This window comes from Muscardinus avellanarius, assembly GCF_963383645.1.
Source record: "Muscardinus avellanarius genome assembly, chromosome: 10".
Classification (NCBI taxonomy): Eukaryota; Metazoa; Chordata; class Mammalia; order Rodentia; family Gliridae; genus Muscardinus; species Muscardinus avellanarius.
In genome coordinates, this window is record NC_137796.1 from 40,916,206 (window position 1) to 40,988,294 (window position 72,089).

A 72,089-nucleotide genomic window follows, 5' to 3' on the forward strand; every position below is an offset into this window, starting at 1 on the left:
TAATGTTAATAATACATTCTTAACAATTCTTTCAAATCAACCAATTTAGAAGTACAGAAGGCTTGGTCTCAACTCTTCTGAAATGACATGAAAACTGAAAAAGCCTGAGACTTGAGTCCAAATCTCTAACCCACAACCACTACATCATCACTGGTGAACTCGTACGAAGGAACTTCAAGGTTGAGAGGTGCAGGCCCCTTCCGGATCCTGCCAGATGCATCATAGTGTGACCCATGGCAAGGGCAGTAATAACCACCAAAATCTCCTGCATTTGCAATGGGTACACAACCAAGATGAGTACAAACACCTATCAGAATAACCCATTCAGGTTTCTTTACTCGTTCTAGATCATGTTGTGGGTCCCTCAACTGGGACATTTCCACTGTAGCTTCCTGATCAATTTCCTTCTTGGTTCGATGGCGCACAAATAGGGGCTTGCCTCTCCATTTGAAAGCCATGTTCTTGCCTTCTGGAATATCAGATAACTTGATTTCAATTTTGGACATGGCCAATACATCAGCAGAAGCACTCATGCTGGAAACAAACTGAGAGACAACATTCTTGGCAGCATATGCAACACCCACAGTAGTTGTTGCAGTTACCAAATAGGAGAAACCTTTTCTAGCCTCACTGCTCTCTTTTGAAGACTTTGTGCTATCTAAAACTTCAGTGCGACGATAGTCGGAGAAATCAGGCACTTTGACATCTGTGTGGGAATATCGAACAGAAGCAGGAACTGCAAGGCAAACAGAAGGTTAAAATACAATTAGATGAATATCCTGAAAGGGATTATATATGAGCAAAAAGACATAGATTCACAAGCAAAAACTCAAATTCTAAAAATGTGAAGGTCGAGCCTGGTCGCCCATGCTTGTAATCCCAGTATTTGGGAGGCAGAGACCAGAGGATCGCAGTTCACAGACAGCCTCAACTACTTAGGTGGCCTGTTGTGACTTAGTGTGTCTATTTCAAAAAATATAAAGACTAAAAACTAGGGCTAGAGGTGTGGCTCAGAGGTAAAATGCCTCTGGGTTCCATCCCCAGTACTGGAAAAAAAAAAAAAAAAAAAAAAAGAAAACATAAAGATAGTCGGGCATGGTGGCTCATGCTTGTAATCCCAGCATTCCAGAGGCAGAGACCAGAAGATGAGGACTGCCCTTCACGGACAGCCTCAGATACTCAGCAACTCAGTGTGTCCCTGTTTCAAAGATAAAAGACTAATTTGCATTCCCAACAAAAATGTTTTAGCGGTCCAACTTCTCCACATCCTCGCCAGCGTTTGTTGTTTTGTTTTGAATGATTGCCATTCTAGCACCAATAAAATAAAAAATAAAAAAACAAATAATAAAAGACTAAAAAATAGGGCTGGAAGTGTAGCTCAGAGGTAGAATGCCCCTGGGTTCCATCCCTAGTACCCCCTCAATAAATAAAGAAATAAATAAATGTGAAACATGGTGGTACTCACTGGTCTCAGAAGTAGTTACTGGCAGTGTTAGCATATAGAATATTAAAAGTGAAATAAAGTCAACTACTACCTATTACATTGATATGAAATCACAAGATATATTTATAAATTGAGCTCCTTTTGGATATGGCTAATTCAGGTTTTGTAACATATCAATGCATCAAGTTAAAAGTTAAATAGCACAATTTACAGCAAACTTTAGCTTCTAAAAATTCAAATATTAAGACATACTATACAATCATGCTAAAGAATTCTTGTGTGGTCTGGATTAGAACAGACTACAAAACTCATCTAATCTGCCTAGTATGTTAAGACAAAAGTCTATCCTTATATCCCTAACTATGTGCTTACTGAAACAACTGGTAAAGAATCATAGAATATTAATTACAAGACATTACACATTCTGTTATCTTATTACTATACGTGTGTGTGGTATTGGGGGTTTTACCCAGGGGCATTCTATCCCTGAGCTACACCCCCAACCCTATTACTGTTTATTTTGAAACAGGGTCTGAAGCTATCTGTGAACCCGAATCCTCCTATTAAAGCTTCCCAAGTACTGGGATTACAAGTGTGCACTACCAAACCCGATTGTTACTTACCTTTATTTACAGAAAATTTAAGGATTTCTATTTTGGACTATAGGATATAAACTGGCATTATTTTTCTTCAAGTGAAACCACTAATTAGAAAAGGTCATCCTTATCAGAACAGGCAACTCTTAAAATGAAATCTGCTAGCCGGGCATGGTGGTGCACACTTGTAATCCCAGCATTTGGTAGGCTGACACCGGAGGACCACAGTTCACAGCCAGCCTCAGCTTCTTAGTGAGGCCCTCTTCAACTTAGTGAGACACTGTTTCAAAATAAAGAACACAATATAGAGCAGGGGCTGTAGCTCAGAGGCCAAATGCCTCTGGTTTCCATCCCCAGACCCACAAAAAAAATTTTTTTAAATAAAATGAAATCTGCAAAAGAACTAATTATTTCAACTTAGCAAAGAAAAGAGGAAAATTTTATATTTCCCTACCCCGAAAGCCCTAGAGTTTCCATAAGCATAAAGAAATGGAAATGGTGGCTCAAACCCCTAAATCCCAGTACTTGGTAGACTGAGAAAGGAGGATCACAGATTCAATACCAGACTCAGCACTTGGCAAGACCCTCAGCAATTTAAGAGAGACCCTGTTTCAAAATAAAAACTAAAATAGTGCTGGCTATTTTAGAGGTAAAATGTTCCTGGGTTGAATCACCAATACTAGGACGAGTAAGGACTCTATTTTTATTTTTCACTACTGTGGTCCCTTCAAGTGTCAATCTTCTACCACAGGCCATAAAATAGACCAAATGTTTGCGTCAAACCAAATGTTAAATAAATAATTACTGCCAACATAGTACTTTGGGAGCAATTTGTTCAAGAGGAAAAAACCAGCTATGTCCTCTGTCCCTTGTAAATAGTCTTGACAAAAGTATGTTTCAGGAAGCAAATCTCCTTGCAAACTATACAATGGTTTTAGAAAAGTGACCACATGTTTTCCTTTCCACTTTCTTGTTTCCAAAGACCTAAAAAATAGATTGCATTATTAAAAAAAATTGAAATTCTGACCTTAGTCTGCTATGCTGTATCATCTAAACATATTGAGTAGTCAAATATTACAATACAGGATATTTCCATTGCTTTCCATGGGATTTTCAGTCAATAATTTTATGGAAGGTACAAACATTCATAAATAATGATGAAACCCATTAAAATCACTCTATATACTTTTTTGACACAATAATACTCTATATACTTTTTTTAACACAATCATTTTTGTAAGGGGAAAAGAATGCAGGTAGTGGCAACATGAGATTGGCATCTCTGGCTTTGTGGACTCAAAGTTACATTACATCATATACATATGACGTTTATCTTAGAGGCATTTTTATTTATTTGTATGAACATATGACTTCTTTCCACTGGAATCGCCTGTATTACAGACAAGAGAGCTTTCATACCTAAAAGATAAAGGAACTAAATTTATAATTTTACTTTAAAAATAGCATCAACTACTACTAACCCTTCACAGTATGCAAAATAATGTGTAAGAAGACTGAACAGAATGACTGTTATTCTCATTCAGAAGACTTGGTGGCTAGCAGGTTACTTTATTGTGTTACATAGCCAAGAATTATTTAGGAAGTTAAATAATCATGTTGCAAAAATCATTCAGTAATTTACATGAGCTATATTAAGCCTCACTTTTAGAAGCAAAGATGCTAAATTTAATTCCAACCTAAAGCAAGATCAAATACTTATTTCTTAAACAAGTTTGGTGTGTGTGTGTGCACGCATGCACGCACACAGTACTAGGTCCCCAAAATAGGCTTGAATGATTTGGGTATTTCACTTCTACCATACAGTTTCTCCAAAACCCACTGATGCTCAACAGATATTCATTCCCAAATATTTTGTATGACTATATACAAAATCTGAGTTTGTGGAACAGAAAAGGACACTCTATGCCCTTATGCTCAAGGTCAGAGGAATAAGCAATAAACACAATACAGAATGAAAACTTATATGCCTTAAAGACATAGAAGAATAAGGAGATATAAAATTTTTATTGACCTGATCCTAAATGGAGACTGAAAGGATGGATACAACATGGACAGAAGATTCAGTGACTTGGACAGAATGAAGATTCAATGAGAGAATTACTGAAAGCAGAGAAGCAGGGCATGGTAAACAGACCTGTAGTTCCAGCTACTCTAGAAGAGAGTCCTAAAGTTCAAGCCAGCTTAAGAACACAAAATAGATGCGGGCGTGGTGGCACACGCTTGTAATCCTCGCTTGGGAGGCGGAGACAGGAGGATCTAGCAGGTTCGAGGCCAGCCGCACTGGCTTAAGAGACCCTGTTTCCAAATAAAAAAGTATAAAAAATAGGTCTGGGAGTGTAGCCCAGAGGTAGAAGGGCTTCCAGGAACCCCAGTACCACCAAAAAAAAAAAAAAAAAAAAAACCCCACAAAATAGTGAGATCTCTTTTCAAAAATAAATAAAAGGAAATGCAGAGAATAGGGTAAATACTAAGTAAAGACACCCACAGAATAACCTGATTATCATGTAGGGGAAGGGTCACTAACTCAAATGTCAATGGGGACAACTAGTTAAGCTTGGTGAGGACTGATGACATGGAGCACAGACAACTACAGAAGTAACCAATGCACAGCACACTAGACTATCCATGTAGAATCTAGAGCCCAGTGTTGCTAACTTCCAGTATTTTAAGATATACCAGGTTTTTTCCCAGGCTTTAACACTAAGCAGTGGGATCTGTTTTGTGAAAAACACTCTCGTACTCTTGGAAAGAGTACACAGTTAACACAATCGGTCTTGTCAAATCGATAAACACCTACAGTGTACCCTTGTTACAAGTCATTTAACCACATGTAGTCTGATACATCATCTGTAAAAGAGAAACATTTCCAACCTCTGCTTCTTCTTCTTAGGGATTAAATTATATTGTGAAAACCCTTAGCCAGGTGCCTGAATACAATACTAGCACACTACGCTGTAAATGGCCTTGGGGTTCGTGTGGGTTTTTTTTTTTGGGGGGGGGGGCGTCGTTGAAGAGGAAACAATGAAGTCATATTGATAACTCCTATTTTCTGTTCATTTACTAAATCTCCAAACAGTACCAATGGCTTCACATGTAAATCTAACCACATCCCTACGAAATTGGTAGAATCATTAACCCACTTTACAGATAAGAAAAACGTTTAGAAACTTGCCCAAGGTCAAGTTACCCATAAGCAACAATATCTCAGACTTCGCTGGAAGCAGTCGAACGCCTGATTCTCAAGCATGCTATACAAGGTTTGGCCTGTGGAAAGCAGCTCATTCTGGCGCCAATTACTCCCCAAGAGGCCTGGAGTGACGGAACTGGAGCATCACTCGGGCCTCCAAGGTCGCCCGAGCCCGAAAACCCGATTCTCCCAATAGGTCTCCGCTGCACGATCCTGCATACCACCATCCTCCTCGGTTGCTCCGGGGGTCTAGCCTAGAAGGAGCGAGAAAGGGGAGACGACCCCTCCACCCGGCTCACCATTGAGGCCCACGGAGGCGGCCAAAGGCCGGCCCGCGGCCTGGCCACTCAGAGACTCCCGGCACAGGAAGGGTCGCTTCAGGTCCAGCACAGGCGGTTCCGGGGTGGCGAACACCGCGGCCTGTACCAGGGGCCGCAGTGCGCCCGCCACCCCGCGGGACGTGGCCGACAGGACCGGTGCGAACGGGCCCGAGCGGGCGGCGACAGACAACATGGCGATAACTACTCCAGCCGCCTAGCGGGTCACAGGGACGACCTTCCGCCCGCGACGCAGGCGCGATGACGCGCTCAAGGCGCAGGGCCCGTGACGTCACGCGCCGGCCAAGGGAGCCATGCAGGGCGGGGTGATCCTGGAGAGGCGCTGCGTGCGTCGGGGGAGGGGCTACGAGCCACGCTGAGGGCGGGGGGGAGGAGGGGGGGAGGCGGAAGAGGGGAAAGAGAGGGGGGAGGGGAAGGGGAGGAGGAGTAGAGGGGGGAGGGGAAAAGGAGAAGGAGGGAGGAAGGGGAGGAGGGGGAGGAGGCACACCTTGGCTCACAGTGGTCTGTCCTGGCACCTGGAGGCTGGCGTTCTCTAACCAGCCCTGGAGAAAGCAGGTAGCCAGAGAAACATCGGGTGGGCAGATTTGGATAAGAACATACTATTATAATAATTTAAATGGGGGTAATCTTCCATATATGTCATTATAGCAACCATATAGAGGTTACATGTGTATAACCACATATATGTGTATATATGTATAATTCGACACATATATGTATATATAATCCAATACATAGATAATAAATGTGCGACATTATTAAGGTTTGCTTACAGGTCCCTGGCCTTTTGTTGTTATATAACAATCATTATAGGAAACATATGTGTTATCTAAGGACAACAGAAGGCCAGAAACCTGTGTGCAAAGCTTGATAACGACATTATGTATTAAATTTTTAGTTTTCGTACATTCTTTCGCTTGTAATCAGGCTCCGATGAAGTAACAGCTATTGTTATCGTTTTACCAATGAGAAAATAGCCTTTGAGAGAGCTTTTGTTCAGGACTAGCAGTAAAACATTATTCTAGAGCCAGGTGTGGTGATATATGCCTGTAATTTCACACTTGGGAAGCTGAGACAGGAAGAGTGTAAATTCGATACCACCCTCAGAAACTTAGTGAGACCCTGTTTCCAAATACAAAAAAATATATAGGGTTGGGGTATAGCTCAGAGTTAGAATGCCCTTGAGTTCAATTCCTACTATTCTCCTCCCAAAAAAGTCTATCCTGAGTGTGTGTTCTTAACCAACACTTTCCCTAAATGAGATTTTAGAGGGTAAATGTATTAAGTCCCTACATCACTTTCATTCAGTCAGGCTGTGAGAAAGTTACTCCCTTTTTACTTCTCTTTCAATCCTGCTTACACAAATAAGAAAGCCTTAGCTCATGCTAATGTAAATGCTAATTTCTCTCTACACTTACTGATCTCATATTTAACATAATAAGCATTGAATTCCAAGTTTTCAACAGACAACTGAATCCAGAGAATATTTATGTATTAGTATTTATTTTTGCAAGTCTGGGGATGGAACCCAGGGGCATTCTACTTCCAAGCTACACCCCTGCCCTATTTTTTATTCTTTATTTTGAAACAGGGTCTCACTAAGTTGCAGAGGGCCTCACTAAGTAGCTGAGGCTGTCTGCCAACCGCAATCCTCAAGTCTCAGCCTCCTGAATGCTGGGATTACAAGCCTGCGCCACCATGCCTGGCTCAGAGTAGTATTTACTTTTCCTCCATACTGGTTTTCTAGCCTATGCTATAGTGAGCTAAAGTTTGGTTTTCATTCATTTAGATTAAAATTTACTTTATGTAATGCACAGATTTGACAAAATTATGAGAAAGAACCACTCAAGTTTCTCAAAGCTATGGAGTTCTGCATGGATTCTGTGACCTGAGCAAGTTTCCTAAGCTCTGGATGGATGTCTCAGTTTCCTCACCTATAAAGGCAGTAATAATAGCACATCGTTTGTGAAGGTACTAGGAGGAGAAAAAATATGTGCAAAGCACCTACAAGGAGGCTTCTCATAGATGAGGTTTTGCTGGTATTGCTTTATCTGGAACACCATTTCCTCTGGAACAAGGAATCATTCTTTTGATCCTTACTGACTCTTTAGGGAAGGGGGAAAGTACTGGGAATTGAACCCAAGGACATCCTACCTCTGAGCTACAGGAACTATTTTATTTTTTCATTTGAAGTAAGGTCTCACCAAGTTGTGGAGGGCCTCACTAAACTGATGAGGCTGGCTTTGAACCTACAATCCTCCTGTCTCAGCCTCTTAAATACTAGAATTACAGGTATGTGTCATCATGCCTGGATTACTGACTTATTTCTGTTTCTCTCTAGATCCACAGTACACTGGCCACTTTCTTTTGTGCCCGATGTGCTGGGGATTGAACCTAGAGGCATTTTGCCTCCAAGCTACACCCCCAGCCCTATTTTAATTGTTTTTGGAAACAGGGTCTCACGAAGTTGCTGAGAGCCTCACTAAATTGCTGGGACTAGCTTTGAATCTGTGATCCAATCCACCTTCTCCTTTGTCTCTCCTCAGGGTCCAGGCCTGGTCTATCCTTACAGCCTCAGGGTGAAATAGGCAACTTATTTCTATGGTCCAGGCCCCTTTAAGAAATCTGCACGAAGGCACCTGGAAACTTACTTACTTACTGACCTCAACAGGGGCAAGGAGCCCTAAAGGACCAAATGGTTAAACCACAGGGTCAGCAGAAAGAACATCGAACACAATAACATCCTGCCTGATGGTTAGGGGAGTATGGGGTCATTCTGCTCAATCAATCACAAAGACTGTACATGTTTTGCTACCCTGGTTTGAGGTCAGCTGCAGTTTAAATTTTTCTCTGCCAGATGTAAGGTAACCTAAATTTCACTTTTCTCGTTAGCCATTCAACAAGTTACAAGTCTTTGCTATGTTTCAGCCTCCTGAGAGGGGTATAAAAGTAGCTTCAGCCTTTGTTCGAGGCTGTCGTCCCTCACAGCTGTGTCTGTTGAGCCGAGAGATCAAACTCGAGTCTGTAATAAAGCTTCTTTCAAATTCACTGTTGGCTACTGGTGTTTCTCTCCTGGAGGTGACCTATAACAAGGGGTTATGTTGTACACTCAAGACTGGGAGCTGCCTCTTCAGTAGTTACCATGACTGGACTTGTCACACAGTTAGCATTCAGAGCAATTACCATGGACCTGGGCCATGCATCATTTAAGTGCTTTGCATGAAATTATTCAATTCATAATAGCACTCCATGCATAGTAAGAATAAGTGAGGAGTGGATGAATGAATAGACAGGGCCCTTACAACCTCCCAGTGGAGCAACCAGAGTAGGAATTATTTCCAGACTTTCTGCAGTCATTCCCATTTCTGCTACTCTCTAGCTGTGTCCAAAGGCAAATTACATAACCTCTTGTCTCTCTTCTCCAAAATGGAAAGAGTAATACAACTCTCAAAGAGTTATTTTAAGGATTAAACAGATGCACAAAAATTAAATGCACAGAGCCCTGCTGGCACGCAGTAATGCTGAATAAATGTATGTAATAATTTTCCATTTTTTAGATGAATGAAAGAAACTCAGGCCTACCCAGATACCCCTTCTTAAGCAAAAGAACTTGTTTTTTCTGGGGTTTAGTACAGTGTTTTAGCAGGGAGAAAGGTAGCTATATGGCTGAATAACTGTCTTCTCATGGAAGAGGAGGCTAGCACCCAACTTCTACTTGGTAGTGTTGGGTTTTAACTGAGTGGGCTATTAGCATTTAAGCTTCAACTTTCTCTTTCCATGAATATAGCATCTTGAAGGCTCTGGAAGCAGACAATCTAGTTTATAGACCAGCTCTGCTCCTTTGTGACTTTTGGGCATTGCTGAGCTTCAGATTCCTCATCTGCAAAATGGGGGGGGGGTGTGAGAGTTTCACAAAGATTAAAAGAAAAAGCCGGGCATGGTGGCGCACATTTGTAATCCCAGCATTTGGGAGGCTGAGACTGGAGAATCACAGTTCTCGGACAGCCTCAGCTACTTAGTGAGGCCCTCTGCAACTCAGCGAGACCCGGTTTCAAAATAAAGACTAAAATAGGGCAGGGGGTGTAACTTGGAGGTCAAATGCCCCTGGGTTCCACATCCAGACCCCCCCCCCAAAAAAAAAAAAGAAAGAAAGAAAAGAAATAATGCATGTGAAATACCTAGTGCAGTATTTGGTATACCACAACAACTTAATAAGTGTTTGTTGTTATTTTTATAAATCAAGAGAAAACATAGCCATGGGCCTGGATACATAAATGTGCAATAAGTCTCTTAGTAACCAGGAAGTCTGGAAACAAAGTGTATGTATGAATAAAGGCAGAAGGAAGCATGACACATTTTAACAAACAGGAGGTTTGTTTAAATCAGAGGCCAGATGTCATAGAATAGAGGCCCACTCTCTTCTCTCTCAGATCCACATGGAGGCCAGTTGGATTGGCATACATAGTACTATAAACCTCAGAATTATTGCTAGCATTACAAATTGTGAATATTCCCACATAGATGACATAATCGATTAATACCTCCATCACCACCAAAGATGTCCAGGCCCTAACCCCTGGAACCTGAGAATATGTTATGTGTTATATTACAGGTTCAAAACATTGCAGATATGATTAAAGATCTTGAGATAAGAAGATTATCCAGTGGGCCCTGTGTAATCTCAGGGTTCTTATAAAAGGAAAGTGAGAGGTTAGAGAAGAGAGAAATACTACCATTGCTGAATGTGAAGATAGAGGAAAGGCGCCTGGATTGAGGCACTGGCTGCTAGAAGTTGGAAACACAAAGAAACAGAATCTGTTCCAGAGCCTTGAGAAGAAATTCAACCCTGTTGACCCATTTTATAATTTTAAAAACTTTGGAAAGTGCTAGATGTGGTGGTGCACGCTTGTAATCCCTGTGCTTGGGAGGCAGAGACAGGAGGATCCCGCAGGTTCAAAGCCATCCTCGCTGGCTTAGGAGATGCTGTTTCCAAATAAAAATATAAAATAGGTCTGGGAGTGTAGCCCAGAGGTAGAAGGGTTTCCAGGAACCCCAGTACCACCAAAACAAACAAACAACAACAACAAAAAAAAACTCTGGGAAAGGTATAATTTTAATTACTGCTTTTATCATCAGGTTAAGTCATGTAGTTACAAAATAGTAATTGTACTAGTATTGGGAAGAGGTTTCAAAATGTATTAATGTACCAGTATTGTTGCGGATGAAATGTGTTTGGTGTGTGAGGGGAGAAGTAATTCCCCCACCACAACCACACAAACAGACAAACAGAAAAACCGTGGATTCTTGTCCTAAGATAAGAATAAATATTCATCGCATGGACAGTTGCTGAAGATTTAAAGAAGTTTATTAAAAAGATAGAAATACAGAGATAGTTACGGCCCTGTGCCGGAGCAGGGCAAAGGGGGGCAATTCGAATGAAAATGCCAAAGAACTCCAGTTTACTAAGTGTTTTATCCCCGTCCACGGCAGGTCCTTTGATCTGGAGATAATGCTTTTGCTCTCTCCAGCCGGATTTGGGGCAGGAGGGGGGAGCAGTCCTGTCTCCAAACACAGGCCTCTACCTTTTGTTTTATCCCTCCAAGATGTGTGAAATTGTTTCTCTAGGATCTGGGATTTCCTGCCATCTCTGGCTCCAGCCTTCTTTTAGATATGTAAATTACAAGTCCCTCCTTCCTGTTAGCCCCGGCTTTCTTAGTATAAAAGATATATTTTTACAATTGGACATCTTTCCCAATACTAATACATTAATACATTTTAAAACCTCTTCCCAATACTAGTACAAGTATTGGAAGTTTTCCAATTTTGAAAATATATCATTTGTAGTAAAGAAAGCCAGGATTTATAGGAAGAAGGGTCTTTTTACATTTCTAAGGAAAAGTAAAAAAAGCCAGGAGCCAGGTAAAAGGGCTTCTTTACATTTCTAAAGAGAGACAAACTGCCTCAAGGATGGGAGGAAATCCCAGATCCAGGAGTAGCAACTTAACACATCTTGGGAGTATAACAAAAGGTGTGGAGGTCTATGCCCCGAGACGGGGCTGCCCCTACTGCCTTGGAGGAGCGGATCCGGCTGGGAAGTAGACAACAAAAAACTCAGCTAGAGATAGGGCAGCATATCTACATATCAAAGAACCTGCATCAGACTTGGTCAGGATGAAAACACCCAGCATGCAGGGGTCTTTTGGTAAATTCACTTGAATTGCCCCCCTTTGCCATTTCTGGATGGCATGGGGCTTTAGCTGTCTTCTGTATTTCTATCTTTTTAATAAACTTCTTTAAATCTTCAGCAAGTGTCTGAGCTATGTATACTTATCCTTAGCTCAGGACAAAAACCTGTGCTATTTATCTTTGTGGGGGGGATTGGGGGAATTATTTCTTCCCACACACACCACAACATATTTCACCGTAACAGAAATTACTAAAAGGGCATTATTTTTTTTTAAAAGCACTTATTCTTACATAAATAATATCTAGTACTTAATTGAAACACTACTGTTCAAAAGGCCCTGGCCTAAAATCCCCCCAGACAAATGCCTGACCCAGATTGTTTCAGCCTGTTCTTCCTGAAGCACAATGCAGAAGGTAAAGCCTCTAAAAGTTAGCAAATGGCATATGGCCAGGCTGAGCCCAGCCATGAGCAGCTCTCTGAGGCAGCCAGACAGGGAACCCAATGGTTTTTTTTCTGGCATGCTATCTGAACTATGGGTTAGTCAGTAAAACAAATCTTTATGGTTATTTAAAATTTTTTGGCAGTACCAGGGATGGAACCCAGGGGCACTCTACCTCCAAGCTACACACCCACAGCCCTACTTTTTAAATTTAATGTAATTTAATTCAAATTTTTACACTTTTTTTTTTTTTTTTGGTGGTACTGGGGTTCCTGGAAGCCCTTCAAGCGTGCACCACCACACCCGGCTTTAATTTTTTTTTTTTATTGTAAATGGTATGCATTTAAACTGTGCTTGGTACCCACCCCTGTCTTCCCTTTCTCCCCCTCCCAACAATGAGTCTCCAGGTTAACCTTTCATACTTTTACTCATATTCGGATAGAGCTTCTCCATTAATCAACCTCAGCTTTCTTCCTCTCTTAGCCTTCCATTCTAGCTTTGCTGAGATTTCCTCTCCATTATGTGGAGTCCCTCTGGAATCCCCAGTGCTCCCTAGTTTGGGCATATTAGAAAAAACATGTCCTTTCTCTTTCTGTGTTTGCCTAATCTCACTTAACATAATGTTCTCCCAATATTTCCATCTTCTTGCAAATGACATGAGTTTTTTCTTCTTTATAGCTGAATAGAATTTCATTGTGCGTATTTCCCATAATTTTACAATCCACTCATCTGTTGATGGGGACCTGGGTTGGTTCCATATTTTGGCTATTATGAATTGTGCTGCTATGAACATGGGTATGAAGATGTTACTGTAGTTTTCTGGTTTCAACCCCTTTGGAAAAACACCCAGGAGTGGTAGAGCTGGATCATATGGTGTATCTATTCCCAATTTTCTAAGGAATCTCCACACCGATCTCCATGGTGGCTGAACTAGTTAGCACTCCTACGAACAGTGTAAAAGAGTTCTTCTTTCCCCACATCCTCCTTGATGGGAAGAAACTTTTTAGTTTGATGCCATCCCACTTGTTAATTCTTGCTTTAATTTCCTAGGCTTTTGGAGGTCTTGTTAAGGAAGTTACTACCTGTGCCTATATGTTGGAGTGTTGAGCCTGTGTCCTCCTCTAATAACTTCACAGTCTCTGGTCTAATTTCTAAGACTTTGATTCATCTCGAGTTGATTCCTGTGCACAGTGAGAGGTAAGGATTTAGCTCTATCTTTCTACAAATGGATAGCCAGTTCTCCCAGCACCATTTGTTGAAAACACAGTCCTATTTTTTATTCTTTATTTTATAACAGGGTCTCACTAAGTTGCAGAGGTCCTCACTAAGTAGTTGAGGCTGATCTCAAACCCACAATTTTTCTGTCTCAGCCTCCCAAGTACTGGCATTACAAGCATGTGTTACTATGCCTGGCTAAAACCCCGTACTTTTAAATTTTTTTTTGTTTTTTTAAACAGGGTCTTGTTAGGTTTCTTAGAGTCTCATTAAGTTGTTAATGTTGGTCTTGAACTTGTGATCCTTCTGTTTCAGTCTCTCAAGTACTGAGATTACAGGCATTCACCACCATGCCTGGCTCATAATGTATCTTTAAAAGGTAGGAACAATTAACATGAAGAGGAAGTTATAATATTCTTTGGACTATGTATCATAATTCTAGTTAACAAAATCTGATACTCTTAACAACAATAACCAAAATAGCCTCCATCATTTTCAGGTATTAAGACAGATATCCTTTGTTTTTGTTGGACAGGAATACATATATGACTGATAAGCTATAAATAATACTGTTTTATATTACAAAAATGCTAGCTTTTGCTGGGCCTGGTGATATACGCTTGTAATCCCCGCACTTAGGAGGCGGAGACAGGAGGATCGAACAGGTTCGAAGCCAGCAAGGCTTCAAAATAAAAAAGTATAAAAATAGGTCTGGGAGTGTAGCCTGGAAGTAGAAGGGTTTCCAGAAACCCCAGTACCACAAAAAAAAAAATACTATCCTTTTTTGTTTATTATGTTTACATGCATCCCCTATTTGACTCAAGGTTAAATGATTAAAGGCAATTTTATTACAGCAGCAGGTACTTGTTTTATTCTAATAGAATAAAATGCAAAAGAGAGACAGCCTTTATTTTTGTTTACAACTTACAAAACTTAGTTATTTTGCTGATGTAAAATACCAATAACTCACATGTCACCCACTGAAAATGCCACAAACATGCTTTTACATGTGTCAAAGTTACAGCACATACCAGGCCCGTTCAGAGCAAGTGAGCAGTGACTGCCTTAACTTTTTTTTCTGGCAACAGCTGACTGTTGAGAAAGCCCTGGAGCAGGCGGTACAGCCAGGCAGAAGGAACTTTCTATTTAAAGGCAAAATACCTAAGTGGCTCTTAGTGTAGATGATTTCTACCTTCACACTCATCAGCTCGTACATGATCCCCTAACTTTAATTTCTTTCTTTCTTCCTTCCTTTCTTTTTTTCTTTTTTTCTTTCTTTCTTTCTTTCTTTCTTTCTTTCTTTCTTTCTTTCTTTCTTTCTTTCTTTCTTCCTTCCTTTCTTTTTTTTTTTTTTTTTTGGTGGTACTGGGGTTCCTGAAAACCCTTCTACCTCCGGGTGTCTCCTCCTCCCAAGCGCAGGGATTACAAGCGTGCGCCACCACACCCGGCAATTTCTTTCTTCTTCTCCCCATTTTTTTTTTTTATTGGTGCACTGTATTCATACATCATAGTAGGATACATACTTTTGTAGACATACATGCACACTTTTCCCAGTCAGCCCCCACCCAATCCCCACCCCATTCTCTCCCTATCCCTCCCTCCCATGCTTGGCTTAGTAGTTGACATCTAGTATTATGGCAATTTATCTAAAATTAAAAATGATAATCTCACATAACAGTTTCATTTGTCTGATACCAAGCTTTTGATGACTTAAAGATAACATTTCAATATTTCTTTTTGCTTTCTTTCTTACCAGAGAATATTTTTTTTATATTTTTTAGGTGAAACTATCATATATTTATGTATTTATTTTTCAGAAAAAAAATCTATCCTAATATGGAATATGGACTCTAGGTACCCAAAATGATCTTGAAAAAGAACAAAGCTAGAAGATATATATTTTCTGATTTCAAACCATATAAAGCTACAATAATTGAAACAGTGTAGTACTATTCTAAAGGCAGATATATAAACCGTTGGAGTTAAATAAAAGCCTAGAGCTAAATTCTTCCCTATATTGTCAAGTTATTTTTGACAAGGTTTCCACGAACATTTGGTGGTGGAAATAATAATCTTTTAACTAAATATTGTTAAAAATAATAATTACATGAAAATGAATAAAATTGGACCCTTACCTAATCCCATATACAAATATTAACTCAAAATAGATAATAGACCTAAATATAAATCTTAAGACTATAAACTTTTAGGAGAAAATCTGGGTCATTAAACCTCACAACATTGAAATTGGCAGTGATTTCTTGGTTATGATTTCAATGGCACAGGCAACATAGGAGTATACAAACTCCCTAAAAAAAAAAAAATATTGTATATCCAAAGACAATGTAAACAGAGTTAACAGTTGCTAATAGAATGGGATAAAATATTTCCAAATGCTATATCTGAAGGTATATTAATATTCCAACTAGAAATCCTAAAAATTAACAACAATAAAGGCAAACAATACCCTTTAGAGATAGGTAACAGACTAACATAAATAATGAATCTCCACAGATAACCAATCTTAGTTGTCTGTTGGATGGAAAATCTTGTTTCTCTAGTTCTGGTGTGTGTTACCTATTTCTTCTTTGTAGTTAATCTCTTTGAGTATTTTCTTTAGTGCTGGTTTTGAAGACATAAATTCCTTCAGTTTCTGTTTGTCATGGAAGCTTCTTATTTCTCCATCTAATTTGATAGAAAGTTTTGCTAGGTAGGAAATTTTTGGCTGGAAGTTGTTTTCTTTCAGAATTGGGAATATGTTACTCCAAGCCCTTCTGGCTCTCATAACTTGGTTTGGGAAGTCTGGAGTGATTCTAATGGGTTTGCCTCTGAATGTCACTTGGCCCTTTGCTTTTGTTGCCTTTAAGATTCTCTGCTTGGCTTCCACATTGGTCATTTTGACAATTATGTGGCGTGGGGATCCTCTTCTCCGATCCTGTCTAAAGGGAGTTCTATAAGTTTCCTGGACCTTTGTATCAACCTCTTGCTCTATGTTTGGAAATTTTTCTGCTATTACTTCCTTGAAGAGATTGTTGATCCCTTTGGTTTCACTTTCTTTTCCCTTCTCTATTCCAATTATTCTTAGGTTAGCTCTCTTAAAATGGGCCCATATTTCTTCAATATCAGATTCCTGCTGTCGGATATATTTTTTCCTAGATTAGAAACTATGAGTTCATTTTTGGATTGCTCATCTTCTAAGAGCGAGATTCTGTTCTCCATGTGTTCTAATCGGTTGTTTGTGCTTTGAATTGAGGCCTTTACTTCATTAATTGCATCCTTTATCTCTTTTTGGCTCTCTCTGAGTTCTTTTCGAAGCACCTCTATTATTTCTACAGTTATTTTCCTGATTTGATCTTCTAGAAATCTCTGATTTTCTTTTTTATCGGGTTCTGATGTTGTGGGGTTGTGGGCATTCATTACTCCAGTATTATTCCTCTTTCCCATGATTTCGGATGTTTGTGCCTTCTCTGGGTTCTTCTCTTGGGTCACTATGACTTCCCTTAAGGTGTTCTGGATCTCGAGTCAGTAGTATCTCAGACCCCACTACTCCTTTACTGGGTTGTATCACAGAGTCTCCGACCCAGAGAGTCGATAGAGGCTGCTTTAGACCATGGGGGGTGCCAGGTTGGGCGTTCTCCTATGGTGTGATATCTCTGCCACCGCCCCTCCTCCACTGGGTCAAGTCCCAGGGAGTACAGTACTGGGATTTCTCCTCTGTGGGCCGCAATTTGACTCACTGTTCTTGAGTACGCAGATGTAGCTGTACTGGCCTCGCTGAATTCACTGCTGCTGCCGCCGGTGGCAATATGGCGCCGCTGCTATGCCCTCGGCTGTGGGGCTGGCATTTTTCTTCTTGATTTTGATTTCTACTCTGAATCCCTGCAGCGTGTGCTGAGCTCAGCCACTGGGAGCTTTAGATGCTCTCTGCGTGGAGAAATCCCGCCTAGCTGTTCCGCAGTGGCTCACCTCGGCTTGCTGTAGCTGTCCCATGAATTCGCCGGTGCCACCGGCAGTATGGCGCTGCTGCCATGTCTGCCGCGTCCTCGGGTGCGAGGCCGGTTTATCTCCTCTGTGGCTCTGTTCTCAGTCCGCTTTCTCTCTGGAGCCTGGTGGTTTTTTGTTTCACTGGTGATGGTGTTTTCTGGCTATGAAAGGCACTGATTTTGTGGTAATGGAGATTTATTGTTAGCGGGGCTCTTAAGCCCCACTTTTCTCGGTCTCCATCTTCCCCTTTTCCTTGTTATTGTCTTCATCGTCTTCAATTTCTTTCTTCTTAAGGGGCTGATTTGGATTGATTTGAGAACAGTGTCCACTATATAATGAGTCATGAGAAAGATCTCTGTGGGTACATGTAAACTTGAGATAGGTCTGCAGAAGTGACAGGTGAGGAGGGTGGTGAGGAAGTCGGCAGATCATCCAGGTGAAGATCATACCAGATTCATTGTACACTTTGCAGACTTTCTCAATGGCATTGACATAGGACATTCTCAGGCCCAAGCCCAGGTTATACTTCATGGCTGTGCACTTAAATTGTCTGGCTGAATACTCCATCATGTTGGCCTAGCCAGAGTACAGGATATCTTTCTCCAGTGCAACCAATACTGTCCTGAAATTCTGCTGTGGGTACAAGAGGGATTGTTCCCCTATGATTTCCAAAATTTCTTTCTAAACTCTTTTGAACAGACATGAGCAAGTGGTAGTTAGAATCCTTTTCATATTTGAAGGTCAATCAGCCATATCTGGCATGATTTAGATTCTTCAGCCACTCAAAGTAAGATACTGTCACGCCTCTGGCATTCAGGTAGAGATCTGGAATGACCATGATGTTCTTCTCTAGGAAAATCTTACTCTCTGGAGTAGCTAGTCCATTGGCACCTTTAGCAATGATCTTTGATTAGACTCAGGGTCATTGGATTTCTTCAACTGCTTCTTGCTAGCAGCAGGGATCAGTATGTCACAGTCAGCCTCCAAGATGCTCCTTCATACACCTTTGTGTTTGGGAGGCCCAGAATCAATCCATGTTTCAATTTGCAATTTTCCAGTTTCTTTGGGTCAGTAACATCTGGATTCCATATACTCCTATCAGATTTACCAACACCAATACATGTAGCACCAAAATGATGTGAATATGTCATAGAATGCAGACCAACATTACCAAATCCCTGAACATGTCTTATCCCCAAACCCTGGTGTCATTCCTCAAATGCTCATGTAAGAAACTTCATTGATGAAGTTTTCAATCCCATTGAAAACATCACAACCAATAGCAGAGACGCATCCATAGATGCCTCCTTAACTGATGGGTTTACCAGTAACCCAAGCATGCACATTAATACCATAATACTTGATGGTGCATAGGTATCAGCAATCCAGGACATCTCCCTCTCACCTGTGCTCATGGCCGGGACAGAAACATCAGTGCCAAGTCCAATAAAACCCTTCTTTGCTAGGTCCATGGTGAACTTTCTTGTGATTTTTTTTCCAATTCATTATCCATGTAGTTCTTGGGATTGATCTTAACACCTGCTTTAGCAACCAAAAAATGGCACATCAACCACTATAGACTTGTATGTCATCAGAGAAGCCAATGCTTTTACTTTATTGCCAGAGCCAGCTGGCAAAATTACAGGTTCTAAAGAGAAGCATGAGGTTGAAGAATTTTTAATTCTAATGTGGGGAAGCCGCCAGCCTACTATCCTACTGGCCAACCCCTGTTCCTGGGTCAATATTTCCTATGGGTCGATGACTATGCCTGGGTCAGTATTCTCTATTGCGCTGACGCTCCTGGCCGACGCCTACTTCTGGGTCAATCTCATCTTTATTGCGCTGATGCAGAGTTTGTTTTTCCAGAGGTATTTATACAGTCACAGGTCAATCAATATCCTCATGCTACCACCACCAGAATACAATAAAGACCAATACAAAACACATACATTACAGATAGGTTAATCAGTACCCTCGTGTCGTCACCACCTGATTGTCTCGCAAACCTTTTTGAACTTTCCATAACCCCAAATCTTGTTGACTCTGGGCAAAGGACAGTCAGCTGAGTCAGAAACATTTATCTAGGGGAAAGTCTTAATGGCTCCCCACACTTTATCTACACTCACATCAGTGCTGTAACAGATGCATCCTTTGCAGGGCCTGCAGTGCTGGCTGTGCTGGGCCTGGTAGCCCTTGATAACTTCCCAGGAGCCTTTGTTGGCAGGATAGGGAAAGAGAGAACATATGGTTGCAGGGCTTGATGATCTGGAGGATACCATGTACCAGGTTCTGCTTCTGTTCCTAGCTTTCTCGGGTCCTCAGGTCCTCCACCAACTTGTCCTCCATGATGCTGATGCCACAGTCAAAGAAGCTCTTCACCATCTTGAATAAGTTGGGGTTGTCCTCACTGCCAACTGCCGGGCCCAGCCCAGCAGTGTGGCGGAGTTGGTGTCGAGCCCAGGGCACTGGCCAGGCATAGGACAAGAGAGAGGCAGAAGGAGGCTGGTGGCCACAGGAGACCTGCCTAGGAGGCCTGGGACAGGGAGCCTCCGTGCCCTGGCACTTTTAAGCTGTAGCTTCCTGTCCTCCCCTCAGTGGCCATGGGAGGAGTAGAGGAAGACTAGCTCAGAGGTCTACCTGCAACTTAGGGTGTCCGGCTTCTGACATGGCCTTGCCCAGCCTCCTAGGCCCCACTAACTCTTTTATAGCAGCAACAGAAAATTTACACACACACACACACACACACACACACACACACACACATCAAAAACTGGAAGATCTGACCACATTAGGCTTGTGTCCTCCCATAGAGAAATATCGTGGGTGCCATTAACTCAGGTAAATTCTTACTTGCTGGTCTGGGTCCTGTCTCATCATGCCCACTTCATTTAGTTACATTATTTGTCTCTTTGTGAGGCTTCTGAGTGGGGGACCTGAGGTTTACACAGTCCTAAGAGAAAACTTGAGTCATTTGCTGAAAGTGCTAGGATACCAACAAGCAGAGAAATCTACTAGATCCAATAGTATGAGTTTTCTGAAATGTAAATCCCATGAAACCCACCTCAGGGGACATATCTCCTTCTCTGCTTGCATCTCACCTGTGCCTATACAGAAAGGCAACTGCCTCCCTTCTGCTGTTTCCTGTTTCCACACCATCACCCTGGGAAATGCCTGGCTCCCCAGCTCCAGTTCCAATCATTTTGGCAGTTTCAGCCTCTCTCCTCAGCCCATGACCCTCACTTAAGTAGCTGAGACATGAAATAGACAGCCACTTGAGAACTGCACAGACTGTCCCCAATTTAAGACAATTTAAAATGCATTTCTGTTTCATAAAATCTGCTTCCATAATTCTGCACCCCTACTTCTTTTAAAGATGGTAACCCTAGGGAGCAGAAGAAATTAGCCAGGGAGGAGAAGTTCAGACATGCTAATATTTTAATTGCTTCTTCCTTTAACACATTAGTCACATTCATTAAGTATGATTAATTTGCAGGCTTTGTTGAAAATCATATCAGTTTCCCTACCAGGTGCACATCCATCTCTTGCTGAATAAACTGCTGAAGTGGCACCAAAACTCCCCTATTTTATACTCCCAGATTGTATTACGTGCCCCTGAAAACTTTGTCAAGTTAATTGAACTCATTTGTATAGAAATATTTGCTTTGAACCTGGGCTCCTGAGTCAGGCTACTTCTGTTTGATCTGAACTCCTCCATTTGCTGCCTGAGTTTCTTGGGCATGCTACTGAAGCCCTCTAAGCTTCAGTTTTCTCACTTGAGGATTTCATTCACCCATTCACTCATTCACTTAAAGGATTTTTATACAATGACTACATTATGCAATGTAATGTATCCACTGCTAGAGATTTAGGGAGCTCCACAATGACTCTGTGAAGACACAAAATAAAATGTGAATGAGCATGTTGCCATGTGGAGGCATTTGGAACATGATGCTCTTTGTCCTCTAAACAGCTATTATTTCTGTATTCCCCACTCCCTACAGAGTGAAAATACCTTAAGAGAGATGGGTATAAGATAATCTGTTTGATAGCAAATTGGACATTATCAGGAGGGAAGGAGTGTCAATGTAATAGTGTCTTCCCCCTCACAACTCCCCTTCTACTAATCTGGGTTTTTATAGCTTTTTAACTTTGATCCTCTTATTGCCAAGCATAAAGTTCTGGATCTACTCAGTTTAGACTCAAAACCTCTGTGAAAGCTTTGCCAGTCGCTCAGGGAAAGCTGAGATTCAGACTCTGTTGCCCAAATTCCATCTTTACAGTAGATCCCAATCTCCCTGGGGAGGACTAGGCTCCTTGAGTCACCAAGTATTTCTTCTAGTGTTGAGACTGGGTACTTTATAAAGTAAAGGAGTTTATTTAGCTCACACTTTTGAAGGCTAAAAGCATAAATTCAGGCACCAACATCTAGAAAAGGCATCCTGCCATGTCATAAGATAGCAGTTGTTTTATATGGAAGGAGCATGTGTGAAAGAGGCATGTGCACAGGAAGCATTCAGGGGCAATGAGAAGATTACCTATAACAACCTGCTCTCATGAATACTAATCTAGTCCCAAGAAAGGAGATGGCACTGTACAGGGAGCTTAATTCTAAGTCTGGCAGCTAACAGATGGCCTGTTTCAAAGCTGACATTTTTCCTCCTCCTCTCTTCCCTCCCCCTCTTCCTCTCCCCTTGAAAACAAATAGCATGCTCTCAACAGTTTACTGACCAAAGGGATGAAGACCTACACTTGGCACCTGTGGGTCTGAGAAAGAACCAACTCAAGAATGACTTAGAAATGAAGTGTGCATCTACGTGACCCTGAAAGGCTAACTCTTAGAAGAGTTGATTCCTTTGTTTGAGGAGAATCCAGGGCTTGTTCCTGAACACCTAAGTTCACTGGTTTCTCTGATATGCTATCAAATCAATAAATTTCATTTTATTTTTTTCCCTCTCAAAAGCTTGTCCCAATTATTTGATTGGACAAATTAGGGCAGCTACCAGAATTAGGTTTCAGCACTACAGCAAGAAAAGCATTAATTTCTCTTAAAGACTTAATCGCCTTACAGGCCCAATCATTTCAAACTGTTATATTATAGAATTAAGCTTTAACATGGGTTTTGGTGGGAAAGCTATAGCCGTTCATGAGGAAGGAGGCTTAGGCCCACCAGACACTTGTGCAGGATCTGCACAAACAGAATTATAAGTCATTATTTCCCATTCACAATAATGCCCAGAAAACATTAAGAAAAGTTAAACCACCAGTTCTCCAGCACTGTTACTGAGATAAAAATTCACAGGTTAAGTAAGAAACTTTACTGGTATTTATTTCATAATTGATAGACACAGTGAAGCAGATTGTATGTGCTCAGTATTTAATTTGTATACAACTCTTGGAGCACTTATCTCTGGGTCCCAACCTTCCTTCCCCTCCCCCTACCAGTACAAGCCTTTGAGATTAGAATTGGTAATTTTATATATGTATATAGCATTATTATGACCATTACATCATCATCATCATCATTATTATTATTATTATTATTATTATTATTATTATATTTTTGGTGGTACTAGAGGTGGAACCCAGAGGCTTTCTACCTCTGAGCTATACTCCCAGACCTATTTTATATTTTATTTGGAAACAGGGTCTCACTAAGTTGCTGAGAGCCTCACTAAGTAGCTGAGGCTGGCTTTGAACCTGTGTGATCTTCCTGTCTCAGCGTCCCAAGAGCAGGGATTACAAGTGTGCACCACCACGTCCAGCAGCCATTATATTCTTTATGTCTCTGTCTCCCCATCTCCCTTCTCTAAACCCCTTCCATCACTCACTCCACTGGAGTCTCTGCTCTTTTATCTGATGTTACCTTTGTTTCTCAGTTTCAATTTAGTTTCCACACATAAGAGAAAACATACAACTATTCATTTTTTGAGACTGACTTAGCATAATATGCTCAAGTTCCATTTTTCTACAAATATCATAAGCTTGCTCTTTATGTCCAAGTAAAATTCCATTGTGTGTATATGCCACAGTTTTGTGATACACTTATCTGTTAATGGACACCTAGGTTGGTTCCATAATTTGGCTATTGTGAATTGTGCAGCTATAACCATCAATACGCAAGTATCACTATAATATTCTGACTTCAGTTCCTTTGAATAGATGCCCAGGAATGGGATTACTTGGTCATATGGTGGTTCCATTCCCAATCTTCAGAGAAAACTCCACCCTGATCTCCATAGTGGCTGTACTAGTTTGCAGTCTCACCAGAAGTGCTTAAGAGTTACTATTTTCCCACATCCTTATCAGCATTTATTTGTTGTTTGTGTTTTTGATGACTGCCACACTGGTTAGAAGTAATCTCAGTATGGTTTTGATTTACATTTCCCTGATTACTAGTGATGTTGAACATTTTTTAATTTATTTATTAGATATTTGTATTTCTTCTGTTGAGAAGTATCTATTCAGTTATATTGTTCATTTTTAGTGCTAAGTTTTTAAGAACTTTGCATATTTTAGATATTAGTCCTTTATCAGAAGGGTAGAAGAAGATTGTGATGTGTTTGATACTTAATTTGTATTTCAAGGTAATAAGAAGTCAGTATCCATTTGTACATCCAGAGGCCTTTTCATCCCTGAATTCTGGAAGCACATTTTAAATATTCCTGAAATAAGTTGGAAAACCTTCCTGAAAAAGATTAAAGTTAAAACATAATTTTGAGAAATAACATGAGTTCATCTACTCACCTACTTTCTAAGTACACACACCTATTTTTCTTAAAATTCTCTTCTGCAAGAGGAGGACCCTTGTGTTATGGAATACAGAACCACACAAAGGAATGTCAAATCTCAAGGATCTTAGAACAGCCCCCAGCTGAATTAAAACTGAGACGAGATGATGGTAATTAAACCAGAAATATGTTTTTTTTTTTTTTTTTTGTTTTTTGGTAGTACTAGGGTTCCTGGAAGCCCTTCTACCATCGGGCTACACTCCCAGACCTATTTTATACTTTTTATTTGGAAACAGGGTCTCTTAAAGCCAGCGAGGCTGGCTTCGAACCTGCACAATACTCCTGTCTCTGCCTCCCAAGCGTGGGGATTATAAGCATGTGCCACCACGCCCGGCAAAACCAGAAATCTTAAAAAAAGATGTGATGATTAATAAATTATTTAATTACCAGATATGGTAAGTATACCTAAATTCAATACAATTGCCTAAAGCTCTGAATTAGAAATTGTGCAATAGCCGGGCGTGGTGGCGCACGCTTGTAATCCCCGCGCTTGGGAGGCAGAGACAGGAGGATCGCGCAGGTTCGAAGCCAGCCGTGCGCGCTGGCTTAGGAGACCCTGTTTCCAAATAAAAATGTAAAAATAGGTCTGGGAGTGGAGCCCAGAGGTAGAAGGGCTTCCAGGAACCCCAGTACCACCAAAAAAAAAAAAAAAAGAAATTGTGCAATAAAATATAACTGAAAGGTATTTTAAATTGGTAGTTTTAATTATAGGGAATGATTAATTGATCATTTAGAGTATTGATCTACAATTTATTTAATTCTGCACAATTAAATTTGTCAAATTTGAGTCTGAATAACTGATGATATGTCCTTTAATGCTCTACACACAAAGCCTAATCCGTTCCCTGGTTCTTTGTGGGTGCTCACCTGCAGGACCCTCCAGCCTCCCCTTCATTCATCTCTGGATTTAAGTTCAGTACAAGCTCAAAGTACTCCAGGAAACCTGACTGATTCAGGAAGCCTAGGGAAAATGTTCAGCCACTCCCTGTCATTTTATTTCTCCTTGCTACATTTTCTCATGGCAAAAAGGGCTTTGTCTACTATGGGCAGGGAAGACAGAATGAGTGCTTGCCAATACACACTGGCAGTGCTCAATGCATATTGATTACTATTTTTCCATCACTATTATAATCACAGTCTCAATCCTCCAAGCTCCTGCAGAATGTATAGTTGTAATCATCATTTAAGTACCAGTATCCCACTTTACATTCTCTATGTTGTCTTCACTACATTGATTCCTTAGGGTAGTAATAGTCTTGTATCCTTTTGTTTCTGGCAAAAGTATATAAGAATGACTGAATTCATTCTATTCAATCTGTAATGGTACTTTATTTACACAGATGGAGCCCAGGAAATATTTGCTGGTTGAAAGGAAGTCAACAAATGTTTATTCAGACTTTTGGGTTCCAGAGAAAGGCTAGTATAGCCAGTAACTAATTGCAGGCAGAACTTGACACCTAGGAGGAGGATGGAGCCCCAAGGTTCCCTAGTGTGGGGTAGGAGAGGGAAGAGACAGTGCAAGACAGATCCTCAGGGAACATGAAAGCAGAAGGCAGAAATAGGGACTGATCCAGGTGACTAGCACCTAGGCACCAGGATATATATTTGTGTAAGGAGCTATATGTTCCATCTCAGAGAGGTGTTCTCCTGGATTGACCTCAGAACTCTTGGTAGATCTCTTCTGGGGAACTGCATATGAATATCAAAAGGTTCCAAAGGTCAAGCCTTACCTTCCATCTCAGCTAAGATTCAGATGGGGTTGTCTACTTAAACCTTTTTTCCTATAGCATTGCCTCATGATGAGGCCAAATATCCCTGTTAGACAACATCCTCTTTCCAGCACTTTTGTGGAATGGAAACCCTGATCACAGAGAGTATGGTCTGACTTGCTAGTGACACAGGAAGGCAGAGGCCACTGGAGACCTGGGCTTCAGGCAAGGTAGAAGGAGGGAATCTGGAAATAGCATATTTGGCTTTAGAGTTCTGTTCACTTGGGGGCTGAGGGCTGCTCTCTTGCTGTTCTAAGAAGTCTGCCTATAGACCCTCATTGAGTCCCATGTTTGAAGCTCTTCAATTTGCATTCACAACCCAAAGGCTTTGACCCAGCCACCCCAGTTGTGGTTATAGAAATGTGTTCAGAATAAAACATCAGACAAATGCAAGATGTTCATTACAGTAATGTTTGTAATAGTGAAAAATTGCCTCAGACTTACTGTCTACCATGCAGGATTGGTTAGATTGGACTATATTCATAAAGTGGCATTGTCATCATTTAAAGTTATAACACAGATTGGTGCTTAATGACATGGTAAATGATACTCAATACATTAAGTGAAGAAAGCAGCTTATAAACTAGTATGTATATGATCAAGTTTTTGTTAAATTAATTTGTGTGTGCATGTCTATAAATGCTTCTTTGCAAACAAAAACATCTAGCAAGATGCACATCCATTGTTAACAATGATTATCTTTGAATAGTGGAATTATTAACATATTTTTTTTAGGTGGTACTGGGGCTTTCTACCTCTGGGTACCCAGGGGCTTTCTACCTCTGGGCTATATTCCCAGACCTATTTTATATTTTATTTGGAAACAGGGTCTCACTAAGTTACTGAAAGCCTCGCTAAATAACTGAGCTGGCTTTGAACCTGTGTGATCCTCCTGTCTCAGCCTCCTAAGGGCGGGGATTACAAGCGTGAGCCACCACGCCAGGCTGAATTATTACATATATTTTTACTTTAACCTTTGTGTTTTTCTATCTTATATGGCAATTTTTACATTGTGTTATTATTTTGCAATGAAAATATAAAATAAATTTATGTCTATTTGTAAGAAGAAAATTTCATCTGCTTCTACTCTACTTTGACAGCATAAGAAAGACAACATAGGAAGGAATATGCCTATGGATAAGGGCTTGGAGTTCAAAGAGGAATGTGACTTGGGATTCTAGTCACACCCTTATGACTTTTACTCTTCCCCACTTACTCAGGGTGTGACAAAATTCCTGGGCATATCCTGCCCTTCTAGCATGCCAAATTCACTCTAACTTCAGGGCCTTTGTACCAGCTGTTCCTTTGCCTGGTGTACTGGACTCTCTAAGCTCTTGCACAACTGGGTTCCTTTTGTCATGTAGTTCTCAAGCTAAAGTTTGCCTTCCCTTGGAGCTTCCTATTAATATTCAGTTTAAAGTATTCTTCTCACCCTTCACACCATTGTCCTCTCAGTAACACTGCTCTTTTTGTTTGTTGATTTTTCACGTCTTAGTCAATAATGCTTATTTCTTTTCCTACATACTTATAATCCATTTTGTTTACTCCTGTGAGTAGTTCTTAATGTTTGCTACAGCTAGATTAGCACCTTCAAAGAACCTAAATGAGAATTTCTGCCCAATTTTATGAAATATTTTTAAATGCTATATTTGGATATAAGGAACTCCAACAGAATTCTTGTTTTTTCCATGTCTTCTCAGCTCACTACTGTGTCTCCACAATAGCACATAGTTGTCACATGTATGTTTTCAGTGAATAAGTAATTAACAAATGAATTAATAAATGAATAACTTTCTCCTGCACCTTGAGGGAAGGAAAGGGGAGGCAGAAGAGGGATGGCTGCTTCAGAAAGGAAAGGTCTCAGGCCACTGGGCAAGTAAAAGCAATAGCAAGTGAGTGATAGTAAGAAGAAACCCCAAAACCCAAGTAGGTGGTGGGCTCGGGATCACCCCAAGGTAGTTGCTCAGAAAAGCCAGGTTAGAGTGCAGTGTCTGTGGCAATGACCTACCCAATCTAGGCACTGAAAGTCAAATGGGTGTTGGAAGGGGAGTGGTGCAACCTGTTAACTTCTTAGGTAGAGCTATTTTTAAACTTGGGGTAGGTAATTGAAAACCCATTTTTGGTTAACATCATAAAATTAACTTAGAACACAGTGGAAATTTATGTTTTATGGCCTAGTTATCAGTTGTGGAAAATAATAGTTTCAAATGGAAATGTCAACATAACAGTCATATTTATGACAGCATGAATAACCAACTATAGCCATTATTATTTTGTCTTCTATGAATGTTTGCTGTTTGTCTTGCTCAATATGTTTGACTTTTAACTTGAGCTAGAGATAATTTGCATGAGCATAAATGACACAACATCAATTCAAGGGCATTAAGAATTAATTAGCTAACATCCACACCATATCAAATTGGGAAAATGCAACCATAATTTTCATTTCTTTCTTTTTTTGCTCATTCTTGCTAAATTTTTCTTTTTTAGTTATTAAGTGCTAAACATCGTATTTCTTAAAAAGGTCAATTATCCAGGACATACTTTTGGTACCTTATCTAAAGACCACATATTCTACTTTTTTGGCATCTTGGATTTATGTATTTACAAACAGTACAAAATTAGATTTCCATCTCTTTTGCACCATTACAACCCCCCTTTTTCTCCCTTATTCTTTTGTATTTCATCTGCACTGTGTCTTATCTGATGGCAGGCCTCAGTTTCTAACTCTGGCAAAGCAACATCCATGTCTTGGGACACCCAAATCTGATTGTCTTAAATGTGTGAGTGTGGAATGACCAGGTGAGTGAGGCAGGCTCAATCCAGCCTGGACCCTGAAACAGATGGAGTGAAGCTCATGAAAGGAAGTCCACAGGCCAAATCTGACCCAAGAAATGTTGAAAAATGGAATTGTCACTCAGTATTTTAAAATGTGGAAGTCTCTCACACATATATGCATACAACCAGTTTTCTGGTTTATCTTGAGAAACCAGAAAGCCAGGCAGTATTGGTCACATTGTCAGATAGTAATAAGGAGATTTGTGGAGGCTCCTTTTTAGATAGGCCTCAATTTTACAACTTCTTCATGGTTTCTCTCAGTTTCTTTTATCCTGAGATTGAGTGCCAGTTGCCATTTATTACCTGATCTTGGGCCCATCTGAAACATGCCAGTTAAAGTGTAAGTGGCTGCACTTATACCTCCATTGGATCAGGCAGTGCATCTGAGAACAGAGTCCAGGGAAGGAAGACTGCCAGCACTTACTTCAATCACCCACATATAATGCACAAAGCAGTGAGGAAGAAGAGCATTTCTGAGTGTTGCAGGGGGCTCATCCTCAGAGCTTGGCCCCTAGAGACAAAGAAACACTGTGGTCAGAGTTGAAAAAACAAGCTACTTTATTCACTAGTGAAGACCTAGTAAGAAACAGCTTTGGATCTGGGCCCCAAGCACTGAAATTTACATGTATTTTTATACATTTGGTCATGTAATTATGGAGGGGAGGAGGGGGTAAGTGTGATATTTATTTCACTTAGCATAAGCAAGAGACAGAAACAGAATGGCGGTTAGTGATATATCATTTAGTCCTGTGTCCTATCTGCAGGCAGCCTAAGGAGACTATGTTTTTTTTTTTATATTAGGGAGATCTGGTGCTGGGTTGTACCTCTCAAGTGGTCTAGGGAGGCTCAGCCTGTTTTATGTCTTATCTCCAGAGCTGTGTGTTTGTTATTATCCAAAGGTGTTGCGGCAGTGAAGAAGCCTTATTTTTTATTTTAATTTTTAAGCTTCTAGTCAAAAGTACATCCAAAGACCCAACTGGGCTCCTACCTTATGATTATGGTAGGTACCATGGAAAATAAATAGGGAAATGAGGTAGACAGTGCATGCTATTTGGAACAATGGCTATTCTCACCAGATGGTCAGTAAGGACTTCTTGATGGTGGTACATGAGTGAAGACCAGAATGGAGTGGCACAGGAAAAGTAGGGGCATATGTTCAAGGAAAATTCAAAGGGGAGGGGAGGATAACTCTTCTTGACTTTGCAAGAAGAGTAGGGTGAAAGGTTTTAGTGAGTAACCATAAGATGAGAGTAAGTAAGTAAGCAAAAATGTGATCATGCAGGGTGCTATCTTGGCCTAAATTCCTCCAAGAGAAGAGCCTATACAGATGCTTCCATGAGAATATGACCCCAGGGAGCTGGAGTACAGGAGAAAGGAATAAAACAAGAAAGGAAGAAAAATCAATAAAAGGATGCATTATTGAGTGTGTCACTATTGCAGGGAGTATACTCAATCCTGGTGGGAGCTTCTGAAAAGATTTTTTTTCTAATGTACCTCAGAACCATCAATGTGGAGGATAAAAAAAGAACTCAGTTACTCATTGGCTTTACAATAGGTCAAATACTATAGGTCAATTACAGCTTCTTGAAACTTCCAGGATTAATTTGCATAATTGCAAATTATGAGTCTGTGAATCTAAGCCTACAGTGATGACTCTAATTGGCAGAGATGCTCCAGTGGGTGAGTATTGCAATTCTGATTTCCAGTACCTGATTCATGCTCCTCATTGAAGGGTCAAGCAGACCTCAAACTTCTTCTCCAGGGCTCAGTATTCTGCCCTGATCTATCATGTACTTGTTTCTTGCCCTTTCTCCTCATTCCTGACTGCTAATGCATAAGAATCCTGTCCCAACTATGCTTTATTCCAAGCACTCTGAGTTTCAGTTCTGCACATGATCTTTCTTGGGCAGTTATTGATGGTCATTAAAATATAAATGCATCACCCATATTAGGGTAAGTATTATTCCACGAACCTTTATTTATTTATAATTATTTATTTATTTATTTATTTTGCGTATTGGGGATGGAACCCAGGGGCATTCGACCTTCGAGCTACACCCGGGTCTCACTGAGTTGCAGAGGGCCTCACTAAGTAGCTGAGACTGTCGGCGAACCGCAATCCTTCAGTCTCAGCCTCCCGAATGCTGGGATTACAAGCATGCGCCACCATGCGCAGCTTGTTTTATTTTTATGTATGTACACACATATACACTGGGCCTCAATATAAAATGTAGTTTTATATAAATAAGTTGGAAAAGTATGTCTAAGTGGCTTCAGTGTTAGTCTGTGAGCTCGTTTACCTAAATAACTAGCTGCCTACCTAAGGGAAAGCAAACTAAGTGAAGCTGATATTATTTGATTCCTTAAAAGTCAAGCAGAACTGGGTGTGGTGGCACATGCTTGTAATCCCAGTACTTGGGAGGCTGAAGTAGAAGGACCGCAGTTCTCAGTCAGCCTGAAAATAGGTGTAGCTCAGAGATAGAATGCCTCTGGTTCTACCCCAGTACTACACACACACACACACACACACACACACACACACACACACACACACAGAGTCAAGCAGAGCAATCAGGAAGCTCTGATCTAAACACCCCCAGCAGCAAGGCTATAACTGCCAGAGTAACAAAGACCACACAATTAGATTTCCTCAATATCTCTCCACAGAGTCTGCCCAGTGTGATAGGAAGGGAGCCACCATATATGAAGCACTGCCTGGATACTACACTGATCTTCTCTACCTCTTGCTGAGTTGTGCTCTAAGGTGCTGGGTCCACATCTCTATTGCTCAACATGGATGCCTCAGGACCCAGCATATAGTACATAGTTCATCAATATGAGCTAAGTGTTTCTGTTCCTCACAACAACTATATAAGACAGATATTATGCTCTTTATGTTGGAAGTGAAAAACTAAGTTGCTGAGTTCAGCGAAGGGTCAGAGTTGAGATTCAAGCCCAGGTGAGTCTGATACCAGGGTAGCTTGGGCCTACTCTGCAATAACATAACTCTTACAACATTGAGAGTTAGAGGAGTCACATACCCTTTCCTGGGGCTTCCAGAAATGTACTGTTTACAAGAAATAAATAACAGTTATAGACAAATGAAGGGTGAAGGATACTATGCATACAGCTTTGGTTTGTTTGGGAAAAGTTTAGGTCAACGGCTTTCTTCTATTGTCAGTCCCATGAGAACAGACAGATGGTATCTTGTTTCTCACCAGATACCTAGCTTCTAAGATAGTACATCAAACCTAGCAGCTCAGTAAGAATTGTGTGGATAAACAGATGGATCAGAGGGAAGTATGACTGCACAGACTCCAGGGCAATCCTTCTAGAACAGATTCCTTCCTCCTTCCATTCTTGTCCCCAGTCCTCAGGCACAAAATGTTCAGGATACCCAATTATGTACTCTGAATGGCCCAATCAGGTAGCTCTAAGAATTTCATATAAATTATGGGTATGGCTGACCCCTCCACTTTCTTTTTTCTTTATTTATTGGTATATTATAATCATACATCATTAGGAGGTACAGAATGATAGAGGTATACATGCACATATTACTCATTTAGACCTTTGTTTTCCACCCCATTTCCTTCCCCCTCCTTCTCACGTTTAGCTTAGTGATTATCTTTGATATGTTTGTGAATGTACATCATGTGCATTAAAGTGCTTCCCTCCCCATCTTCCTCAGTTAGGTTCCCTTCTTTACTCATCTAAAGCTTTTCCTTATTTGTCTGGAGTCTGTCCTAGGACCTATTTTCTCCCTAGCTTCTGCATATTAGGGAAAGCATCTGACTTTTCACTTCTTGTGACTGACTAATCTCACTTAGCATAATATTCTTCAGTTCCATCCATTTCCCTGAAAATTACATAATTTTGTTCTTTGTGACTGAGTAAAATTTCATTGTGTACATTTCCCATAGTTTTGTAATCCATTCATCTGTTGATGGATATCTTGGCTTGTTCCATAGTTTGGCAATTGTGCATTGTGCAGCTATAAACATAGATATGCATGCATTAGTCTGGTAGTTTGGTTTCCATTCTTTTGAATAGATACCCAAAGTAGTATTGCTGGGTCATATGGTAGGTTCATTTTGATTCTTCTGAGGATTCTCCATACAGTTTTCCAAAATGCTTGCACTAATTTGAAATTCCACCAGCAAGTATTTCTCCATACCCTCACCAGCATTTGTTGTTATTTGTATTTTTAATGAATGTCATTCTAATTGGGGTTAGGTGAAATCTCAGGGTAGTTTTGATTTGCATCTCTTGATTGCTAATGATTTTGAACATTTTTCATACATTTATTGGCCATTTGTATTTCTTCTTTTGTGAAGTGTCTATTTAGTTCACTTGTCCATTTTTTTGATTGGGTTTTTTTTTGTGGTGAGTTTCTTGAGATCTCTGTATATTCTGGACAATAGTCCTTTATCGGAAGAGTAGATGGCAAAAATCTTATCCCATTCTGTTGGCTCTCTGTTGAGGTACTTGACAGTTTTCTGCAAAGAAGCTCTTCAGTTTAATACAATCCAATGTATTGATTCTCTTTTTAATTTCTGGTGCCTTTGGGGTCTTGTTGAGAATGGTTTTACTTGTGCCTATGTGTTGAAGTGTTGGACCTATATTCTCTTCAAGGATCTGCAAGGTCTCTGGTCTACTTTCCAGGTTTTTGATCCATCTTGAATTGACTCTTGTGCAATATTCAATTGTGCAAGGGTGAGAAAGTGGGGTTTATTTCTATTTTTCTGCATATGATTAACCAGTTTCACCATTGCTATTTGTTAAAGAGGTTCTCTTTTTTTCTAATGTTGTTTTTGACCTCTTTGTAAAAAATCAAATGGCTGTAAGCATGCAGATTTGTTTCTGAGGCTTCTATTCTGCTCCATTGGTCTATTTGTTTGTTTTTGTGCCAGTATTATGCTGTTTTTATTTCTGTGGCTTTGTAGCATAGTTTGAAGTCAGGCATTGCGATACTTCCTGTATGGTCAGTCCATCCTACATTCTTGAACCAACAGTAAACACATTTGCACACACAGTCTGAAGTGAATTTGGCAAACCTATTCTGAAACCTAGTATAGGCAGAGAACATGAGGGTTAAATGTGCAAGCCCTTGTGTTCACATCCCTTCTGACAGTGACATTGAGCTTCTGCTTCTCTTCTGTAAAATGAAGATAACACCTGCACAGGTCAGATGATCTCCCAAAGGAGTGTCACTGCTGGACCTTGATGGTCTAACCAGGAACAAGGACTCATCATGTCACAGACAGATCAGTTCAAATAATCTCAGCAGCAGGGCTTCTTCAGCCTAAATTGAGCACCGCACCACCAGAATAGGTAGGGAACATCCTTTTTTGGAGTTTAGTGTCCTAGAACATTGTGATGTGGGTGGCATGTCACATGAGATAATGACCTAGGACCATATACAGTCCTTAGGAAGATGTGAGGGTCACCCCAGCTGTGTGGCCCAAGGGCAAAGGGCCACATACTTACAATATGAATACTCACCCCAGGCAATATTGACTTTCAAGCCAGAGAGTAAATCAGAATGATTCCAGAAAAGCAAGTGTGGGTTGATCATTATATCCTCCCCAAAGATGAAAGAATATTTTACATTACAATCACTTAGTCCAACAAATAAAGGGAAGACAATGGCACTTGCATAGCACAGTATTTACCAGGCTCTGATCTAAGAGCTACACATTCATTAAATCATTTAATCTTTGTACTTTCTTTAAATAGGTATTATAAGTACCCTCAGGAAACAAGGCACAGAGAGGACAAATGCCTTTCCCAAGGTCACAGTCAGTGGCTAGGCTTGGAGGTAAACTCAGATAGTCTAGTTAAAAAATTATCTCTGCTGTATCCTCAAAGCTAAAGCCTTTCAAACCCAAACAAAATAGTCATAACACACTGTGTCTCTTTGGTCTGCTCCTGCAGTAGGTTAGGAGTACTTTCAGGATAGTGGCTATGATTCCTTCTATCTCTCATACCTAGAGTTTGGCTAGATTCTGCCATTGGAACAAAAACTCAGGAAGTATTGGCTGAGTAAAGAAAGGGATGAATAACTCTCCAGACTTTTGGTGGTGATGCCAGTGTTTGTTCTAAGCTAAGACAAACCATGACGTATTTGGATGCATATAACTTCACATACAACTGAGTGGATTCCAGACAGAACAGCCTCACATAGTCTTGTAAAGAAGAATATAATCCAATAATAGGTCAATTCTTTCTGAGAACATCAACGGCTGTTTCCTCAAAATTGACTACCAGGGCCAGGATGATCCTCTTCATCTGATTAAAAACAGGACTTCCAGTATACCAAGGACCAAAATCTTCCAACCCCAGCAGATTTTTTTTCAAATTCTGAGCTTCAGATATCTTTATTTCAAGCCTTTGTTAACTTAAGAAAATCTTAGCATATCCCTTTCCCAATGATGCTCTCATAGTATGTTGTGCTGATATAACAAAATACTTGAGAACTGGGTAATTTTAAAAAACAGAAAATTTCTTCTTACCATCTGGAGGTTGGGAGTCAAGATTAAGGTGACACTAGGCTCGGTTGTCTAGTGAGTGCTGCTCGTTTTTTTCTAAGATGATGTCTTGTAAGCATACTTGGAAGGAACCCTATGTTCTCACATGGCAGAAGATGAAATGACAAAGAAGGAACAAATTTCCTTTGGGAAGACCTTTTATAAGAGCATCTAATCTCATTCAGGAGGGCAAATCCCTCATTTCTCAATCAGCACTCAAAAGCCACACCTCCCAAAACTGTTGCTATAAGGATTACCTTTCAACATGAATTTTGGAGTGAATGAAAACATTGAAACAACATAAAATGACAATATTCTCTTACTTAAACCTTGCTGGTTTAGAAATTTTTAAAACTCTTGTACAGTCTATTCATGGGACCCAATACTTAGAGTTCAGAGGGATGTTTATATAGCAGGTATAGCAAAAATAAGGCCAATCTTCCAGGGAGGCAAAGAGGTTTATTGTTCTCAGAACTTGGTGGACATCAGAGTGATTTGGGGAGATTTAAAAAGAAATCCAGAGCCATGCATGCTGGTGCATGCCTATAATTCAAGTACTTGGGAGGCTGAGACAGAAGGATTTCAGATTTGACATCAGCCTCAGCAGTTTAGGGAGACTCTCAGCAACTTAGTGAGACCTGGTTTCAAAATAAAAAAGGGGGGGGGAGCTGAGATAGCTTAGAGGTAGAATGCTGTTATGTTCAAGCTCTACTTTCAAAAGAAAAAAAAAAGAAATCTGGGAACTAGTTTGAGTATCAATGGAGAACTAAAGGGGTCATACAATAGTATGTAAGTTTTGCCACATACAATAGTAATGCAAACATAATAAAATAATTTAATAAAACAATTATTTAAAATATGTGAAAACATTCAAAGAAGGCAGAACTTGAGAAGTAGATGCCCTCCACAAGCTGTGCTTAATGGTGAAATATTATGAATTTGTGGGTTTATTTTATTTTATTTTATTTTTTAGATATTATCTTTTTTTTATTGGTGCAATGTATTCATACATCATAATGGTATAAAGAAGATATTTTTGTAGACATACATGCACACATCGCCCAGTTAGCCCCTACCCGATCCCCACCCCGTTCCCTCCCCATCCCTCCTTTCCATGCTTGGCTTAGTGGTTGACATCTAGTTTTATGGCAATTTATCCAATATTAACGATGATAATCTCACAAAACAGTTTCATTTGTCTGATACCAAGCTTTTGATGACTAAAAGATAACAGTTCAATATTTCCTTTTGCTTTCTTTCTTACCAGAGAATATTTTTTTCTTTTCTTTTTTTTTTTTTAGGTGAAGCTATCATACATTTATTTATTTATTTTTCAGAGAAAATCTATCCTGATATGGAATATGGACTCTAGATACCCAAAACAATCTCAAAGAAGAACAAAGCTAGAAGATGTATATTTTCTGATTTCAAACCATATAAAGCTACAATAATTGAAACAGTGTAGTACTGTTCCAGAGGCAGATATATAAACCATTGGAGATAAATAAAAGCCTAGAGATAAATTCTTTCATATATTGTCAAGTTATTTTTGACAAGGTTTCCACGAACATTTGGTGGTGGAAATAATAATCTTTTAACTAAATATTGTTGAAAAATAATAATTACATGAAAAATAATAAAATTGGACCCTTACCTAACATATTTACAAATATTAACTCAAAATAGATAAAAGACCTAAATATAAAATCTTAAGATTATAAACTTTTAGAAGAAAATCTGGGTCATAAAACCTCACAACATTGAAATTGGCAGTGATTTCTTGGATATGATTTCAATGGCACAGGCAACAAAAGGGTAAATAAACTCCCTAAAAAATAAAAAAAAATATTGTATATACAAAGACAATGTAAACAGAGTTAAAAGTTACTGATAGAATGGGATAAAATATTTCCAAATGCTATATCTGAAGGTATATTAATATTTCAACTAGAAATCCTAAAAATTAGCAACAATAAAAGCTAACAATACAATTTAGAGATAGGTAAAAGACTAACATAAATAATGGATCTCCACAGATAACTAATCTTAGTTGTCTGTTGGATGGAAAATCTTGTTTCTCTGGTTCTGGTGTGTGTTACCTATTTCTTCTTTGTAGTTAATCTCTTTGAGTATTTTCTCTAGCGCTGGTTTTGAAGACATAAATTCCTTCAGTTTCTGTTTGTCATGGAAGCTTCTTATTTCCCCATCTAATTTGATAGAAAGTTATGCTGGGTAGGAAATTTTTGGCTGGAAGTTTTTTCTTTCAGAGTTTGGAATATGTTACTCCAAGCCCTTCTGTCTCTTCATGACTTGGTTTGGGAAATCTGGAGTGATTCTAATTGGTTTGCCTCTGAATGTCACTTGGCCCTTTGTTTTTGTTGCCTTTAAGATTCTCTGCTTGGCTTCCACAGTGGTCATTTTGACAATTATGTGGCATGGGGATCCTCTTCTCTGATCCTCTCTAACAGGAGTTCTATAAGTTTCCTGGACCTGTGTATCGACCTCTTGCTCTATGTTTGGAAATTTTTCTGGTATTATTTCCTTGAAAAGATTGTTAATCCCTTTGGTTTCACCTTCTTTTCTCTCCTCTATTCCAATTAATCTTAGGTTAGCTCTCTTAAAATGGGCCCATATTTCTTCAATGTCAGATTCCTGCTGTTGGATATTTTTTTCTAAATTAGAAACTATGTGTTCATTTTTTGAATAATCATCTTCTAGGAGTGAGATTCTATTTTCCATGTGGTCTAGTCGGTTGTTTGTACTTTGAATTGAGGCCTTTACTTCATTAATTGCATCCTTTATCTCTCTTTGGCTCTCTCTGAATTCTTTTCGAAACACCTCTATTATTTCTACAGTTATTTTCCTGATTTGATCTTCTAGAAATCTCTGATTTTCTGTTTTATCGGGTTCTGATGTTGTGGGGTTGTGGGCATCCATTGCTCCATTGTTATTCCTCTTTCCCATGATTTCGGAAGTTTGTGCCTTCTCTGGGTTCTTCCCTGGGTCATTACGACTTCACTTAAGGTGCTGTGGATCTCGAGTCTATGGTATCTCAGTTCCCACTACTCCTTTACCGGGTTGTATCGCAGAGTCTCTGACCCTGGGAGTCAATCGAGGCTGCTTTAGACCATGGGGGGTGCCAGGTTGGGCGTTCTCCTATGGTGTGATATCTCTGCCATCGCCACTTCCCCACTGGATCAAGTCCCTGGGAGTGCAGTACTGGGATTCCTCCTCTGGGGCCCGCAATGACTCAATGTTGTTGAGTATGCAGATGGAGCTGTCATGGACTCGGTGAATTCACTGCTGCTGCCGCCGGTAGCAATATGGCGCCGCTGCCGCGCCTTCGGCCATGAGGGTGGCGTATTTCTTTTCTGTTTTTGAACTGCACTCTGGATCCCTGCAGGATGCACTGAGCCCACCCCCTGGGAGCTTTAGATGCTCGCTGCACTGAGAGATCTGCCAAATCCCGCCCAGCTGTTCCACAGCGGCTCACTTCAGCTCGCTGTCCGCTGCTCCTCTCTGGAGCTTGGTGGGCTGTTGGGTGTGTTGGTCTGGTGCCGTGTGGTGAACTCGCCTCTGCCGCCAGCAGTAAGGCGCTGCTGCTGCGTTATCGGGCGTGAGGCCGGCGTATCTCCTCTCTGGTTTCTGAACCCCGTTATGAGTTCCTTTCCTCTCTGGAGCCTGGTGCTGCAAGACAAAATGGCGCCTGCCGCTTCATGCTGCGGCTCTGGCTGCAGCACTGCGGTCTGGTTTCTGGTGTCTCATTTTTCCAGCTCTCTTTTTCTCTGTCCTTTAAAATTACATTTTTTGTTTCTCTGCTGATAGTGTTTTCTGGCTATGAAAGGCACTGATTTTGTAGTAATAGGATTGGTTGTTAGCGGGGCTCGTAAGCCCTGTTTTGCTCCGTCGCCGTCTTCCCGGAAGTCCGAATTTGTGGGTTTATGATCAAAGGTTATTCTCCAACTATCTTGCTATGGCTGAAGAAAATGGTAGTGGAAAATTAAAACTTTATCAGATTTTCCAGTTGTGGTGGCACACACTTGTAATCCCAGTACTTGGGAGACTGAGACAGGAGGATCACAAGTTTGCAGCTAGCCTCAGTAACTTATTAAGGCCCTCTGCAACTTAGCAAGACCCAGTTTCAAAAATAAAAAAAATCAAATCAAATAGGGCTGTAAATGTAGCTTGGAGGTAGAATGCCTCTGAGTTCAATCCCCAGCACCACACTCACACATGCTCGTGTGTGAGTGCACACACACACACACACACACACACACACACACACACACCTTATCAGGTAGATAAAGGAAGAGAGAAGAAATCAGAGAAGCATATTTATAGAATAAAGAGCTTCCTAAGGAAAAATATAATTTTGATGGGTTTTGCTTGTTTTTTTTTTTTATTTTGGGGTACTGGATATTGGACCCAAGGACATTTCTATAAACCCAGCCCTTTTTTATTTTTCAATTTGAAATAGAGTCTTGCTAAATTGCTTAACCTGCTAATTGCTCAAACCTGCAATCCTTCTGTCTCAGCCTCCTAAGTACTGGGATTACAGATGTGCACCACATCCCCAAACGATGTCTTATAATCAAGTGTAAACCCTAATCTTGGGTAGCTCAGGCAGGAAACAGAAGAAAGATGAAGCATTGTGGGTTTAAAGCAAGGGGACTCAAAGGCTATGGCTGGCAAGATCTTGGAAATTGTAGAATGAGGAAATCCCTAGACACAGTGGAACCACAGACAAGATTATCCTCATTTCTGTTAAAAATAATTGGTTACAAAGGTACAAGGGAGCCCTCCAGGGTACCAGACTAAATGCCAGCACACAGGAGCAAATGAATAGAGCTCATTCTGTATATAGGTGCTATATACTACAGGGGAGTCAAAATTTACAACCTGAGTACAGGAAAATTAATGACAAGCATAACACACACACACACACACACACACACACACACACACACAAGAGGACTTTAAAACAAATTGTAATGCTGCATGAGTAGGTTTAAGGTGTCTGTAAGTAGAAGGCAAGAAAGTAAGAACAAGAACAAAAAAATGAGGCAAATGGAAAGTAAATGGGAAAATGGCAGACCTTAATACAACTGTATCAATAATTATACTAAATATAAAAAGAATATGCATCCCAAACAAAAGACAGAGATTAACATTGGATAAAAAGCCAGAACCAAGTATATACTGTTTTTAAAAGATACTATTTATTTATTTATTTATTTATTTATTTATTTATTTATTTTACGGGTCTGGGGATGGAACCCAGAGGCATTTGACCTCCGAGCTACACTCCCTGCCCAATGTTTTTTTTTCTTCTTAATTTTGAAACATGGTCTCACTGAGTTTCAGAGGGCCTCACTAAGCAGCTGAGGCTGTCTGCGAACCACGATCCTCCAGTCTCAGCCTCCCAAATGCTGGGATTACAAGCGTGTGCCACCACGCCCGGCTAAAAAGACACACTTTAAATTCAAATGCAAAAATAGATTGAAAGTAAAAAGATGAAAAATATGTAAAAATTCCAAATGTAAGCACAATAAATCTGAAGTTGCTATAATGATTTTAGTCATAATAGACTAATTGGCTACCTTCAACCTTCAGTTTCATATCCAGCAGAAACAGAACTACCTCCCAAGAGACATAGCATTTTCAGGATCACTGGCGCTTATTGACTTAAGTCTAGGTTACATGATTGCTGTTGCTTCTAGGGCTGAAATCAATCACTCCACCCACTTTGGTGTTTTCTCAAAGGAACACTGAGTTTGAGAAGAGGAAATGAAAGCTGGGCAAGTAATGATAGTATATGTGCAATTTCTAAACTAACTGGATTTGTAAAAGAAGGAGCCCAGCTTGGAGTGTAAGCCTATAACCCCAGTACTTGGGAGGTTGAGACAGGAAGATTGCAGGTTCAAAGTCAGCCTCAGAAACTCAGTAAGACCCTATTTCAAAATAAAAAATAATAAGGGTTGGGGGTGTAGCTTGGAGATAGAACACCAATAGGGTCATTCCCTAGTGCCAAAAATAAATAGATAAATAAATAGGATGGAGCAGGGGTTAGGGAGCAGGGTGAAAGGTTTTGATGATCAGACAAAACCCTGGCTGGGTAGTACTTATCCCCAAACCCAACTTCTTGTCCTTCCAGGCAGTGAGCACTTCCAGGTGGAGGGATTATTAGTAAATATGTATAAACACACAGTACTTTCCTTTTTCATAATGAATATGATTTTTTAATAAAGGCACAAATACTTATGACAGGAACATTGTTTGGGGTTGGATTTTTTCCTATGGGGGGCATATAGTAGAAGGATGCTTATCTTTAAGGTGTTGCTGCCATTGTAAATTATCTGGCAAGTCATTTTTTAGCCTTCAAATAGGTATAACCCCTCATTTAGTCACTTCATAAGTTGTGAGCCAATACCTCACCAATACCTCATTTTGGTGTTTTCTCAATGGGGAGCATTTGAGTTAGTACATGTAAATAAGTTTCCTATTTTGTAATGTTTTACAAACAGAAGAAAATATTATTTGTATTTCAACCTGAAAGCCACAGTAAGGTAGCTTTGCTTTGTCCCTTTTACTCAGGATGAGTGCCTTTCCACCCTTCCAAGTCATTGCCTTGCTCACCAAAGGGAGAAGACTTTACCTATTAGGTCTCCAGGATTTAAATACCAAAAAAAAAAAGAAATAACAACCATAGCATGGAACCAAACTGAAGGACAGAGGCAATTAAAAATAAATCAGACATCTTGGAAAAAATCATTTGCAGAAACAGTTGTGTCCACAGCATGAAATATAGAGGAAATACATTAAGGCAAAAATTAACTTAATAACACTCCCTTCATTCTTTTAAAGGAGAGAAAACCATAAAATACTTCATTAGAAAAACTACTAGCAGAATTTTTTTTATAAAATAGAGAAATGAAAGAAATAAAAGAGAGGAGAGAAAGAAAATGGCTCAGTCTGATGGTGTATCTTTTAAGAACAAAGCAAGACAGCTCATATATAGGCATAAGAAGTTAAGGGTGCTTGCCAGGCGGTGGCGCATGCTTATAATCCTCGCACTTGTGAGGCAGAGACAGGAGGATCGTGCAGGTTTGAAGCCAGCCGCACTGGCTTAATAGACCCTGTTTCTAAATAAAAATATATTAAAAAATAGGTCTGGGAGTATAGCCCGGAAGTATAAGGGTTTCCAGAAACTCTAGTACCACCAGAGGAAGAAGAAGAAGGAGGAGGAGGAGGAGGAAAAGGAGAAGGAGAAAGAGGAGAAGGAGAAGGAGAAGATGATGATGATGAGATGATGATGAGGGTGCTTAGGACCTTCTCAACTTCCCTGTTCATTTACAGCCCAGTAGATCTATTATCCTAGAATATCATGAAGCCAATCAGATAACAATCTGTCTATCCAGAGAATCTACACACATAAACTCAACTATGATTCAAGACGCAAAAATTGTCTAAGAAGTACACTAGGTGGTCAGACATGCCTCTGAAGTCAGTGATTATCTCATCTCTTATCTATGATCCTAGAACCTTGCATGAGGCCCTGAGAGATTAGCTGGTACCCCTAAATACCTGCTAAGTTTAGTTGGTGGGTCCTAACCCAGAATCCTTTTTTGATCCACTTCCTAAAAATATCCAACTTTTTCTTCAAATATGCACCATAGATCATGGCTCTATTCCCAATTCCAGATTGACATCTTGGGTGGCTAAAATAAATCCAAGCATCCCATTGCCAGTTCTGCTCATTAGTTCTGAGGTGGCTTGTGAACTAGTCCTGTCCAGTCAATATAATCTCAGGAATCTTCTGTGGTGTTAAAACAAAAGCACCCACTAATGCAACTGTGTCATGTGCAGGAAGGTAACCTAGAATTTTGGAAGTATTTTGGATGCAAGAAGGAGAGTTATCCCAGGGCCACTCCCCAGTGTCTGCCAGCATGAGAACCCAAGGGTCCTGGTGCCCACTTAGCTTCTTCCTCGGATTGTAATTGTTGAGAAGCAGTTTTTAGAATTAAAGAGTTCTTCCTCATTACAGAAAAAATTTCATGTGTATAAAAGTAGAAATATTAAAAAGCTGTAATTTTACCATCCAGATACAACCACTAACATTTTACCAATTTTTCTGTCATTATTTTCTGTACTTAAAGAATATATTTATAGCTTAACCCTCTGTTTACATAATCTTATTCTTGATTTGCTTTTCTTATCTCAGAAGGTTTCCCCCATGTTATTGTTTATTGTTCAGAAATATCACTTTTATCACTAGAATAATTTTTCTAACATTTGGGCATACTTTCAGTTTATAATTTTCAACGTGTGTGTGTGTGTGTGTGTGTGTGTGTGTGTGTGTGTGTGTGTACTGGAGATTGAATCCCGGGGCATTCTACCTCTGAACTACATTCCCAGTTCTCTCTCTTTTCTTTTAAATAGGATCCTACTAAATTGCAGAGGTCCTCACTAAGTTTCTGCGGCCAGCTGCGAACCTGCAATCCTCCTGTCTGAGCCTCCCAAGTACTGCGATTACAGGCATGCGTCACCATGCCTGGCATTAACATATATTTTTAAAACACTCTATGGAAATTTTTCTTGCATGAAACTTCTCTGTGTATATGATTACCTTAGAATAGATTTCCAGAAGAAAAATCTTAGAGTCAAAGGGCAGAAATTAGGTTGCCAAATTTAGCATCTAAAAATGTAGCATGTTCATTTAAATATTAACTTTAAATTATTTGTTGTTATCTGAAATTCAAATTTAAATGGAAGTTCTGAATTTTATTTGGCAACTCCAGTAGGAATATTTTAAAGCCATACATAGTTCTACTGCCCTCAGGTTAGAAAAGAAGGGGGGTGAGAAAATAATACCCAACTTTTTTTTTTCCTTTTTATAGTCTTAAAAGACTTTTTTTTCCTTTTTTTATTAATTTATTTTTTAAATTGGTGCATTGTAGTCATATATCAATCACATTGGAGTACAAGACTTGAGAGGATATACAAGCACACATCATCCAATTAGCCCTCCTCCAGCCCCCATCCCATTCCCTCCCCCTCCCTCCATCCCATGCTTCTTTGGTGATTTACTTTGATACATTTGTTTATGTACCTCCTGCGTTTTAAAGAGGCTCTGTCCTCCAGTATTACATACCCTCTGATTGGTCACATTAGTTCCTTCACTATAGGGCCCTTTCTATAGCTCAACCTCTTCCTGTTGCCCTTTTCCTCCTAGTTATTGCTGATTAAGAGAAGTGTCTGATATTTTCTGCGATATTTCTCTGTGCATGCTGCGTTGCAAGTACCGATCCCACTCTTGATGGTCCCAGTAGTGGCCTGGCTACTCAGTGGAATGATCCAGACCTCGCTGGCTCAAGCAGCAGCCTTGCCTCATGGGAGGCCCCAGTTCTGGTCTTGCTGGCCCCTGCACCGGTCTAACCCCTAAGCTGGCTTTGGTCCCGGCCTTGGAGGCCGCAGGAGTGAACTTGCCTCACGCCAGGCTCCGATGCTGGCCATTGGCCCCTGCACCGGCCTAACCCCTTGGCAGGATTCCAATCCCAGCCTCGAAGGCCCCAGCACTGGCCTAGCCTCACGGCAGGCTCCAATGCCAGCCTCGTTGGCCCCAGCACCGGCCTAACCCCTCGGCAGGTTCTGTTCCCGGGTTAGGAGGCCCCAGCACTGGCCAGGTCTCATGGCAGGCTCCGATGCCGGCCTCACTGGCCCCAGCACCGGCCTAACCCCTCGGCAGGCTCTTATACCGGCCTCGGAGGCCCCAGTACTGGCCTTGCCTCAAGGCAGGCTCCAATCCCGGCCTCGGAGGCCTCAGCACCGGCCTTGCTTCACGGCAGGCTCCAATGCCGGCCTTGCTGGCCCCAGCATTGGCCTCACCCCTCAGCAGGCTCCAATCCCGGCCTCGGAGGCCCCAGTACCGGCCTTGCCTCATGGCAGGCTCCGGTGCCGGCCTCGCTGGCCCCAGCACTGGCCTAACCCCTCGGCCGGCTCCAATACTGGCCTCAGAGGTCCCAGCACCGGCCATGCCTCACAGCAGGCTCCGATGCCAGCCTCGCTGGCCCCAGCACCGGCCTAACCCCTCGGCAGTTTCCGGACCCGACCTCGGAGGTCCCAGCACAAGCCTTGCCTCATGACAGGCTCCAATGCCGGCCTCGCTGGCCCCAGCATCGGTCTAACCCCTCGGCAGGTTCCAATCCCGGCCACGGAGGCCTCAGTAGTGGCCTTGCCTCACAGCAAGCTCCGATGTCGGCCACTGGCCCCGGCGCCCACCTAACCCCTCAGCAGGTTCTGATCACTGTCTCTGTGGTTATTATTTCAAAGGTTCCAGGTGTAATGTATCAGATCTCTGCCTCCCCCGAGTATTGGCCACTGGCATTGCCACTGCCTCCACCGTTTCAAATCCTTCCCAGGCTCTTTTTCCACTCTGAATGTTGTCCAGTGTTCCTAAGCATGCGTGATGGTAGCATTCGACATTTGGTGTAATTTCTCCAAAAAAATAAAGTTGATAAGATCCAGTTTCTGCTTCTCCTGAATACAAGTCTCCACCACCATCGCGGAGAACTCTTTCAACACCGCATTTCTCCTTGGTCTCCGCTAAACTCTCTCCTTACAGGTGATGTCTGAGATTCTTAACAATATAGAGAAATAGCAGTCCTCTTTCACGGCGAATTTTTCCATAAGTTCCAGTGCATTTAGATAAGTTTTGTCTGCATCTCCAGTGTCTTGGCATCCATAACGGCTTTCTTACCTCCTCTCCGATATTTTTCTTTATCTTTTTCTGTTCTGGGCCCGGTTTCTCCAGGGGTCTGGCGTGCTACTCACAGTTCAGCCGGGGCCCAGAGTCCCGCGACCCGGGCCCCAGCTGGCATGCCCCGCATGCAACCCCCACCCAGAACCCAGCGTCTTACTGGGCCAGGTTTCTCCAGGGGTCTGGCATGCTAAGCGCAGTTCTGCCTGGGGCCCAGAGTCCCGCAACCTGGGCCCCATCTGGCATGCCCCACGCTCGACCCCTGCCCAGAACCCAGCATCTTACTGGGCCTGGTTTCTCCAGGGGTCTGGCGTGCTACTCGCAGTTCGGCCTGGGGCCCAGAGTCCCGCGACCCGGGCCCCATCTGGCGTGCCCTGCGCGTGACCCCTGCCCAGAACCCAGCGTCTTACTGGGCCCGGTTTCTCCAGGAGTCTGGCATGCTATGCGCAGTTCGGCCTGGGGCCCAGAGTCCCGCGACCCGGGCCCCATCTGGCGTACCCCGCGCGCGACCCCCACCCAGAACCCAGCGTCTTACTGGGCCCGGTTTCTCCAGGGGTCTGGCGTGCTACACGCAGTTCGGCCCGGGACCCAGGGTCCTGCGACCCGGGCCCCGGTTGGTGTGCGCCACACGCGACCCCCAACCAGAACCCAGCGTCTTACTGGGCCCGGTTTCTCCAGGGGTCTCCCCAACTTTTTATTTTATACCATGCCCTGAAGAATTGTTTTAAACTCTAAATTGCAGATAAGGAAGATAAGGTTGATGAATTTAAATAAAATGTTCAAGAATTGATGTAAGTAGGATTCAGCAGTACTAGACTTTAATCAAATCAGTCTAGTGGCTGCAGTGCCTCCAAAAAGCTGAAGAATGATGGTAGAGGAAGTACAAGATAATCTCCTGAGAGCATCAGACTTCTATAAGATGATGCTTGGTCATTCCTAATTCTGCCCCTTCAGCGTGGTGAGCCTTGGAGAAGTGGACAGAGCAGAGCAGCCAACCAGCTGCCAGGAGGACCCAATGAGATGATGTGGGCAAACACTTAGCAGAGTGCCTGGCATGCAATAAGTACTCAGTAAATGTGACTTAATGTCAGGTTACTATAACAGACTCAGAGACTAAGGTTCAGGAGTGGAGAGGGTGACTTTTGAGCCAGTGTGTGAATTCCCTGCTTGTCATTCTTCTTGGTATTCTGAATTTTCTCCTATGTACTGTCCTCCAGTGCTGGATAGATTCTCCACCAGTGGTAGAATGTTCCTTGATGCCTGGATTTTGTGCTTATCGCTTTTAGGTAGGCAAATGTCTGTGGTCATAGCCAGGTATGATGGTACACACCTATCAGCAACTCTAGAGGCTAAAGAAGGATAATCATGAATTCAAAGCTAGCATGGGCAATCTAGTAAACCCTCATGAAAAAAAAAGTGCCAGTAGCCCCTCTGGATCTACCTACAACCTATTCTAGAATAGGAAGGTATCCTTCCATATCTGCTAAATTACTTTGGATATAAAGATAAAAAATGTCATACGAACTGACTAAATCCAAAAGTGGACTTTATCACTGATAAGGGCATTTGATAGAAATAAAACCCAAATTCTTTGCAGAGGCCTAAAAGTCTTGTTAGTGATGTCACCTCTTTCTCCCCAAGGGACTTTATTTCAGACACTTTCCTGCTCTGTTCAGAGATGATGGTTGTCCCCCATTCTACCTTAGAAGGGTTGTGTCTTCAGGCATAACTGGATTCAGAGGCTGGGAAAATGTCATCAAAACTTGGATTATTTTTCTCTAGATTTCTCTCTTGTGCAGTCTCAATTTTCAGAGAAACTGCCATCTAGAGGTTGAATGTTCTCACTTCCATGTAAGTTCATTCAGAGTGAGTTTCACCTTCCAGGGCTCCCTGGAAAAGTTTTATCATATCTCATTGGCTCATGTAGAATGGATACCATGCTCATTTTTAACCAATCACTGTGTCTAGAAAAATGTGAAGAAATTTGGCAAGGCTACTTCTTTCGACTTCCTGGGAGTGATATTGATGCCCCTCCTCAGGCATCACCTAAGAGGAGAAAGGGATTGGTTGTTCAGCAATAGTTTTAGCCAGAAGAAAGTTTCACTGAATAATCTAAGATTCTGAAGAACAAGGTAATTTGACTTCAAGCAGTGATCACACATTGGAGGCTCCCCTGGAAATCAAGTCCTCAGGGTGAGGAGCCCTCTCTCTTGTTGGAAGCTGTTTTGTATGTGTGTGGGTGGGGTAAGGGTCATCCACATAAGCAGGCCAGGATCAGAGCAAAGCAGTTAACTCTTAAAAAATGGAATCCATTGAGGAGAGGGGGCCACACAGCCTGACGTTTTGCTTCTATGTCCACCTCAAACCTGCTCATTCCTCTCCACTTCCTTTGCCCTCAGCTCAGTCCCAGCCCCATCATTCTCAGCTGTTCCTGGATCTTTACTGGGCTCCCAGTGGCACTCTTGCCCTGCTAGGCCTTGCTTAAAATTTACCAATGGCTTTCTATTTGATAGAAATGAAACACAAATTCTTTGCAGAGGCCTAAAAGTCTTGTTAGTGATGTCACCTCTTTCTCCCTAAGGGACTTTATTTCAGACACTTTCCTGCTCTGTTCAGAGATGGTGGTTGTCCCCCATTCTACCTTAGAAGGGTTGTGCCCCAGCCCACACTCTACCCTGACATCTAGAACCAGGCTACCAGATGATGAATGAACAAAGGAATGAGGTTTGAAAATAATATAAACAATCTGAGCTTCAGCTTATTAGTAGTTAAAGGCAACTATTTGTGAATCCCTATAGACTTTGCTTAAAAATTTAACTAGGGTACAGAATGGAAGAAGGAAAGGGGGAAAGTTGGCATTATTTTACAGTTTATTTAATTCATTCCTCCTGCTGGTACTAATTTAATTCATCTCCATGGCTAACAGAAGGACCAAATTGAAATATTAACCTCAAAGGCAGCTCTGGAACAGATAATGGAGCTGTGGCTGCAAGAGCAGAGTGGTAAGATAAAAGAGAAAGAAGCTGCTGCTTTGTGGGAAAATTAAAGGAAGTGTTGGGGGGTAATAGAAACCTTTTTTATAATGGTTCATTTTCTTTCTCTTTAGCTCAGAGTGATAAAAGCAAATAAATTTGTGTTTAGAATTACAGACATAGTACAAGGCCATTATATAAAGATACTATCTTCCTGGTGAAACTTTGTCAGAAGTTCTAATGTTGAAAGCATGCAAAGTGGATTAAAATATCACAGGCAAGCAGCAGAGATTGTAAAAATGACAGAATATTATTAAACCTGCATATTTATGCCTTAATTTTCATCTCCACATGAGATCCCAGCGTGGTGCCTCCAGCATGGTACAGTTTCTGCAAAGCCAGTGGCCTTGTGGCCAGCTGACTGGTGGGAAAAGAATCTGTTTTGGCAGAGCCCAAGATGCCTTTCAGCTCCTAGGTCAGTCTCTTGCTTGAGCAGAGTCCAATCCAAGAATCTAAGCATAAAGACAATCCTTCTGCCCAGAAGATATTTAGCTGGCACTCCTTCTCTTGAAGGAGTCATGAACAGTGGCTGCAAGTCCCCAGAGCGAAGGGCCTGGGTGTTTGGTAGGCTGCTTCTATCTGCAGGTTGGTGAGAAAGGGGAGTCTTCTCTTCCTCTTGGTCTCCTGTTTCTTTGGTGAGCACTAGAGGCTACTATGTATGGTCATGTCCTCCACACCAGAAGGTATACTTGGGTTTTATATGTCTTTCACTGCTAATCTTCACAACTGGTCCCTGAGGAAGGGCTATCATCCTTTTAGTTTCACAGTTGAGGAAACAGGCTCAGAGACCAAGTGACTTGTCCAGGTCCTGCACCTGACATATTACAGTACCAGGTGGAGGTCCAGCTCTGCCAGATTCCAAAACAAAACAAAGGGTTCCTCTGTGGGACCTTTGCCTACGCAGCCCAGGGGAAGAAGAGTGACGTTGATGCTGATGTGGGCACACCAACAGAGGACACTTCAAGATCAGTTGTTCTGGGGGACAGGCTGAGCCAGAGCAGGTTCCAGGGGTGTAAGGGAGCTCAGACACATCTTGCATGTGCATTCAGCAGTCCAGAAAGTTGTGCAAGTTGTGACACCCCCCTCTAAAATTGATAGACTCCTTCTAAAATTAACAACTTCCTGATAACTTTTTCTGCAGTTCCTCTTGCTGAGAGTAAAGGCTGAAGCCCTGCCCCTATCCCCCGCCCCCACCTCACCTAAGGCCTCCAGGAAGCTGAGACCAGGCAAAGACTGTGGGCCCTCTAGATGTCTAAATCTGCATATGTAGATTTCTTTTATTCATTCCCTTGTCCTTGAGTTCACTTAAGTTAGATATTTGAAACAAGAAAGTTTCCTGTCTTTCTTCAAAGCTGGCTTTGAATAAAACCAATTTTCCTGTCAATTTGACTCAGACTTTGGGGAGCAGGTGAACCCAGGAGCATTAGAACCCAGCCTTGTGCCCCATATAGAGGTAGTGCCATCCAGTGAGAGTGGAAAACACCATTGTTTCTGGGATAGAAATGGGGGGGAGGGCAGGGCAGGGAAGGAGACCTACTTTTAACTGTCAACTCTTTTTTGCAGTTTGAATGTATGATTATGTGTGCATTGACTAAAAAACAGACTTTAAGAGATAGCTTAGCACCAGGTGTGGTGGTGCACATTTGTAATCCCAATGCTTGGGAGGCTGACAGGAGGATCACACAGGTTCCAAGCCAGCCTGAGCTACTTAGTGAGGCTCTCAGCAACTTACTGAGACCCTGTTTCCAAATAAAATATAAAATAGGTCTGGGAGTATAGCCCAGAGGTATAAAACCTATATATAGCCCTGGGTTCCATCCCCAGTGCTGTTGCAGCGGATAGGTTGGGGGGGAAAGGTGCATGGTATGTGTGTGGAAAAGTAACCCCCCCACCACCACCCAGACAGACAAACAGAAAAACCGTGGATTCTTGTCCTAAGCTAAGAATAAGTATTCATCGCTTGGACAGCTGCTGAAGATTTAAAGAAGTTTATTAAAGAGATAGAAATATATAGTTACCCCCTCCCCCAGAGCTGTGCACTTAAACCGAGTTATCCTAGCATTTAGGACATGCATGGAATCTCATCTTAAGACAGAGAAGTGTACAGTGCTCAGAAGGTCATCCTTCTGTCCCTGCACCCTGTGGAAGTGGGGGCCTAGAGGGTGGCCTCATTTCCCACGCTTTGCTGCCCACCGGGAGGGTATTAAATGGGAAGAGGCTTTGCCACCCTTTCCCGTTGCCCATATTCCCCTGTCCGATCGAGCTGCATGGCCCGTTCTCTGTCCGGATGAAACTTCCTGTCCTAAAGCCATTGGTCCAGCTGTGGACGTCCAGCTGTCCCATTCATGGAGAAGCACGGGGCAGTACCTTCCACCAAAAAGCCAGAATGGATATGGAGATTTAGCCCCCTTACTCCTGTTCCATTTCCCGCGCTTTCACAGTGCCCCCTTTTCCTGATGGGGTGTCTACTGCCATTTTTCACCAAAAAATGGTCTTATTAATGTGTTTCTCTGTATTCACTTCACTCATGCAAGGCCTAAAATCCCCACACCGGCCAGTGGCTGGGCGTTGCCTTTCTTTGAGCTGCCTCCTCAGAGGGCTTTTCCATGCAAATTGAGTTTTCCCTGCCTGTTGAATGTCAAACAATTCCTGCTGAGTGCGGCCACCACCTAGCAGACTTGCCTGACTGAAACTTTTTCTTTTTGACCTCTTGAAAAAGCTTAACCCTCCATGCTCTGAAATTTAGAACTATTACAAGTGGCTCCAGTTGCCAATGGCAATGCTACCTAGATGCTGTCTCTAAAAACAAAATGTGCTAGCTTATCTTCCTAGAATCTGTTTCAAACTACAAAAAAACTACCATCCCCTAGCTTGAGACTCCTGTTTGGAGAGCTTTCTCAAGGTGGGCCATGGGCATTTTAGATTTAACTTTGTATAGGGATTTTAACAGTGTCCCATCCATGATGTGGGCCTAATAGATGGGCACTCATTGGGCCTGACAAGACAATAGCGGTTTCCGAGAAGCCTCAATAAGGACCAAGCACTGGCCCTGCACCCCCTACGTAGGCATAGGCAGCAAAGATCTTACCCCCGCAGGGTACGGATCTCAGATAGTGTACTGGCTGCCACTAAGCCTTGTAGTAGGCTGGGAGGAGGTTCTCAGTCCTCTATTGTCCCCTACACTATTTAATGGGAAATTCTCCCTTCCCCTGGAGATTCTGCCATAGCTAGGCCATGGCAGGGGGGTCTCCATGGTCCAAGAGAGCTCATTGGCGCCAGCAATCCAGTCATCCTCTGAAATCTGGTCCCATTTTAGGGAAGGTTACTGACCTTCAAGATGCAGTGGCTTTAGAACCACCGTCGGCTGGAGTCACCTGCAGCTGTAGATAGCCCCGCATGGGCGCCAAATATGTTGCAGGGGATAGGTTGGGGGGGAAAGGTGCATGGTGTGTGTGTGGAAAAGTAACCACCCCCACCACCACCCAGACAGACAAACAGAAAAACCGTGGATTCTTGTCCTAAGATAAGAATAAGTATTCATCGCTTGGACAGCTGCTGAAGATTTAAAGAAGTTTATTAAAAAGATAGAAATATAGAGATAGTTACAGCCCTGTGCCGGAGCAGGACACAGGGGGGCAATTCAAATGAAAATGCCAAAGAACTCCAGTTTACTGAGTTTTTATCCTGTCTAAGTCCAGCAGGTCCCTCTGATTTTGGAGATCATGTTACCCCTTATCTCCAATCCGGCTCTGCTTCTGTTATCTCTCCAGCCGAATTTATGGCCTAAAGGGGGAGACATCTCTGTCTCCAAACACAGGCCCAGATTTATGGCCTGAGGGGGAGGCATCTCTGTCTCCAGACACAGGCTTTTACCTTTCGTCTTCTCCCCCAAAATGTGTTAAATTGTTCTTAGGAATGCAAGGACATGTTAGCTAACCCTGGCTTTCTTAGTAAAGAAGACATATTTCAAGATTGGACATCTTTCCCAGTATTGACACATTAATACATTTTAAACCCTCTTCCCAATACCAGTACAGTGCCAAAATAAAAAGAGAGAGAGAGAAAGATAGTTTAGCCACTTGAGTGTGTTGATAGATTCTGGTAATCCTAGTACTTGGAAAGCTGAGACAAGAGGACTGAAGGTTCAAGGCCAGCCTCAGCAATTTAGCAAAGCCCTGTTTTTTTCAAAAAAATAAATGAAAAGGTCTGGACCAAAACAAACAAACAAACAAAAAAAAGCTTAGCTGAAGCTTGGCCAGAAGTGGGGGTAGGGTGCATGTGTGGGGATCTCACCTTCTCACCCAGCCCACTCCACAGCACAAACTTTTTTGAGTCTTTCAGGTGGAATCTCCTGGAGCTTCTTCCTCTTCCCACGTGAGTACCTGCTTCTCTTTCTCTTCTAGCACAAGTCTTACTCCCCACAGCCCCTACTCTAGTTCTGCCTCCCCCAGGAAGCCTTCCCTGGCCACTCAAGGCCTTTTGTCCTCCCTCTTGAGAAGGTCTTCAGCAAAGAGGGCTTTCCCAGCCGAAATTACCTTATCTAGTCAGTTCCTCAGGGTAGGCCTTGCTCCGTGAGGCTTTCTTTCCCTCCTCAGTAACATATGGATTTTCAGAAGAAATGTCTGTGGCCTCTAACACGATACCTGTTACTCACAGAGCACAACACAATGAGTTCAGTATGATGCTAAGAGAGGGTCTGGGGAGGGGAGCCATTCAAGGCAGGTGGTGGGGGGAGGAAGGGAGAGCATCCTGAGGACTTGTTCTCATTTATTTTGAGTGCACTAAGTAGAGACAGAGCAAGGAAATCCAAAATATTGGACACAAACCTTATACATTATAGAGAAAAACAAATGTTTGAATGAAAATGAATAATGAGAATAAAAACATGAATCACAGCAAACACTAGAAGCTTATAATTTCAAGTTCCTTTTCATATTTCTCTAGGAATTTGCCAGAAATCCTCACACAGACACATTTTCTGATAGAATCCAGGCTCCCCTCCCCACATAGAACATCACTCAAGCCCCAGAGGGCCTGACGCTTCATTAGCTTTGCAATCAGTCATCTCCTGCAGGAGACCCACAATGCCCAAATGCCTTCATGTAGAATGAAAATGACAAATAAGCAAAACTCAGCCACTAGTCCCTGAATACAGCCACTACAAACCAGCCCAGTGCCTGGTGGAGCAGGTGAAGCAAGTACAACAGCTAAAGGCAAGACCCATCCTTGAGAAGCTGGCTTAGGGTCCAGAGCACCCAGGTCAGCCCCTGCCTCACAAGGAGTGATGGTCAGCCACAAGTAAGGGGATGGCTGGACTAAAGAAAGAGAAAAGCCATAGGGAGGAACCCACTGGCAAGCTTCAGGGTAGAGGAAAATGTTACAGTTTGAGAATATGTTATGGTTTTGGGAAAACTGTCCCTGAGGACCCCTGTTAGGGTTCTGGACACAATTTCCCTCAAAAGACAAAAACCCCCAAAACAGAAAAACCATGGGTTCTTGTCCTGAGCTAAGGATAAATATACATTAGCCTGGAATCTTGATGAAGATTTAAAGAAGTTTATTTAAAAAATAGAAATACAGAAGACAGTTACAGCCCCATGCCATTCAAAAATGGCACGGGGTGGGGGGCAAACGAATTCACCAAAGATACAACATGTGGACCAGACTTTTTTATACACATGACCTCCATCTTTTTCACGTGATTCTGACATAGTAAATGTCCCTATAAGGTACCTCCCCTTACCCTGTAAGATACCTCCCCTCGCCAAGTTGTCTTTCACAAAGGCCAATCCCCTCCTCCCATCCTAGCTAGATTGTTATGTAGATCTGTCTTTAGAAAGAGGAAGACCTAGCTCCCCTCTCCTATGGACTTGCTAATTACTTTTAGCTAAGTCAATCTAAGTTTCAATAGCTGTTTGCTTTCTCACTGAAACCAAGACCAAGTCTTTCACAGATTTGCCCCTCACCCAATTTTTGAAATATCTTATTAATTAGAGCTTTCTCAAATCTTCCTAGGCCATTCCCAATACTGGTACAGAAAGATCAGACCCAGAATCTCTGCTTGCACATGGTATCAAACATTTGAAGAAGAAGGATTGTCAATTCTATACTTTTACAATCACTCTTCTAGAAAATAGGAAGGACCATAGTCTAACCTAGCTTTATGAAATCAGTAATATCTGATATAAAGATGTTGCAGTTTAAAAGGTTATGCTTTGGGGGAACTGTACCTGGGGACCTTTGTTAGGCTCCTGGGAACAATTCCCATAAAAAAACCTATGGGTTCTTGTCCCAACTCAGGAGAGATGTACACTGGTCAGGACTCTTGCTAAAGATTTAAAGAAGTTTATTAAAAAGATAGAAATATAGAAGACATTTATAGCCCCATGCCATTCGGGAGTGGCATGAGGGGGTGGTTCGAATGAATTCACCGAAATATAAAACCTGGAATAGTTTTTATAGATATAATGCCCTCCATCTTGTTCTACATCATTCTGACATAGGTAAAGTTCATCCTCTTAATTTTTCCTGCCAAACTTCTGGTCTACACTCAGGTTTCTCCTTTCAGGAAGGTTGATCCCCTCCTCCCATACTAACTAGATGCCAATTATTATGTAAACCTGTCTTTAGAATGAGGAAGTCCTAGCTCCCCTTCTCTTTCCACTTGCTAATTACTTTTAGCTAGGATGTTTTACATTATAATAGCTGCTTGCTTCCTGGAGGAAACCAAGTCCTTCCACGTGTCCTTTCACCCAATTTTTGAAATATATTTATTAATAATCAGAGCTTTCTCAAATCTTTCTAGGCCATTCCCAATAATGGTACAAAAGCTAAAGATAGTCCAAGGAATGATCAATATTACTTATGAAATAATCACTTTATACATAAGGGCTAAAATTAACATATGAACTGTTAGTGAGAATAAGGAACAACTGAAACTTTTACACACTCCTAGTGAGAGTACAAAATAGTGTAGTCACTTTAGAAAATTGTGCCAGTATTCAAAAATGACTTTGGTATTAATGTGTTGGAAAATGAATTTGGTATTAATGTATCAGAAATTAGTCTTAAAATGTAAAAAGCAGTCAGGGCCTGGTTGTTATAATGCAGAGTTATCTCACTAAAAGTAATTATCAAGTATAGAGTTGGGACCTAGGGCATATATATATATATATATATATATATATATATATATATATATATATATATATATTGGTGGGGGGGTCTGGAGGTGGAACCCAGGGGCATTCAAACTCCTAGCTACACCTCCTGCCCTATTTTTTATTCTTTATTTTGAAAGCGGGTCACAACTGAGTTGCAGAGGGCCTCACTAAGTAGCTGAGGCTGTCTGTGAACCGTGATCCTCCAGTCTCAGCCTCCCAAATGCTGGGATTACAAGCATGTACCATCACGCCCGGCTAGGGCCTTCATATTTTAAAGACAAGTTTACATAATAAATAACTTCTAGTAGCTAAGTCAAAATTCTCCAAGAGTGCAGGAGGAGGGTACAGGCCTCTGTCAAGGAGGGGCAGATACCACTGACCTCTGACTTTGTTAATCATTCCAGTCCTAACAAAGACCTAGGCCTACACCTGCATGAAGGCAGGAAGAAGGCTTTTGGTCAAGAAATCCCCATAATTATAATCCCCATAATCAATTAATGGGCAGGTTCACACCTAGGTCAGAATATTATTGGTTGAGCAAGATGAAGGAAAATATATCTTTATTAAAACTGTTCTATATCCAAAAACTTCAGTAACTTATTTTCAAGTTACTCCACTACATCCCTCTGATGTAGAGCTTTAATTTTCCCCTATCTTTCTGCCTTTTTAATAATAGAATTGTTTAAGCTTACAGCAAAAGAGTTCTGGCTATGCTTTTCTACAAATAGTTAAGAACAAGAACCTGTGGCTACATCTCATGCCAGTATAGGTTTCCTATACAGTTCCTATACAGAGATACAGTTTTGCTGTGCCACTGTAACAGAAATGGCTTGACAGTTTCTTAAACATATCATATAAACCAATAATCCCACTCTTGTGCCGAGACCACCTGCTGCCTCGGCATCTATGTGTTGAGACCCCACTCCACATAGCCAATCGGCAACAAGCCCCGAGAAGGGGGTGTCGTCTCTGGCCAAAGTACCCCCCACTTTTAGATACCCTTCATGACTATTATTTTCTTGGTAATGATTCCTTTTAACTCTCTACACGAATTGCTCCGGTGATGTGAGATCAGGACTATGAAAGAAATTGAGTCCGTGGAAATAAATTCTCTAGTAACTTGTCTAAACGCCCTTGGCTTTGCTCAATAGTAACGAAAAACTGGCCAGAACTCAGATGCTGTGATAAGCATTCCAGCTGCACAATCACAAATGGTCTCCGATCCTCATTCCTATCACTAACTTAGGTTAAGCCATTAACTCCGGTAACCGGTAGCTCAGTTTAAGGTAACTCTGTTTATCCTTGAGATCCTGCCTAGAGACAGAGAAGATAAAACTTTGTGTGTGACTTCAAAGCAATTTAGTTGATGAACAACTTAGTCACCCAAATACAATAGAGCCGAAGGAAAAAGATTGTTGACTTTTACGCCCAGTATGAGCATTCCCCGAGACAGAGAGATTGGCCGCATGGTTAGAAATGAATATAACAAAATAAAGGACAGATGTTCTAAATATATATGTATGAAGGAAAGGAAATACCGTAAGAGTAAGAAAAGCATTTTTGCATGAAGAAGAGCTTATCATAAGAATGTCCCAACTGGGAAAGAAAGGAATTAGAAAGTTAGAAGCAGGTTGCAGAGGGTTTGTGACAAGGAAATGGATTATTAAAGATGAATAGGCTTTTAATAGGCTTGTTGTCTAAAGAAGAGTGTTCAGCAGTTAAGGAAATACATCTGACAACTAAATCCAAGAACTTCATGGTGTTGTTTGTGGTGTTTTATTTGCCAAGCTGTGTTGTGAGTTTTTGTAAGCTTTCAGACTTCAGAAGGCAAGGTGGATGAGATCTTAGAGACTCCCATCGCATCTCCCTGGACTGCCATATCTCCCCATGCTTGTCATATGGATATAGATGGAAACTTCAAAAAAGAAAGCAAAAGAAGATTCCATGAGAAGGCGTATTCTCCAAGCCCTGGGCCTTGGGCGTGCCTGTATTTCCTCTGGAAGTTACCCTTTGGACCTGCTCTGCTGCAATATCGGAAGAAAGATCTGGAGTTAATCTCCTAAATGCTGGACTAGTCATTTACTTTGTTTGCATGTAATTCACTATTGTTTTGCTGTGATTACGCCCCTTTTCTTTTTTCTCCTATTATTAATCTCACTGGTGAAGAGTATAAATTTTTCTGGGTTCCTGCAATAAATTGTCATTGGCTCAAGAAGCCTTTGTCCATATCAGATTCTTTCTAGAGAGCGCCGTCACTAGGAACTCTTAGTTCCTAGAAGGGAAAGAATCGCTGCAGAGAAGAGGCTGCAGTACTTCACTCTAATCCTTCCCCATCTTTGCTGAGGTTCTCGATCGCGAGTGGACTCGCGCCCCAATTAGACTGAGCTGGTTTGCGACACTCTTGAATATTTTTCCAATAGAAATAAAAACATTTGTATATTTGTCCACACAAATACTTGCCTTGCATGTGAATGTTTCTAATGTCTTTATTTATGTGAGTCCAAACAGGAAGTAATACAAATATCCACCGATATATTGTTAGAAATAAATTTTCATGGAATATTCAAAAGCACCTCAGCAAGGAAAATTTTAAGTTTTGCAAAAAGGAATTGACCCCATCAGGGGCAGATAATTCAGTATGTGTTGATTCACACATGTCATGTGGTGCCAGATTGTACATGCTATTTTTCTCCATTGGTCTAAAATCCTCTCACAAAGTAACTGTTCAAGGCATATCAGGCCAGCCTCTTGAACACTTCTTTGCTCAAGACTTAGCCAGCTACTTAGTGAGGCCCTTTGCAACTCAGTGACACCCTGTTTCAAAATAATGAATAAAAAAAAAATAGGGCTGTGGGTGTAGCTCAGAGGTAGAATACCCCTAGGTTCTATCCCCAGTACTGCAAAAAAAAAAAGGAAAAAAAGTTTATAAAATTATTACAAAATGTGAAGTTAAAGACGGAATTAAAGCAGAAATAAACTAGTATATAGGAATAAGAGAGAGATGTAATGAAGATACATGAGTATGAGAAGTTTTGGTAAGGAAGGATAAAAAGAAAGTAAAATATTTTAGAGATTAAAAATGTAATTTGTATGATAAGGTAAAGTTTATCCTATGATTTTCTCAAATGAAAAAGGAAAGGCTAGAGTAAAATTAGAACGTTAAAAGCAAGTCGCAGAAAGTTTGGGTACATCACAGAATTTTTGTGGAGGATGAAGCTTATGAAAAGAATACTGTATGTGTGATAAAGATGGTTAAGTGTACAAATTATTTTTAAAGGTTTTATATTTGGCCCTTGTTTACTAAATCATATGCTTAAGCTTGTCTCCAACAGGATTAAAGGCATCAAGCTCCAGATGGTGCTCCAGATAAGACCTCAGATTAACCTGTACCAGAGTTCCTTGAATGATCTTGGGAACTTGGGGCATTCTTCCATATATAATGTTGCTTGCATACACCCCTAAGGTTAGGGCCCTATTTCATTACAGAAGAAATTAATTAGATCATATTGACACCCTATTCCTATAGTCTACGGATGTATTCAATTTAATAAAAGAAAGGGAAATGAACTGGTCATGGGCAGATGATTCACATACTGCCATGTCCTGCTACATCAGGCAGGGGGTTGGAATAGCAATAAAGATAAGATAAATGGGGACAGAGAGGTAAAGGGTTACAGACACTGGGACTTAAAGTAGAATTGAAAAACACTAACTTCCGGGAAGATGGTGAATGAGAAAAGCAGCTTTTACAAGTCCTGCTAACACTCAATCTCTATTTCCACAAAATCAGTGCTTTTCATAGCCAGAAAACACTATCAGCAGAGAAATAAAAACTGTAAATACACAGGACAAAGAAAAAGAAGAGTAGAAGAACAACCAGAGACCAGAGTTTTCCAACTGAATTCTATAAAACCTTCATAGAAGAGTTAACACTCAAATTAATTCCTCAAATTATTTCCTGAAATAGAAAAAAAAAAAACGGGACTCTCCCAAATATATTCTATGAAGCCAACATTACACTCATACCAAAACTGAATAAAGACAGTTCAAGGAAGGAAAACTACAGGCCTATATCTTTGATGAACTTGGATACAAAAATACTAAACAAAATACTAGCAACACACATTCAAAACCACATCAAGAAAATCATATACCATGACCAGGTAGGATTCATCCCAGGGATGCAAGGCTGTTTCAACATACAAAAATCAATCCATGTAATTCATCATATAATAAGAACCAAAGTCAAAATCACATGATCATTTCAATAGATGCTGAAAAAGCATTTGATAAAATCCAACATCCATTTATGATAAAGGCACTGCAGAGAAATGGAATAGAAAGACTGTATCTCAACATCATAAAGGCAATCTACCATAAGCCCACAGCCAACATTATATTAAATGGGGAACAACTTCAAGAATTCCCTCTAAAACAGGAACAAGTCAAAGATGTCCATTATCACCACTTCTCTTCCATATAGCACTTGAGACTTTAGCCAGAGCAATAAAGTAAGAAAAGGAAATCAAAGAAGTACCAATAGGGAAAGAAGAACTCAAACTTTCACTATTTGCAGATGACATGATACTATATTTAGAAAACCCAACAAACTCAACCAAAAGGCTTATAGAACTGATCAACAAATTCAGCAAAGTGTCTGGATACAAAATCAATCTCAACAAATCAGAAGCTTTCCTATACACCAACCATAAATATACTGAAAAAGAAATTCAGAAAACACTTCCACTCAGGATCTCCCATGAAAAAATAAAATACTTAGGAATAAACTTAACCAAGGAGGTAAAATATCTCTACAAAGAAAATTATAGAACATTGAAAAAAGAAATCGAAGAAGATCTTAGAAGATGGAAAGATCTTGTATGTTCATGGATTGGCAGAATAATTACCATTCAAATGGCCATCCTTCCCAAAGTGATCTACAGATTCAATGCAATTCCCATTAAACTACCAAGATCATTCCTCACACATAGAAAAATCAGTCCCTAAATTTATCTGAAATAACAAAAAGTCCAGAATAGCCAAGGGGGCCAAAAACATACCTTGGAAGAAAGATAGCCTGTTCAACAAATGGTGTTGGCAAAACTTTTAACCATATGCAGAAAATTGGAAATTAATCCCACTTTCTCACCCTGCACAAGAGTCCTTTCAAGATGGATCAAAGACGTAGAAATTAAATCAGAGACCTTGAATCTCCTTAAAGCGGCATAGGTCCAACACTACAACACATAGGCACAGATAAACACTTTCTCAACAAGACCCCAAAGGCACAACAAATTAAAAGGAGAATCAATTTGTGGGATTGCAGGAAATTGAAGAGCTTCTGTTCAGCAAAGGAAACTGTCAAGAACCTCAATCGAGAGCCAAACAGAATGGGAGAAGATTTTTGCCACCTACCCCTCTGATAGAGGACTAATATCTAGAATATACAGAGAACTCAAGAAACTCAACAATAAAAAGACAAATCACACAATCAAAAAATGTGCAAGAGAACTAAATAGACACTTCATGAAAGAAGAAATTCAAATGGCCAATAAATGCATAAAAAATGCTCAACATCACTGTCAATCAGAGAAATGCAAATCAAAACTACCCTGAGATTTCACCTAACTCCAACTAGAATGGCAATCATTCAAAACACAAACAACAACAGATGCTGGCGAGGATGTGGAGAAGTGGGAACTCTAAGACATTGTTGGTGGGATTGCAAATTAGTGCAACCACTTTGGAAAACAGTATGGAGAATCCTCAGAAGAATGGGAACAAACCTACCATTTGATCCAGCAATACCACTGTTGGGTATCTACCCCAAAGAAAGTAAACCAAACTAATTTATGTGTATGTATGTTCATAGCTGCACAATTCACCATAACCAAACTATGGAACCAGCCAAGATGTCCATCAACAGATGAATGGATTACAAAACTGTGGGATATGTACATAATGGAATTTTACTCAGCCATTAAAATAAAATCCTCAATTACATCATTTTCCTGGAAATGAATGGAACGGGAGGACATTATGCTAAGTGAGATTAGTCAATCTCAAAAAAATAAGAAATCAGATGCTTTCCTAAATAAGTGAAAGCAAAGGTGAAATGGGTCATAGGAGGAACTCTAGATGAAAAAGGAAATCCTATAGAGGAGCAAAAAAGACAACCTAAATAAGGGGATGAAAGGGAAGAAGAAGGAAATTCTCTAAAACACAAAATGTACTTAAACATATCAAAGTTAACCACTAAGCCAAGCATGGGAAGAAGGAATGGGGAGGGAATGGAGTGGGAATTGGGTAGGGGCTAAATGGGTGATGTGTACATGTATGTACACACATGGTTTTTTACCCCAATATGATGTATGAATATAATGCACCAATAAAAAATTTAAAAAAGAGAAAAACACCATGTATCCCCTCACCCAGTTATTGATAAAGACATACACTGGCCAACTCTAGCTGCCAGCTCTCATGAGAGAAGAAAATAGGACTTAGATATAAACCCTGAAGATCCAGTGGGTGGCAATGTAGAGTTTAGAGCACTCCACTACATTTCTCTTTAAAGTGTGGTACTTTTTTTTTCACTTTGTGATAAACCTCTTATCTTTGCAACTGAGATTTTCAGTTCTTTATAGCTATACTAGGATCAGATAATGACAGTGACACCAAAGACACAACAGGATCCTGCCACCATTCAAGTTAGGTAGGCAAAAACAATATGGCAGAAAATTGTTGAGTATTTTATTTTCCATGTGGGGCTTCTGCACTGTGCTTCTTCCTATTGATGAGAACATAGCCTCACAATATTTGTATCATTGGCTGAATGGGATGTTTGGGAAGGGGTTGGCACTCACAATTTCTAGGAAAGCTATCTTTGCAAAAAGTACAATTGAGGCTGGGCGTAGTGACACACACTTGTAATCCCCGCATTCAGGAGGCAGAGATCAGAAGACTGCAGTTCTTCGACAGCCTCAGCTATATAGCGAGGCCCTTTGCAACCTAGTGAGACCCTGTTTCAAAAATGAAGACTAAAACATAGGCCTAAGGATGTAGCTCAGTGGTACAATGCCCCTGTGTTCCATCCTTAGTACCAAAAAAAAAAAAAAAAAAAGTACAAGTGCACAGAAGACTACACAATGGTAGTTTTACAAAATGAAGCCTAAGTCAAACTATTCCTTTGATAGAAAATATCTAATTATATTCTTACAGTATGCATTTGTAAACAAATTGTGACATATCCACATGAGGAAATGTAATTCAGCAATAAAAAAAGAAACATTGGCAATAATGTGGAACAGTCTTAAAACATGCTGAATGAAAAAAAGGCAGGCATCAAGAGTACAGAGTAATCCATTCAACCTGAAATTCTAGAACAAATTCAATAGTAATGCAAAAATATCAGTAGTTTCTTGAGGCCAGCAGTAGAGGATAAGACTGTCTGAAAGACATGTTGGAAATTTGTGATGATGATACTAGATTTCAACTAGGGGAAAGTCGCCACAAGGGGGCATGCATTTGCCAATACTTATTATAATGTACAATAAAGTTAATTTTAGATTTGAAAAAATGCAATTAATAAATTAAAATACTTTCAAGTCCTACTTCCAATACTTTGATTCAATATCTAATATTGTGATGGAGTCCAGGCATTGATATTTTTTATAATGCTTCCCAGGTACTTTAAGGGACAGATTTGGCAAAAGCACAGGCTTTCTTTTTACAAAGGTTACTCAGATCATGTCACTCCCTCACTCAGAGCTGTATTAGTGTGTTCCCTTTTCACCCCTCCAGACTGTCTCAGAGCACTCCATACCTCTCTCACTGCCACTCTGACTTTGCCCTGGTTCCCACTCCCATCAGTCTAGTTGGTTCAAGCTGCATGTTCTTCCCATGCCTAAGATGTGTTTTCCTCCATGCACAAGGTGAGATAGTATCTGACATTTAGGGCCCCTTCTTCACCAAGGTCTTCCCTGACCTCTCCATCTTCAGTTACCTTCTACCCCTAGGTCTCTCTCTCCAGTTTGTTTTATTTTTTTCCCAAAGAACTTATTACTTTGTGAAATAATCTTCACCACTTTATTACTTATTCATTGTCCCACTTCCTAATTTAAAAGCTCCCAGAGAGCAAGAGTGTGTCTTGTTCACTGGACAATGGTATCTGGGATATAGTAAGTGCTCAATAAAATTTGACTGGAAAATATAACTTCACAGAGTTACTGCAAGATAGTGAAAGGAAATGATCCACCTCTGGCTCACTGAAGAAAATTACAGAAAGGTTGAATAAATTCTAAAATAGTACAACAGGCAGTGAGGAAACCAAATGCTCCTTTTGCTTTATCTTCCCATCCTCCACCCCTTCCACCCCTGTATTTTCATAAGTCTTTACAAGGAGAAAATTTTTCATGAACTCTTTTGGGTATACCTGCCCAGCCAATGAGCTGCCATCCTCCTACTTTGGCAAATGTCATGCAGGTTAGCAGGGAGGAATCCAAGGCAATCCTTCTATATTCATGACCCTGCCCCTCTGACCACAGCTAATTGGATGAGTGGCAGATGGTTAACCCAACCTTGAACAAATCATATCCTCATAGGTAGCTAGACTGCTAAGGTAGAAAGCTAGCCAGCTCTGTCTAGCAAAGGAAGAGGAGGCTGAGAAAGCCTGGCTGTGCTGCCCCAAAAGGAGGCAATTACAACAAATGCTAAGAACAAAGATAGACATAGAACCACAGTTCCAGGGCCATATTAGGCTCTACCACATTTTCATCCCAGATTTCCCTTTCTTAAAAACCATCTATTCTGTTTTGCTTTATTGGTGTGTTTGTTGGTTGGTTTGTTTGTTTTTATTGGCTTGGGGTAATCTGCATGTTATATTATTCTGAAGGATCATAACTAATCAAATCTGTATTACTGTAATAATTAGATTTGTAAGAATTTAATTTACAAACATACCACAAACACTCTGCAACTTCCCTTAACCCAGAAACTTAGATTGACTTAGCTAAAAGTAATTAGCAAGTCAACAGGAGAGAGGAACTAGGCCTTTCTCTGTCTAAAGACAGATCTACATGATTAGATAAGCTAGCTAAGATGGGAGGCGGGGTCGACCTTCCTGAAAGGAGACACCTTGCCATACTTTGCTGGGGGAGGTACCTTACAGGGTAAGGGGAGGTACCTTACAGGGACATTTACTAAGTCAATTATGTAAACAAGATGGAGGCCATGGGTATAAAAAGTCAGGTCCATGTGCTGTATCTTGGGGTGGTGAATTGGCTTGAACCCCCCCCCCCATGCCATTTGCATGTGCCTGTAACTATCTTCTGTATTTCTATCTTTTTAATAAACTTCTTTAAATCTTCCCAAAAAGAAAGAATTTAATTTACATACAAATGTTTTCAATATATTTACATATATTGAAATACATATATTGTTGCCGACTAATCTCAGTTGGGTCGTTATTGTCAGCTCCCGGTCAAATCCTCAGAAAGATGGGGCAAAAGGCAGGTGATGTCCTGCAGAAACTTATCTGCAGCGATTCTTTCCCCTCTATGAATTCCCTAAGTTTTTAGGTACGACATTTGGGAAAGAATCTGAGGCGGACAAAGGCTTCTTGAGCCAATGACACTTTATTACAAAAACTCCAAGAAATTTATACCCTTCACCAGTAAAGTTAATAATAAGAGAAAAGGGAGGTGGGTGTAATCATTGTGAGATAATAATGAATGACATGTAAACAAAGGTAATAAAACTAGTCCTTCAGCTGGCTGTTGGCCTTCGAGAGATTGACTCCTGACTCCGGATTCTTTTCCAAGGTCTTTGCAGATAAGCAGTCCCAGGGGGCCACTTCCCAAAATAAACAAGCATGGCCAAGGCTTGGGGGTTTCTCGGGGAATCTTCTTTGGCTTTCTTGGAACTTTCCATCTTTTGGGCTCAGTTCATATAGCAAGTGTGGGGAGATGTGGTGATTCAGGTGGATGTGATGGAGTTTCTTCAGGTGTTGGCATCTTATCTTCTAAATCTGAAAGCTTAAGCAAACTCACAACACAGTTTGGCAGACAAAATACCACAAACAACACCACAAAGTTCTTGGTTTTAATTGTCAGATGTATTTCCTTAACTGCGGAACACTCTTCTTTAGACAATAAGCCTATTAAAAGTCTAACCATCTTTAATAATCCATTTCTCTGTCACAAACCCTCTGCAACCTGCTTCTAACTTTCTAATTCCTTTCTTTCCCAGTTGGGACTTTCTTATGATAAGCTCTTCTTCATGCAAAAATGCTTTTCTTACTCTTACACGGTATTTCCTTTCCTTCATACATATATATTTAGAACGTCTGTCCTTTATTTTGTCATATTCATTAACCATGCGGTCAGCCTCTCTGTCTTCAGGAATATTTACACTGGGCGTAAAAGTCACCAATCTTTTTCCTTGAGTCTATTGTATTTGGGCAACTAAGTTGTTTATCAACTAAATTGCTTTAAGGTCACACACAAGGTTTTTATCTTCTCTGTCTCTAGGCAGGATCTCAAGGGTAAACAGAGTTACCTTAAACTGAGCTACCTTACCGGAGTTAATAGCTTAACCTAAATTAGTGATTGAAATGAGGGTCGGAGGCCATTTGTGATTGCTGCAGCTGGAGTGCTTATCACAGCATCTGAATTCTGGCCAGTTTTTATTGTTATTGAGCAGAGCCAAGGACGTTTAGGCAAATTATTAGAGAGTTTATTTCCACGGACTCAGTTTCTATTTATAGTCCTGTTCTCACATCACCGGAGCAATTCGTGTAGAGAGTTAAAAGAATAATAGTGAAGGGTATCTAAAAGTGGGGGGTACTTTGGCCAGAGACGATACCTCCTTCTCGGGGCTTTTTGCCGATTTTTACTATGTGGAGTGGGGTCTCAACACATAGATGCCGAGGCAGCAGGATGTCTTGGCAATATATAGAAATACATACACACATATATATTTACATGTGTGTATGTATTTACATATATGTACATATTTACATATTTATACATATTTACAACCAGAATATAAAGATTGTAGTTCCTACCTAGTCATTCTGGACATCCAGCTTCTCTTCTTTTCTCCTTCTTTTAGCCCAAATCTCATTCTACCACTACCCCTTTGCCAGATTCCCTAGTTCAGGAGGCCCTTGGGAACTTCAAATTCCTAACCAAAACCAGAGTTAGCAGTGGATTTGCTGATGGAGATATGGGTGATTGTGTCCCTGGTCAACTCAGCGATGTAGCTGGCCCTGAAGGCTCCAGTGTCCCCTGTCTGCTCAGCACTAATTTAAGCTGTGACACAATTTTCTAAACTGTCAACCCCTCAGGCCACAACAGAGCCTCTCTTGGGGACAAGAAGGGTTGGTATTCTATTTTCCTCCTCCGCTTCTTAAGAGCTGAGTTCCCAAGTTCAAAGACATCTATCATCATGAGTGATGGATTGTATTTCAGAGTAGGATGGCAGCAGGAGGGAATTGGATTCAGAAACAACCATATGGCTTTTGCAACTGTGTGCCCTTTGCCCCACTCAGCAGCAAGCTAGCTGTCACACAATCCAAGTGGCTAGAGGAGCAGAACTGGCCCTCGTTTTCAGCCCACACAGGCCTCCTCTCTGGTAGAGAATAGATGGCACCCAGAAAACTAATGCGACCCTTCTGGGCTGCTCATGGACGGAGTTAAGAACTGAGCATGGAAACATTTTTGAGAATTACTGTCTTCTGAGTACTGAGAAGATGGATCAACACAGATAAAATTTCTCCCCATCAGGAATACTCCTTCCTTCCTTCCTTCCTTTCTTTCTTCCTTCCTTCCAAAACTCTTGAGGTTTGTTTTTTATGCATAATTGGCTTAGGTATGGGCAGCTTGCTTGCCATTTTAAAATAAGTAGCTCCTAGCCTCTGAAATCTCAACAAATCATGGGTTACCCTACTAACCAACTGCTAGCCACACAATGTAGACAAGTCTTATTGGTTTTAAACATCCCTCTCTAAGGTTCTGTTCCCTTACCCACAACCTGGGGTAATAATAATACTCATAAAACTGCTGTGATTCAAACAATATCTCTAAGATGACTGAAAATAGTAATTGATTACTAATATTAATTTTTTAGAATTTTTTGTTATTACTATTTTTATTGTCTCCATGCATTCTTTATTCAGGCATAATTCTCTGACTTTTTTTAACTAACTGGTCAAGTGATATAATATCTTTATAGCATAAGTATAGTAGCCATGCTTTTAATACAACAGCTCAAACTAAGGACTGTTCCTATTTGCATGTGATCCACCCTGACCTTCATGAACTAGCACTCTAGGTAGTTCCAGATTCTCACAAACGAAGCATGCCAGCATCATCTATATAACTAGATGCTAGGATCTTTGGTTGTATTTTCCATTTTGTGAGTTGATTGGGAGGCAGCCAGTATAAACACCAGTTTTCAGCATACCTGGGGAGAGACCGTGTCTCCTTACTGCTCGACACAGAGCTAAAGAGGAAGCCAATCAATAAGTAGCAAGGCATGACAGTACTTGCAACTGACAAGCAATGTCATTTTCTATCACGATTTCAAAAACACTTTAGGGGGGGCAAGCTCTAGAAATTGTGAAATTATACATTTAATAGAAGAAAGATGGAGAAGTAAAGAACTTGGGGAATGCGTGTACTACTCATGCATTTGAGATAAAGCTAAAAGAAGAGAGAACATACAAAAATACTCTGAGAGACTCTGTACCCTCAAGAAACTCATCTAAGAAGTCTAAAAATATATTTATTGAAACAAAAATACCCTAGCTTTGTGTGGATATGGTTGTGTTTATACATGTGTATGTGTAGTCTAACAGAGGCAGGGATAAAGAATGAGACAATAGCAAATGATGCAATCCACACTGAATACTTCATCACATTATGGATGTCCATTGGATGTGGCACACTGTACTAAGTACTTCTACGTACATTACTTTGTTTAATTACAACATATTAATGCATATGTAAAACACTTAATGAGGCCTGGTAGTAAGAAGGTGGTAAATATGAAGCTGTCACTGTTCTGAGGTTGTTATGGCTGTTTCAATCATCATGCCCAGTTTCCAGATAAGGAATTTGAGGATCAGAGATATGAAATGAATTTCCCTTGTTTTTAATTGCAAAAAGTCTCAAATCCAGTGTGTGTGTGTGTGTGTGTGTGTGTGTGTGTGTGTGTGTACTCTAATTTAAGGATAAAAAAGTATGGGGGTATTCATTTCTCTAGTTCCCAGGTACTGGATACCATGGTACTGTCATTCAGTCACTAATTAAGTCCTATTTCTTTGCTCAAGATTATAGATAAAGACACAGGAGGACAGAAACCTCAAAAAACTTTTTCAAGGTCACAGAGTAAAAAAGTGTTGAGAAGTTGAATCTCAAGATGGGTGGGAATGATTTAAAGGCCCTACTCTCATGAATAGTTTATGGCCTGGGACAAGTTGTTCAACTGTATAGTAGTAATAATAGGATTCCCCTATAATAACGCAGATTTCCCCTCTATCTCTGACCTTCATTCTAATCATTAACTTACAGTAAAAGCATTGAGTCAGCTGAAACCATTAGACCTAAAAGGGAGGCAACCGTGTCTCTGTTTACCCCCTCTCCTTGTGATCCTGCCTAGATACAGAGAAGATAAACTTTGTGTGTGACATCAAAGCAGCCTAGTTGATGAGCAGCTAATACTGCCCAATACAATAGAGCTGAAGGCTAGGGAGATTCTTGACCTTTACACCCAGTATGTGCGCTGCCCTAAGAAATGGATATGTCAGAACAAAGGACAGATATAATAAATGTGTAAGTGTGAAAGAAAGGAAATATGGTCAGAATAAGAAAGTATTTTTGTTTGCTCCTCTATAGGATTTCCTCTTTCAAGATTTCCTCCTATGACCCATTTCTCCCTAACTTTTACATATTAGGGAAAGCATCTGATTTCTTATTTTTTGTGACTGACTAATCTCACTTAGCATAATGTCCTCCAGTTACATCCATTTCCCTGAAAATGATGTAATTGAGGTTTTATTTTTTTGATGGCTGAGTAAAATTCCATTGTGTACATATCCCACAGTTTTGTAATCCATTCATCTGTTGATGGACATCTTGTCTGGTTCCATAGTTTGGCTATGGTGAATTGTGCAGCTATGAACATAGATACACATGCATTAGTTTGGTAGTTTGGTTTCTTTTCTTTTGGGGAGGAGAAAGGAGGGAGGAAGAGAAAAATCTCTAAAACACATAAAGTATTTAAACATATCAAAGTCAATCACTAAGCCAAGCAAGGGAGGGAGGGACGGGGAGGAAGAGAAACAAGATTTTCCATCCAAAAGACAACTAAGATTAGTTATCTGTGGAGATTCATTATTTTTGTTAGTCTTTTACCTATCTAAATTGTATTGTTTGCTTTTATTGTTGTTAATTTTTAGGATTTCTAGTTGGAATATTAATATACCTTCAGATATAGCATTTGGAAATATTTTATCCCATTCTATCAGTAACTTTTAACTCTGTTTACATTGTCTTTGGATATACAATATATATTTTTTTTAGGGAGTTTGTTTACCCTTCTGTTGTCTGTGCCATTGAAATCATATCCAAAAAATCACTGCCAATTTCAATGTTGTGAGGTTTATGATCCAGATTTTCTTCTAAAAGTTTATAGTCTTAAGATTTATATTTAGGTCTTTTATCTATTTTGAGTTAATATTTGTATATGGGATTAGGTAAGGGTCCAATTTTATTCTTTTTTATGTAATTTTAATTTTTCAACAATATTTAGTTAAAAGATTATTATCTCCTCCGCCAAATGTTCATGGAAACCTTGTCAAGTATAACTTGACAATATATGGAAGTATTTAGCTCTAGGCTTTTATTTAGCTCCAATGGTTTATATATCTGCCTTTAGAACAGTACTACACTGTTTCAATTATTATAGCTTTATATGGTTTGAAATCAGAAAATATACATCTTCTAGCTCTGTTCTTTTTTGAGATCGTTTTGGGTATCTAGAGTCCATATTCCATATTAGGATAGATTTTTTTTCTGAAAAATAAATATATAAATATATGATAGTTTCACCTAAAAAAAAAAGAAAAAATATTCTCTGGTAAGAAAGAAAGCAAAAAGAAATATTGTAATGTTATCTTTAAGTTATCAAAAGCTTGGTATCAGACAAATGAAACTGTTATGTGAGATAATCATTTTTAATTTTGGATAAATTGCTATAATACTAAAAAAAAAAAAAGAAAGCATTTTTGTATGAAGAAGAGCTTATCCTAAGATTGCCCCAAATGGGAAAGAGAGAATCAGGGTAATCAGAATAGAAAAGGAATTTGCAGAGGGTCAGTGATAGGAATGTGGATTATTAAAAGAGGAATAGGCTTCTAATAAGCCAATCATTTGAGGAAAAGTGCTCAGCAGCTAGAGAAGTACATCTGACAACTAAATCTAAAAACTTCATGTTATTTTTTGGTGTTTACCTGCTAAACTGTGTTGTGAGCTTGCTTAAGCTTTCAGACTTTAGAAGGTAATGCAGATGAAACCTGGGAGACCTCCATCGCATCCCCCTGGATCGCCATATCTCCCCATGCCTGCCATATGGACTAAGCCCTAGGAATGGAAAGTTCCGAAAAGTTAAAGAAGATTCCATGAGAGGCCGTATTCTCCAAGCCCTGGGCATGACTGTGTCTTCTGGAATTTTCCCTTTGGGGCCACCTGTCTGCAAGGGCTGGGGGCTCAAGGACAGGGGGCTGGATTTGGTCACAGGATCC

The 72,089-nt window shown here is 40.7% G+C and overlaps 1 protein-coding gene and 1 pseudogene across 2 annotated transcripts; both read right to left on the bottom strand.

Moving 5' to 3' along the window:
- Window positions 1-125: 125 nt before the first annotated feature.
- On the bottom strand, window positions 126-5,782 carry UQCRFS1 (ubiquinol-cytochrome c reductase, Rieske iron-sulfur polypeptide 1; the record flags this gene model as incomplete). The annotated part of the gene is made up of 2 exons (XM_080702450.1): window positions 5,548-5,782; window positions 126-736 (listed from the first exon to the last, which is right to left on the bottom strand). The coding sequence occupies exons 1-2, from the start codon at window positions 5,759-5,761 to the stop codon at window positions 126-128; spliced, it is 825 nt and encodes a 274-aa protein (XP_080558576.1). The 5' UTR covers window positions 5,762-5,782.
- Window positions 5,783-9,401: 3,619 nt separating this feature from the next.
- Window positions 9,402-51,599, bottom strand: LOC308268407 (glutamate dehydrogenase 1, mitochondrial-like; annotated as a pseudogene). Its single transcript has 7 exons — window positions 51,538-51,599; window positions 51,365-51,491; window positions 29,231-29,317; window positions 29,110-29,125; window positions 19,534-19,876; window positions 17,636-19,041; window positions 9,402-9,466 (listed from the first exon to the last, which is right to left on the bottom strand). The product of its transcript is annotated as a glutamate dehydrogenase 1, mitochondrial-like (transcript).
- Window positions 51,600-72,089: the final 20,490 nt, after the last annotated feature.